Source organism: Hippoglossus stenolepis, chromosome 8 (assembly GCF_022539355.2).
Source record: "Hippoglossus stenolepis isolate QCI-W04-F060 chromosome 8, HSTE1.2, whole genome shotgun sequence".
Lineage (NCBI taxonomy): Eukaryota > Metazoa > Chordata > Actinopteri > Pleuronectiformes > Pleuronectidae > Hippoglossus > Hippoglossus stenolepis.
This window is the reverse complement of record NC_061490.1, coordinates 18,561,991-18,633,625: the sequence shown is the minus strand read 5'-3', so window position 1 is coordinate 18,633,625 and position 71,635 is coordinate 18,561,991. Positions and strand designations below refer to the sequence as shown.

At 42.9% G+C, this 71,635-nt stretch overlaps 3 protein-coding genes across 5 annotated transcripts; 1 reads left to right on the top strand and 2 right to left on the bottom strand.

Moving 5' to 3' along the window:
* Positions 1-21,090: 21,090 nt before the first annotated feature.
* On the bottom strand, positions 21,091-33,556 carry dedd1 (death effector domain-containing 1). Of its 2 annotated transcripts, XM_035162718.2 has the most exons (6): positions 33,384-33,556; positions 32,941-33,136; positions 31,730-32,253; positions 31,438-31,566; positions 30,924-31,064; positions 21,091-23,079 (listed from the first exon to the last, which is right to left on the bottom strand). In XM_035162718.2, exons 3-6 carry the CDS (start codon positions 32,202-32,204, stop codon positions 22,673-22,675), a joined length of 1,152 nt encoding a protein of 383 aa, XP_035018609.1. In that variant the 5' UTR covers positions 32,205-32,253; positions 32,941-33,136; positions 33,384-33,556; the 3' UTR covers positions 21,091-22,672. The 2 variants fall into 2 exon arrangements, with proteins under 2 accessions (XP_035018609.1, XP_035018607.1); XM_035162716.2 differs by having other exon boundaries at positions 32,941-33,556.
* A 963-nt stretch (positions 33,557-34,519) lies between these two features.
* rabac1 (Rab acceptor 1 (prenylated)) lies at positions 34,520-38,299 on the top strand. Its single transcript, XM_035162767.1, has 6 exons — positions 34,520-34,668; positions 35,730-35,880; positions 36,222-36,434; positions 36,705-36,802; positions 37,019-37,120; positions 37,361-38,299. Exons 2-6 carry the CDS (start codon positions 35,741-35,743, stop codon positions 37,447-37,449), a joined length of 642 nt encoding a protein of 213 aa, XP_035018658.1. The 5' UTR covers positions 34,520-34,668; positions 35,730-35,740; the 3' UTR covers positions 37,450-38,299.
* Positions 38,300-40,078: 1,779 nt separating this feature from the next.
* Positions 40,079-61,087, bottom strand: atp1a3b (ATPase Na+/K+ transporting subunit alpha 3b). Of its 2 annotated transcripts, none has more exons than XM_035162597.2 (23): positions 60,867-61,087; positions 60,589-60,683; positions 49,787-49,900; positions 49,164-49,223; positions 48,714-48,917; positions 48,334-48,447; positions 47,830-47,964; positions 47,620-47,737; positions 47,171-47,439; positions 46,690-46,888; positions 46,337-46,581; positions 45,999-46,191; positions 45,390-45,565; positions 45,135-45,271; positions 44,896-45,046; positions 44,094-44,262; positions 43,706-43,860; positions 43,468-43,591; positions 43,099-43,244; positions 42,456-42,586; positions 42,239-42,340; positions 42,035-42,126; positions 40,079-41,673 (listed from the first exon to the last, which is right to left on the bottom strand). In XM_035162597.2, exons 2-23 carry the CDS (start codon positions 60,592-60,594, stop codon positions 41,645-41,647), a joined length of 3,069 nt encoding a protein of 1,022 aa, XP_035018488.1. In that variant the 5' UTR covers positions 60,595-60,683; positions 60,867-61,087; the 3' UTR covers positions 40,079-41,644. The 2 variants fall into 2 exon arrangements, with proteins under 2 accessions (XP_035018488.1, XP_035018490.1); XM_035162599.2 differs by having other exon boundaries at positions 49,787-49,861.
* Between the last annotated feature and the right edge of the window lie 10,548 nt (positions 61,088-71,635).

Below are 71,635 nucleotides of genomic sequence, written 5' to 3'. Positions count from 1 at the left end.
GTGTTTGTGTGTGTGTGTGTGTGTGTGTGTGTGTGTGTGTGTGTGTGTGTGTGTGTGTGTGTGTATATAGATGTCAATGCCAATCCACAGCTGCACAAAAAAGTCCCACATGCACAGCAAGAGTGATAAAACTTAAATTCAGATACTCACTCACACACGGATACACACACTGAGACAGAAACTACAATAAGACAGACACACACATCGATGCACACACTGTGACTGTACAACACTATCTCCATCCTTTTTTCTCCCTGCATCCCTCCACCGTCCTTCCTCCCGTTCCTTTAGCGAACAAGCAGCTGATCCAGCTAAAGCCCGAGTTCTTTCTGTATTCCTTGTCTTTTTTATTAGTTTTTTATTAACTTTGCCTCCCTCCCTCCCTCTCTCTGTCAGCCCTCTCAATAATCAATGCTGATATATTGCCAATATCCATCTCAGTCCCTCGTGCCATCTTTCACTGAGGCTGTGTTATTGGGGGAGATTGGCCCAATAATAATGATATTTATTATAGATATTTATTATCTGGGTTTGTGGCAGTGAGGACGCACCCTGCTAAAGACCCACAAGCCGGCAAACGCTCTGCACAGACACATAAATGCTTACACACACACAGATACACACATACACAAGGACACACACATACACACAGTCTCTCTGGGGCTCTTTAATTTACACTGGTAATATCAGGCGATTATTCCCCATACAGATAGCGCAGGGTTATCAGCAGCGTTAGCACACAGTGGCCATAACCGTCTATGTATTCACTCAACATTATAGAGTCCACTGCACCTGTGTGTGTGTGTTTGTGTGTGTGTGTGTGTGGTGTCGAAGGTTCACCGATGGCGGCCTACCAGCGCTGAGCAGTGTTTAGAAGCCAAGGGAGGGGTCAAGATTCAAACCGTGCTTGGTCAGGGGAGGGGATGCAGGAGAGAGGGGACTGGACAATCTGGCCTCTCGCCCTCCACACCCCTCCCTCCCCTCTCTCCTCCACACACACACACACACACACACACACACACACACTCTCCAACCCCCCCAGGCCTCATCTACACCCCCTCCATCCCTCCAGTAGCCAGGGCCCCAGACGGTAATCCACCCCAGTGCTCCTCATCCTTTCATGTATTGATTTCCTCTCCTGCGCCACGGTTACATGTCGCACCCACGTCATTGGGTCCCGGCTGCTTCTGCTGCTACCACCCCCTCCCCTGTCCACCTCACCCGTCCACCTCCCCCCTTATAACCCCACCACCACCATCACCTCCACCACACACACACACACACACCCCATCTTCAACAACAACAACAACTAAAAGAGGAGCGCGGAGGGGGGGGGGCTTGTACACCCAAGCCATCCAGGGGAGAGAAGGACAGAGAGGGGAGAAAAAAGAGTGAGATGGGGAATGAAGGGAGGAAAAAGAGGGCAGATAAAACACTGCAGTATTTCAGCAAAGCAACCAGCATTTTACAGGGGCAGAAACAAACAGGAGAGGATGGAGAGAGAAATAACAGGAGAAAAAAATCTGCCCCTGGGGGTTGCAGAGGATATTGTGGAAATTATCAGAGTGCGACACACGCTGGAAGTCCATGGCGAGAGATTTATTTCGAATTTGTCTTTGACAGTGAAATTCATCACTGAGCGGGTCTGGATCTGCTCTAATTTCATAGACACCTTTGGATGGACACAAGGAGGCACGGCTCCATTTTTGTGGGACAAAAAATGTTTAATTAATTAAATTGCAAATTATTGGTAGATCAACCTTTTAGTCTTTGGTGAAGAAAATAATATGCTGTATTTTATTATGTTCTAAAAAATGTTTTTGTCATTTTCTGAGAAAATAAGCCAAAAATAATCCAGAACTGGAATCTTTCAAGTAAAATAAGTTGTTTGAAGATGTCACCTTGATGTCACCCAAATTTTGATTAATCAGGGAAATAATCAACATAATAATCTATGCACTTCGAATGCACTATTCATTCATTATTCACAACAAAGTATTCTTAAAATATTAAGGATGCAGTCTGCTCAAGTACAAATTACCCAATTAGAAATTGTATATGTAAAAACACCACTTATTTTAAATACATTTTTGGGGACAAAAGTTTTAAATAAGAAATCGAGATAGATTTGTGTGATCAATATGTGCTCAAAAGTGTATCTCAGTGTGTCTGTGGTCCCAGAGTGAACGGATGAACTATACATATAATGCAGGCTGGGAGTACGACAGGTCAAGGTTATGTTACGAGTGTGTGTCTGTCTCTGTGAGTGTGTGTGAGGCGTCAGTGTCCTCAAGGACACAAGTGTGTGTGTGTGTGTGTGTGTGTGTGTGTGTGTATCTTGATCATACGTGTGCATGTGCATCAAACTAGCATGTGTGAAGCGAGCGTGCATGTGAGAGGGTGCACATGCGCAAGAGTGTGTGCAGTAAGGTCATCCCTATCACCAGAGCAAACACAGGCCCCATCACTTCAAAGCAAACAGCAGCTCAGCCCAGCGTATGCATTTTCAACACTTTATCACTTATTGTCCAGCAAACACACACGTCGCCATGAAATAATATGTTATTTTACATTTTCTGCAAATACAAACTCCCGGCTAAAATATGTAAACATTAAAACCTGAACTGCAAAACAGTCTCCTCTGTCAGTGCCATCACCATCATCATCATCATCATCATCATCACCCTGCAATCATCCTAATAATGCTGCTTTAAAGAGCACTCACTTAAAAAAAAAACATACAATGAATGTCACTGCAGTGCAGCATTACATCATCTCAGTGGTGACATAAAGATATTGAAGTTTTTCTCTCTCTGTGTCTGACAATAGTTGCTTTCCCTTGCTTGCCATTTGAAAGCACTTATCTTAAGTGGATCTAAGTAGAGTAAATTGTAATTGCAACACAGTAATGCTACATACGGTCCATAATGTGTGTTGGGCAAGACACTCAGCTGCACTGTGAACAGCAAAGCAGCAAATGACGTTAGAAAAGGTTAGCACAATTTGGTCAAGTACGGAGGCTGTAATGAGAAAATGTTGTCGACTGAATGTCTGAATTTAAGCCTCAACACTTAAGCCAAGTAAAGGTCAAACACACGCAGATACATAAAAACATGTACGTGCCATGCGCACGGACTTGAAGAGGATGTAGCTTAGCGCTGATGTACTTTATCTCACATGGCACGGAGACACGCACGCGCATACTTGGATACAGCCAATTAGGTCCACCACCTTCAGAGAAACACCAGTGGGCATGTAAGAGTCGGAGTCCGGAGGGCCTCTAAAGCCTAACACAGTCATAAGCCAGAAATAACACACACACGTCTCCGGTAGGCTCTGCAGACCATGTTAAACACAGAGTCAAAGACAAAACACTCCATTCCATCTCTGACATTTCCAATATCTGTCTATCCCTCATAAACCTCTGTACATCCATGAAGTGACTCATTCTTCACAGATGAACGTGTTCCACCTGGGTGGTCAGCCGGCCGGCAACCCGCTGCCAGCACCTCCTCACACTTGTTCTAATTAATAAATCATTCATCCTCTTTACATTTTACAGCTTTTAGTCCCAGGATACAGTCGGACACGTTGAAGATTAAAAGGCTCAAATCATGACAATATATTATAGATTTGGTGTATAACTTTAAAAGAGCTTTAATTTGAATCTATCTGTGCTTTTTGTTGTTTTATCGTCTCTCTGCATTTATTTACCAGCACGTTGTTGAAGCTCTTTCAGTCAACCTCCCCTTGCAGCTCATAACTCCTGCTCCTTACCCCCCCGCCTCACCCCCTGCTCTTCCTCTTCTCTCCCTCTGTTAATTCACTACACTGTCACCAGTCAGTGTATTTACCTAACACCAATCTTTCTCCTCTCCCCTCTTCCGATCCTCCTCTCCTCTCGGTCCCTTTTCTCCACCGCTGCCCCAGCGAACGGTGAGACTGTGTGAGTGAGTGTGCAGGAGATTTAGAGCGGGGATCAATAAGAAATTTAAAAATCAATTCACTTAGCGCCAGGAAATCAATGGGCCTAATCGGGATGCCAATCGGCCCAGTCAAAACAATTAAGAGGGAAGAAAAATGTTTAACAACCTCCCCTCTCTTGCTTACATAGACACAGGGGAGAGAGGAGAGCGAGTGACGGAGGCCTAAAGTGGAATATCAGAGGCAGACGGAGAGGGACGAGATGGAGTGATATATCGGAAGGAAAGGCTCAGGAGAAAAAGCTCAAAGCTTAGACCCAAGGAGAGAGGGATTGGAGGGAGGGGCAGAGAAAGGCAGGGAGCCGGGGACAGGACTGGAGATAAAGAACAGTAAAAAGGAAGCGTATGATGCAGTGGGGGTGACAGTTGTGAAGGACAACAGAGGAGAACAGGAAAAGTTGAAGGATTTTGGAACGCACGAAACAGCCGCGGTTCTCATCCATTGTTGTGCGCATATTCTGGCATTTGTTCCAGGATGAAGACGTGACACATAACAGAGGGTTACAAATAAGGTTACGGTTTGTGATCAGAAACACAAAAAAGCAATACCCTCCCTCTGGAAGTGGTGCAATTTGGTTCATCAAAAACATCCAAACCAGCTGCTCCCTACGGCCAGAGACAGTACAGTGTAGCACTCATCCTCGCCAGACAGCCAATCAACTGACAGCCAGAATCACAAACAGCCAACACTTCCAAATCAGCGACATGAAAAAAAAGGAAAGAGGACTTTTGGCTCCGAGTCGTGGCGTCCAATCATACCAAATGTTTGTCAGCCCAGACGCCCAATGAGGAGGCTGCAGCTGACTGCAGGAATGGCAGAATGGGTTGGTGGGTGGCGGGGGGTCTAATTTGGGGTCAATCAATAGATCTCTCCTCTCTCTATCTTCTGCCTGCTCACCACGCTAAAATCAATGGGAAAGCCAATAGTTCCCTGCCCCAGTGTGGATTAGTGAACACACAACTAATCAGCCAGTCACTGAAACTGACATCTCAGCTATTAACCTATTGATACGGGAGACACGTGTTGAACACACACAGTCTCACACACACACACACCAATACAAACATCTGTGCTGCTGTAATGATGAGGAACATTCCTGAAGATCTGCGCACACAGACGTGGCGCAGAGCTTGAAATGAGGTGGTGTTTAAACAGCAGAATCATTCACTGTTAATCTTATAGTACATCTCATGATAATTATAAACATTTTAAATAAAAAAATTAATATTTATAGCATAAATATATTTGTGTTTTCTTTGTCTATGCATGTCTTGCCTGGCGGTGTAAGTAAGAAACACGTTCCAAGCTGCAGCAGCAGCAGCAGCAGCAGCAGCAGTAAGGTGTTTCACAATTAGACCGATGACTTCGACAATGTCCTCTGATTCGGTTGCAGCCGGCAGCCATTTAGATTTTTTTTTCATCCTCTCTTTCCTCCAGTCGGACATCGCATCACGTGCAAAATCTTTTCTGGTGGGATCTCTGGCTTTGAGGGTCAAAGGGTGGGACTCCAAATGACTCGGTGTGGACACCAGCTTCTCTCTAATTCAGGTTTCCGCCACCGGCCAGCCAGCACCAGCCTCCATTAAGAAAAGAGCGAGTGCGTGTTAGAGAGCACGGGGAAAGTGTGTTCGCTTGTAACATGGAGGCACACTGCTGCTTCAGACTGATGTAGAAATTGGACATATAAAAAAAGCTTTTTTGGGGGAAATAACTGGTTGCAAGAATGGTGCGATAATGAACAGCAGACGGATGCTAACATTTCAGGATTTCTCGAGTTACCTGTTCCTATAATGCACACATCTGATTAGAGAGGCATTTCACAGAGAGGCTGATAAGTGATTTAAAATACGCCTGTCAAAAATCACATTAAAGACAATAAATTGCAGAGTTTTTTGGTGCCAAAACACCTCACTCCTCAGGAAGATAAAATAATATGTACCTGGCTCTTAAGAGGAGCACTACACAAGGATCATTTTTCAAAAATAACAGCCTGACTAGCTTTCATCCCTTACTTTTGAAAGCACTCTTGTTTTCTGAGATTGCCTCTCCTTCCTCTGTTCTTCCTCCCCTCCCTCTCGCCTCCCCTCTCCTCTCTGTCATGTTTTAGTTTTCATATGTTGGTTTTGTTCTTCCTCATTTTCCCCTTGTGTAAAAAATGAAAGGCTGAAAATAGGATGAGTGAGGAGGGAAGAAAGGCAGGAGGCAAAAGCAGCGACTGTACATCGGTGAAATCACTGTCTGCGGCGCTGAGACTGTTCCCTTCTCTCTGCACTGACAGTTACGGACTACAACACAGCCCCAAACCCCATCCATATACATCATACTCTGCAAACCAAACATTACAATGCAAAATGCTCCCTTGGCCTGGTGCAGAATTATACTCTATGTGGTATTCTTGCAGCATGACCAGAGGGACAAGCATTGATCAGTCAGAGGCAGCTGCATAAAAAAACATCCTTTAAATCGCATTCAGATGTACAAGTTATTTGAAAAGCTAAACTCGGCCCATGCATGCTTTTTGAATTAGTTATCAGCCATGCACATTGTAGTGTGACAGGCGGTAAAGCAAGGATAACTGTCTTTCTGTCCCTATCTCTCTCTTCTTGCTTCTTGACGTCCTTTTAGGAATCCTTTTTCACACATTAAATGCACAAAGAGAATGGAAGTGAGAGGCGTGTGAGCCGGAGTAGATTTAGCTTCGTATAAAACCGTATTTTCTCTTCATAGACTGTATTTTCCATGGTGGACCCAGCATGAGAGGCAGGCAGTCATGGCTTGGTTGACATGATTCTACATTTAGGCCTAATCCACACATCGTCCTCCACACTGTTGTGGTTATGATGGAGTTGGAGCGAGGAACTTATTGAAAGAGAGAGCGAGACTGAGAGGAATAGGGAGCGCGAGAGAGAGAGTGTGCAGGGGTATTGTTGAGACGTCCACGCAAGTCCGGATGCATTGGTTCCGTATAACATTCCTATTCCACTTCAACAGGCGGATGCTGCCATTCTGAGAGAACGCAATCCCGATTTCTCGCTTGAGACCCAATATCTGCACCATACAAATAGGAGGATATGGAGGGAATGCGATACAGACTATGTGGAATATGGCTCTTTCTTCTTATCCTGCTCAGCCATATTGATGTTTTTGAGCCTTTCATTGCTCAGCCAAAATGAAGTCTTTCAGGGCCGGAGCCATTGACAGATTAAGAAAACATATCGTATTTTGTAGGACATGACAGAGGCTCTCTTGTTATCTGAATAACATGAGCAGTGCTGAGGTGGCACGGAAACACAATTTGTGAAACATCGTGTGGTTAAACTCAGGGGTGAAATTACAGCCTGCGCTTGCAACAAAAAAAGTCCAATCGTGGAAGTGGAAATAGTTTTTCATTGTGGTTGTTACATCAATTTAGCTTTTATTTTCTTTTTTCTTAAATGATCATCTTGCAAGGAGGGGAAAAAGTTCATTTTGCTATGTAATTGAAAATAATTCTGTGATTATGCTCCGATATCTACAACCAAAAGAGGAAAGGTGGAACATTTTGTAGCTGCACATGGCAACACCGCCGAACCCTCACACCACAGAGAACCTGACGGGCTGCAAATCACTCACACCAAATCACAGAAAATTGATCACATCCAACAAAATGGCGGCAGTGGCGAAAATTGGTGTGAGCTTGAGCTCGCTCGGGACAGGGGGAGAAAAAAAATCACTGGCAAGTGCATTGTGACAGCTGCTTGGTGATTGTTCCTACATAGAACAATTCCTATTGCCGAAAAAGTCCAGTTAATTTGTGGTGACTGATTAATTGCGATGGTGACCAGGGGGACATTTAAATCAGGCAGCAGAGTGGACAGGAGATGCTGGGCAGAGGTGTGGCGGCAAAACACAGGATGTGTGGCTGATAACAAAGAAAACAACAGGGGGAAAAACTGCAAAAGGTTGAAGAGAGGAAGGAGAGAAAATAAGGTGTGCTGCAGTCATGGAGTGTGTAAAGGGGTTATGCTGAGAGGTGGCATGTTCAGAAGCGATAGACAGAGAGGAGAAGAGGGAGGAGGTGGGTAACAGAGAGGTACAGGGAGAAGAATCGAAGAGGGCTGGTAGAGAGAGGGAAGAAGAGATTTAGGATTAAGGAATGAGTGTGGGGTAAAAGGAGGAGGATTAGGGGTTCTGGTGAGAGGAGGACAAAGTGAGAGGCAGGCGGGATGGAGGAGGAGAGAACAGCAGAGGAAGAGACACAGAAAGAGGAACTGCACTGGGCTTTTGACGGAGAGGGACGGGGATAAAAAGATGTATTTTCCCTGCTTCCTCTGTTGTCCTCCCTCTCCTCTGGGTAACTTCCCGCTGCTCTCCCCCTCTCTGCTGCCTTCCTCCTCTGTCTGACACAGTGGGTAGATAGGTAGGAAACCTAATGGAGCCAGACACACTGACTGCTCTCTGCTGACCCTCACAGGCAGAGGGTGGCCACTACAAAGTCTGCTTTTGACCAAACCCGGCCGAGATCCCCCTCAACTGAGCGACCATCAATCCGCCACAATAGCCCGGAGGAGGCTGGGGGAGATGGGATGAGAGGGAAGGGCATGTGCTCCTGCGATGCTCAATGGGTAACGCCGGATTCTAACACTGTCAAGAATATGGGCTGTGATTCGTACTGGGGCGTCAGAGGAAATGAATGGGGTCCTGTTGGTGCTTTGGCAATCGGTCCAGAAATTCCCTGAAAAACGTGGTGATATTTTTAAAAAATGGGGCTCAGAAGATGAATGATAATTGTCTGATTGTCTGATAACATTTATCAACACAATAATGCTGAAATGCTTGATGGTCTGATTAGTTGATCAGAAATAATTTGTCCTAATTATTTAGTAATAATGTGGAGCTGTAATTGTTTGCAATAATTTCAATAATTCAAAAGGGACAAAATATCAAACACTTGCTGGTTAGATCTTTACTAATGTAAAAAAGATAAATGCCCGCTCTAATTTATATTTAATAAAGACAATATTTGGATTTTTGGGAGACTTTGGGTTCAAATAAACCAGTTGTAACGTTGTCGGATTCTGACAACTTGTGATTGGTATTTGTAAATATTTTTGCCATTTTAAAGACCACACTGAAATGTAAAATAAAAAGACAGTGACCATAAACAGGATATTTGCAAAGATGAAAGGTAGATAATTAATTTTCATAATAAGTGCACAGTAGCAGATTTGAAACTTATTTCATATTAACTATATACATATAACTTCATGTTAACTGATAAAATATGAAAAAGAATTTAATATCACCAGATTCTGGTTAAACATCTGCTGATTGTCTTTGTAATGTAATAATGAATTCTTTTGAGTGTAGTTAAATATTAGTATTTTTTAAATGTTTGCAGTGTTGAATCAACTCAGATCATGTCTATAGCTTGCATGTATATGAAAGGTTTAAGCTTCCATTACTGCAGCCATAAACCAGTGGTTCAGGTTACTGTGGGTTTATTGTGAAACTCCAAATACTTTACAAACAGGCCTCGTCTGATGCTCCAAATGAAACCTAATAGAAGACGAGACATCCTTTAATTCCCCCCCCCCCGCTCTGCATGCTTGCTCTAAAAGGGTTGAGGGTGTGAACGGGCACCGACAAAAGCCATGTCCTGGGTGTGGCCCGGGTGCCAGGGTGGGAGCACGTCCAGGGGCCCAAAGCTGTGGCACTACAGGGGCCGACGCTGGGCTTATATGTCCTGCAGGTAAAATGGTTGAGGGTCAGCGTGTTGGGGGGGGAGAGCCTGCCTCCCTGGTCATTGTGTGGGGGGAGGTACTCATTACAAACTGACCGTTATGGTGACAAGCAGTGACACACTGAGGCTTCACTCTGGGGAATTGGATGGTGGCCAGAGGATGGGATGTGCAAAAGGTTGTGTGGACATTGTATACGAGGTTGCATTGTTCCTGTTTTTACTCTCTATACATTAAGTGGCTATAGTGTGTACATGTGTAATTGTGATTCTGTGTTGCCGTGTGTGTGTGTGTGGGAGAGAGTGTGTGTCCAGGCTAGATAGCCCATATTTGCCAATCTGTAGGGGGTAGCAGGAGGAAGGGGATAGGGTCATAAGCCGGGGTCAGGTGTTAATTCACTGCTTCAAACCAGAGCCAAGCACCAAAACCAGGGGAGACCGGAGCAGTGCAGAGAAACAAAAACCACACGGATGCATTCAAGGTCCACTGTGGTGTCTCTCGTCCGGCCGATTTCCTCTTTAGATTCCCCCTCACTCTTTCCTTCACCTCCTTCTGTCCTAAATTTCACCTCCTCTAATTCCACCCTTGCCCCCTTTCCCCATTCTGTCTCCTCTCCCTGGCCAGTCCAGTATGCTGCGTCCTCCCCCAGCTGTTAAACCCCCCCCCAGAGGTCAGTCCGTCTGCAGGGTCATCAGTCTGGGATGAAGCTGAACTTTGACACCGAGCCCTTGATGTATTCCAACCACAAACGTGCAGACACACTCACATAATGGGCATGTGTGGTCTCACAAGAGGCCCGTTTCATTGTGGTCATTTTTGATCAATTTATCACCTCTCCTTTGTCACTTATTGAAGTCCTGTCTGTGCTGGTGAAGCCGCGGTTTGACCGGCTGCTGCTGTGACCGCCGCCGATAGCCCGGGCCGAGGGAGACAACACCTCCGACGACAGGATCTTTGCGGATGATTAATCCAACCACCATTTATCAGCTAATCGATGCAGCGATGATCGTGAATTGCCCATTGATTATGGTCAATAACCACAATTGACATGGCTATGTGGTGGAAAAAACACTCCCTCGAAAGATGAGAGAGGTCGAGAGGAAAACCAAGAAAGATGGAAGGAGAAAAACCAACATCTCGATCCCTAATCTACGGCTGTTTGACTCAATAGTTTTCATCAATAACAAACTGGCATTCATGGAAATACAAACTGAATTTAGTCAGCAAGGCAAAAAAAGGATTATTATCTCTATGGCAATGTTCTTTTAAAATGTCTGTGAAATATATAAAAATTACTAAATTCAATTTCAACAACCTTGATTCACAATAATCACAACCGCAAACATCTATGTCTATATATTTTATATGTAATTTTAAATAATTGGCAGCAAACAGACAATTCTGATAGAAATTATTGAAACAATAAGCAGTGCACTTTATCTATCAAAGTTTTCTATTCAGTCAAAGCCTGTGTTAATATATTCCTCACACACCGGTCACTGCTGGCCCCCTTCTTATCACAAAAAAAAAAAAACGAAGCATCGTGCAACTGCAATCTTTGCGCCTTAATTGAGGAACTGGCCAGACGACCTTTGACCTGCTGGTCATTACCACATTGTGCACCGGGCCGCAGAGAGCAGCCATCATTTGGGAAGGGGAGTCGTGTGCAGAACAGAAAATGGATTAATTTTGGATGGCCTGTGGTGCTTGACACCGACTGGAAGTGGCCAGTTCCAAAATATATATATATATATATATATATATATATACAGAAAAAGAAATCACACACATCAAAGCTTGATTTAACAGCAGAACTGAGCCAGTAAACGGTTTACGGAATGAGCTTTCAGACTTTAACATAAACCATAAAATTGAATGTATCGGTGGCGCGGTCTGTTTCAAGTTGATAAGGTGCGGGACAGGGGGTCATGGTGCCACTTCTGCACAAACACACCAGCTCCTGATCATCTGCAGACCCGGATCAGTCGCCTCAATCCTATTTGGATCATCTGTCAAATATTGATACTGATAATAATTTGCCCGGAACACGCAGCTTTTAAAATAAGAAACTCGTGCAGAATTATGAAAATATGGTTTTATACAGATATCTTGCAGGTTAATGCAGGAGTTTCCTAAACGTGCAGGTATCATTACTTTCGGTATTTGAGTTGTACACCTGATTATTATTTAAACTTTATAAAACTGGCAGTATCGCAAAGGAAATTCTCGTCCTGAAGATTAATTTATAAGCGACTCTATTTTCACTTTTTACTCTGTGCTTCTCCCATTTTCACCGGAAAAAGAAAAAGAACCGTTTTCAGCACATCTAGGCTAAACAATTCTCAAATAGTCCGGGTCTTATTTTAAAGACTAATGACTAATATGTTCTGATATGCACACGTCTGACGGAGCTTCTGTTTTCTTTTAAAACGATAAACGCACCACTTTCCAGTTATGATTTATATTTGCATGATAATTCAATCATTTATTCCTCCAGAGAGACGCTTGAAATTTTCTTATACAAATATATTATCAGAGCACTAAAAAAGAAATACACATCAAGATGCAGATGAAACAATGGGGACAATTGTTTCGAAATATTCTTGAACTTTTCTGCAAAATGATTTTGACTGAGTTCGAAATTAAAACCGTTAATCCCCTGAACTGCAAGCAACAGGGTAATATTCCTAATTTAAATGTGTGACAATTGTACAAATAAATAGTAAGTGTAGGCCTATTGTTTTTTATCATTTAAATAATATGCATACACGACATCCAGAACTTAGAGCAACGAAATGTGCAGGAGAGGCAGCGACGATGAAAACCATCGTGAAATAAAGTCGGAATAATAAAATACATATATGCAAAAATATAAAATAGAATGTGTTAACATTTACATATTGTCTGAACATTAACACCAACAGGCTGTTAAACTGCGACATGAGGTAAAACATGTTCACACTGATCAATAACTTTGATTCTCCGGCGATGGATGTTTCCAATAACGACGATTTGGAGATTTAGACTTTAGATACAAAGCAACAGTGTGAACAGATCAAATCACATCACAGCAAGATTCAGATTCACTGCGCCTTGAATTTAAGATAATTTAAAGGAATAAACTTGAAGCCAATTCTTAAATAATACATTTAAAAAATTGTATTATCAAATTACGGACGTGGTTTGGAAGTATTAAAGCGTGTAAACACACACACACTCGCACACAAACACATTCACACACACACACACACACACTTTAGCATATTGATATTAAATTACACTGATTGTTAAAAGATGAAATATAAGTCGAGACATTCCCTTAAAACATCACTGTCAACTGCAAAGTCACGAGCCGCAGAGAATGAAGAATAGAAACATTTTCACATCAGGAAAACGTTTTGACGGGTAAAACAAAAATATGCACGTATTATTACTATCAACCCTTTTCTCATTGAGAAGGTAAATGTGGGGCTTACACGTCTGAATAGAGTGTAAAGTAACTTCATGTTTCTCGGTGCAGCACTTTTGAATATGCAACACGAGCACCAACTTTTAACGATACAGGGTTTTCTTTAATATGACTCCTGCAGTAAAAGCAACCTGCTAAACTAAATCTTCCAAATGCATGAGGGGAACATTAAGAAAAACTAAAATCGTCTCCTTCGGAGCTGCAGTCTGAACTGTCTGCTGACCAGAACGTGTCCGGGTCTCAGGGGGGTTGAGTCACATGTGCACTGTGCTTCACACTTCACGTGTTGGACTGATATTTAATATGATGACTTTCAGAGTGTCCACAGGTTGTGTGTGATTTTTATTCACCAGAGCAATCCTGAATTTACCAACATACCCAGAAGACCAGTGCACATCTGGTTTCTAATTATTCTACAAACTTAGACGAGCTCACTCGGTGCTGCAACAACCCTGTCACCAACAGCTTCAGTATAACGTTCTAGTATTTTAGACCCAAACTTAAAGATGTAACCCTGAGACATCAGACATGTGATATCAGAAACAGATAATTTAGCCAATATGTCCTTCATGAATATTTAGTGTTGATGAGCGAGACTCCACGTGTTAATGTCAGATGAGTCACTGATGAGTCTAAACGTGACCTTGTGCATCAGTTTAATGATTTTAACTGTGAGCAAAGGTCAAGCAGAGGTGGACGGAAGTGGAAGTCACGTTTGAACCAAACCATAGCAAAGATCATTTATGGTATCAAATACATCCACAGAGGTGTGTGTGGGTGTGTGTGTGTGGGTGGGTGTGTGTGTGTGTGTCAGTGCAGGATTGTACGCAAACTGAGAGCAAATGCAACCGCAGATATTAAGTCACAGAAGATGATAGTGGTTGCGATATGATGCGAGGACTTTACATCACGTTTAGTCCCAGTGTTTTAGGCGAACAGGAGCAGGTCGGTGATCGGGTAACGTGCAGCGCAGCGGCGGAGAGGCGAGCCTCGGCCGGGAGAGCTCCAGCTCCACCGGCCGCTCTCCTCCTCTCCTCTGCCGGTGCGAGCTCGCTGCTCGGCCTTATAAAGCCCATGGATCCCCCTCCTTTTAATTGATTTTCCTATAATTAACTCAGTCTGTCCATCGATTTCCCTTCTGCGGCCGATCAGCCCTCGCCGAGCTGAGGTGTTATTGTGCTATCTGCGGGCATCTGGATGCCGACGAGCGAACGACGACAACATTGATTAAAAACCTCTGATCGCTGGTGGACTTTGGCCGTAAACCACACACAGGAAACAAGCATTCACTAATTAAGACACGGGCTGCGTACGGGAACACACCGCCGTGCACGTGAACATGCACCCACCTGTGCGTAATAGCGCTTAAATCAGCCAGCGTGGCCTCTCACAATAAGGCATCAAGCAACAAAGAGGATAAAGCCTGAACGCGAGTCAACAGCACAATAGAGTCTAAACAGTGTAAATCGTTGTCTCTTGCTTCAGCATCACTCCTCCCTGCAGAAGTCAAAGCTCCACGCGGCCAGATGTGCATGAATTCAAATGTCAGCAGCGAACAAGAAAGAGCCCCCCGCATCCAAGCAACAACGACAACAAGCACAGGTTGATGTGATGCAGAGCAATGTGCACGACATGCAGGTGAGGAGAGGAAGCGTCACGGGGGCGAAGAGAGAAAATGCATGTTCACAGCGCAGCACATTGCAAATCAAATATTCCCGCGATAATACAACATGCAGAGCAGGCGAGGAGACACAACGCTATTCGTCCGCGGAGCAAAGGAGCAAGGGAGGATGAGGAAAGAGGGGTAAAGAGAGAGTGGCACGGGAGAGAGGGAGTGAGAGGGAGAACACGAGGGTTGCCCCAGTGAATTAATTTCTCTCTAATCAATAAAAAAAAAGCCCAGCCCCGCACACACACACACACACACACACACACACACGCACACACAAAATCATTAGGACCGATATTTCTCCAGCACTCTCCCCTCTCTGCAGCGCCTTTCCCCAGGACGCTGCCGGGAGGAAAGTCCTGCTCCCCCCCCTGCGAGTGGACTACACAACCCTTTTTTTTCTGAATTGACACAGAAACACACAGAGAGATTGTGATTTGAGGAAGGAAAAAACAGAGGGGAGAGATGGGGAGTGTGTGTTACAGCTGAGCGGAGAGGAAAGGTGAAAAGACACATGGAGGAAAAGGAGTTCAGTCTGCAGGATGCATATCAGAGATACACCCCCCACCCCACACACACACACATACACCCCAACCCGCCCCCTAAGATCGTCTTCCTGTGGTTTTTTTGTGTCTTTTTGTCTGTTTTGTGCATGTGAAAATTTACCAGTGCTTCCATCGGTGAACGTCTCCATCCCCGCCATGCGAGCAGCCTGTCTGGACAAGAGAGGGATGGAGAGCAAAAAGATGGGGGGAGAGGGTACGGGGGAGGCAGAGGTGCATGTAAGGGGGGGTTGTGGGGGCAGTGCTTGTGTGTGTCTGTATTTGAGGGTGGTGGGGGGGTGATGTGGGTCCGGGGCTCAGCATTAAACTGAGGAGTGGGGGTTTAGAGGTGGGATGGGGGGTGTTTGGGGGCATATGGTTACACCCTAACCTTTCATGTCCCCCATCTCTCTCTCTCTCTCTCTCTCTCTCTCTCTCTCTCTCTCTCTCTCTCTCTCTCTCTCTCTGTCCCTCCTTGTCCCTCTTCCTCTCTCCATCCCTCACCCTCGACGTGTGTCTCTCAGTGGTTTCCATGGTGACCCGGTGGCTGTGGTGGTGCTGCTGCTGCTGCTGAGGAGGAGAAAGAGGCGCGTGCATGAGAGAGGGAAGGAGGGAGGAACAGTCATTTGAAAAGCGTGCGAGGAGAGGCTTGTGACACACGGGAGGGTAATTAGCAACACAAGCATTTCCAGGGTTAAATATCACTGCACAAAAACTCCTTGTGTGTCCCTTACAGATACCAGGGATGTTTGTGGTGCTGATTTACTTTGCAGGTGCAGGGTGTTTAAAGGGCCCAGCGTGACACAGACACTGAGTCGTCTGCATAACAAAGCCGTTAAGTACAGGAGCAAACCCTGAAGTTCAGTTTACATTTCAACCCAGTCTGTGTTTCTGTGTGTGTGCTGTAACTTGTGACATAACAGCTGATGCTGACATGACTCAGTGAATATTCAGCAGCAGCTCTGTGTGCTGTTTTGAATATGAGGCCTCCTTTAAATTCATCGACGTGCTGCCACCTGCAGGCCACAGAAAACACAGTGCTCCCTGCTCGGCATGAGCCAAGAAACCTGCAGTTCATTGTAATCACAGAGGAGCTGACACAGGGACTCTCTCAACAAGCTCAATCATTAAGACCTTTTAAGCCCATGATAAATGAAATTTAAGACCTTTGTCAAGTACAACAGATATGAAGAAATATCAGAGTCCCAGAATTACTCAGACTTAGTCATAATAGAATATACGGTAAAGTAGCTTAGCAGAAAGGCGACGTTATCTCACAAACTACAGACGGAGAGGGGCTCCTTCCCACAGCCAAGCCGAGTGAATGAATTCTGACTGGGATCAGCTATCAGCTATCAGCATGCTGGTCTTGTAGTTTTATACAGCGTACAAATATTTGTATTATTGAGAAGAAACTACGACATATAGATATAAAAAAAAAAATGCAGGCCGCCAAAACTATTATCTTGAAAAAAGTGCATTAAATTAATGTCTGCGTAATTGAGGCATAATTTAACGTAAGACCTAGTACATAATACTTTTAACATATTTAAGACTTTTTAAGGACTAAAATTATGATTATTAAATTTTGGACTTGATCCCGGGTTGATCTGCATGTTGTAATTTAAGAGTGACTTCACTTAATCAAGCAAAGTTTCTAGAACAACAGAACAGGAAAGGTCAACATTTTTTTGTTGACGTTTCCTGTTCTAGAAAATTTGCTTAATTTTAAATAAAGCAACTGCACAGACAAAGTCCGTCTCCGATGTGTGCATTTAAAGAAATGTGCTCATATGTTGTCATTTTGAAAATCTTGGACTTGCTGTGGCTGGCGACTAGCTTTACGACCCCACACCGTGCACAGATAAACCAAGGAAGGCCAAGGAGCCAAGACGGCTTTGGAGAAGATCATCTAATCTAATTTTCTCTCCTCAATAAAAGCCGTAGAATTTCCCCCCCATCAGAGAGCTGTACCATATGCTGCAGGGTATACATACAATAACGGCAGCCCCAGTGGACCGGCAGAGGGCTATACTGTCTATCAGCTTTAGATGACACGTTTTGATAGGAGACTGATTTAAGCCTGAGCTACCGCAAGATGACTCGAGTCTCCATCCAATCAAGGAGGTGTGAAGAACACCTGCGGACAGTGGAATAGTCTTCGGGAGGATGATGACCAGCGTCCTTCCACACAGCCCGGCATTGCATTAGCTTTTCCACCACAATACGATTTGCACCATGGAGCACAGATCCACCTCTGATGTCTCTATGAAGTGTTTGAGGCAATAAACCGTACGTTTACCGTGCCACATGTTCACAGCGTACAATCGTGTTTAAAAATAAGGTTCGCGTGATATATTTTTACTCCAGGTTAATTCCCTGGTGAAGGTAATAGAAAGTGAAAACACATGTGGAAACTGATTGATTCATTAAAAAAAAAGAATTCAATATCAACTTCACCATTGTTTACCTTTTTCTTTGGCTTCCCCTTGGTCCTGGCCCATGCTCCATCACCATAGCAACGTGACCTCTGACCCCGTCTGTGGAATACTTGACTTGGATGTAGATCAGTGCGGCACCAACGGAGCCTATTGGCTGAAAGCTGTCGCTGTGTTGAGGCTGCGGACGAGTGCGGATTGTGGCTGTGGTGATGCGGTTCAGCCTGGGGAGACGGCAGCTTCCTGGGGTCTGCTACGACTGGCAGACTCAAATCCTGTCCTCGGACTCAAAACACCACTTCTGCTCAAGAAACCACATCAATCACAGAGAAAACTGACATATAGTAAGTTTAAAGTAATATCTTGTGTCTGCAAATCATGATGTTAGCACAAGCAGCCAGTTAACTTACAGTACCTTAGCTTAGCGAAGACCAGAAATATGTGTTATCAGCTAGCGTGTCTTTGTGTACCAGTAGCTCTGAAGCTGGGTCATGTTTTTTTCATTACCCAGAGATGCTAGTAGCCGAAGCTTATGGAATGCTGGGTAATATGACACAATCTGTCATATTTTAAGTCCTTCCCTAAAGCTCTTTTTTTTATGTTCCTGAAAATTACTTATTCAAAAGTGTATCACGAAAAAAATTCCCCTCGCCTTAAAATAGCTTAAAGTAACTCAAAACCTTCCTTCCTTATTTCGGTCCTTACTTTAGCTGAATGATGCTCTCTGTCTCCCCACCCCCACAGCTCAGGTTGAGGAGCCTTTTCCTGCTACTGAGCCCCACCCAAAGGTTGACAGGATTGGTTCCTTAGGTTTGTGACATCACAAACCCTGACTTGTCTGGTAGATGGCTGCCTGACGGAAAAGAAGGGCTGGACTCGCTATCTTCGCTCTGCCTGGGTCTTGTCCTTGGATATTTGTGAACAAAATTTTCCTGAGAGCTCCAGATCTGCGCCGAGATTTCTTTGACAAACAAATCTCTCGTGGTGATGCCATCCTAGAGGGAGCAATTGTACGGAGGAGGAACAAGGCGGCATCTTTTTGAGTTGGACCTCTATAGTTTAGCAGACTTCTCTGAAAGAATGGCCAGTTCTCCCAATGGGCATCACATCACTGGTCTTGCTTCAAGGCTGGGTGTGGTGAGAACTGGGCTTTCAAAAATCTCAGTTTTCCCCAAGGCAGACCTGGGGCAGTTTAACCAGCCATCAAACAAGACATACTCTGAATAGGGGAGAATTGGCCCTATCACGTTTTCCACTAGTCCCCAGCTCCCAAGTCAATGATAAAACTTTGTACAGACACTTGCCAGCATTTTTAAAAGGGCTGTTGTGGTCAGAACATTTCTAACTTGGTGAATAATGATGGTGTTTATAACCCAGCGTGTGAGAAAGAAACAACCGTGTGCTAAATATAAAAAATGTGATCGTTGTGATCAGGCAGCAGAACTTTACCAACAAGAATGGGCCATGAAATGCGAATAAAAATTACAATTAACTTAGTTTCGTTGCACAGCATTGGTGAATGTTTGTGTGAATTAAATAAAATAAATGCAATAAACCACAAACATTTAAAATTAACTTATGAATCAGAACTATGCAGTTCATTTCCATGTGGGGTTGAGTGTCTATCATATCTTAGTGACAATCAAAAATGTAATTTAGAACTCAGTCAGTGTTTCTGACCTCCTCAACACAGGAAACAAACAAGGCAGTGTTAAGGAAGGAAGTGAATCGGCTAAATACAAATTATAGGTGATCTAGCCATGTAAAGGACGAGAGTACTTATATAACATCTCCAAATTATGTATCAATACAACTGAATGACCTAACCTTGAACCATATTTGCCTAAAACCCATCACAGTGCCATTGCAGAGTAATTACTTAGAATCAAAAGTGAAATGAGGCGGCTTTTCAACCTGCCCTTTAGCCGACATTTACATTATTTATTCATGTGCTCCAGAACTGTGATGGTCTACATCAGAGGACTTAATTATGTCCAAGGAGGCAGCACTGATCAGTCAAAGACCTCACTGACTACCATAAGGACGCAGCACTAGTGCATAACGCATCAACATTTCTTAATGCAACAGTGAAATCAATTACATACAGGCTTCTTGAATCATCTAAGTATTGACTCATAATCCTCTAAACAAGTTGGCACAAGTAAGGAATTAAAAGCCTCTATTCACCAAATTAATGAGAATCCATGCAGAGAGGAAAAATATATATATTTTTTTTAAAAGCTGAGAGAAGCTCACATTCTAAAAGTATCATGTGTCATATATAGAAAAAGGATATGAAAGTATTTGAAAATAAGTGGAAGCATTTTAACATTTAGAGCTAGTAGGCTGCTATGAAAATGTCTTTAATGACTCACACCAATAATACATTTTTGGTGTGTAATGGATCTATCATCAGTTCGGAGGAACAGAAATATGGTGGTTATTTAGTTGATTGGCAGTTTGTGTCATGTACGTGTCATAAACATAACTAATTGTCTGTTCATGCAAGATTTAAAAACAAATAATTATAGGATTAATATACTGTGCTAATGTTTTTTACGTTTTCCAACTGAATAAATGGTGAATTTGCTGGTGATGGTTTTACATCACGCAACTCGACATGGAAACCAGCAGCGCCGTGTCATTACATTCCCTGCAATTAGACCTTCAAGCAAGTGAACGGCACAAGGAAGGAAAAAAAATAGCACAAGGGCAGGTAGTTTAATAAGATGTTTGAAGCACTCATTACCCCGTCATCTTGCCGACAGCTTAGAGCAAAGAGAAATAATTAAGGATCTGATCCAGGGTGACCTGCATTCGATGGAACTCTTCAAATGGTTCGGGGGCAGAGAGAGGGCACGTTCCTGCTAATACACTTACAGAGGCTGGAGGGCTGGCAGAAATATCAATTTAGAAAACTGTTCAAAATAACAAAGACACAGACAGTGAGGCTCAGGGATTTCAGAATATGACAAGTGCTGCTAGTTAGCCAAAAAGGGGGGGAATACAGTTATACACATTCAGTGCTACAATATAATGAAGCTTTAGATCCATCTAGCCATTATCTCTACTGGTTATTCTTCAAAGGGCTGCTGGGGGGCTGAAGCCAATCCCAGCTGATATTGGGTGAGAGGCGGGCTGCTCCCTGCTTATGGCAAGGCTGACAAATAAAGACGAACAACCAGTCACACTCACAGATGTGTTTCTACTATGTTCAACCTATATATGTTGTTGTAAAAAAAAAATCAAAATCAATACCAACAGTAGCTTTAGGCCATCAACTCTTTATTTTTTGACCAGAAATAATTTCTAACATACAAAGATTTCCACAAAAAAGAACTTTTATACCAAAAGCATATTTTTGTTTAACAAATATTTTCCAGTATTTAAATACCCCCCCCCGTATTAATAATACAAACAAACATTAACAAACTGATGTACCAAAAAGACCTTTGTACACAAAAGTAAACATGGAAATATGTCCATTGTCCTACTGTCCCTCCCTCTGGCTGGTCCAGAAGGACTCTCCACTTCAGACAGTAGCAAGTCTGTCTGCTTAAGTCGTGCCTGTATGAAGGGACTTAAGAGTGAGGGGCCTTATTGATCGTCTTCTATGAGTGAAGTCCAGGCATTAGTTCCAGCAGGCTGAATAGACAGCTGTCCGTGAGCCACTCTACTGGGCCAACATAGCAGGGCTGAGTGGAGCTGGGATGTGCACTTTTGATTTTGATCTCCCCAACATCACTTCTATTGACCGACGCACTGTCCTGTGCTTTACTTGCTGAGAGAAGCACTTGCTGGGGCCTCGCTGGAAGCCTGGACACAAGCCACCATTGCATTATCCGAGTTGCTGTTGACAAGCTTGTGATGATGAATCCTCCATGGTCTGCTGAGACCTAGCCCTAATCACTGCTGTCATCTACTGGCAACTGCCGTATCCACTGACCACGGCAATCACAAGTTGGGTTATCGTGGTACACAGCGCTGAGAATCCTCGTGTTTGTTATCAAGGTGTTTATGTGCGGACTAGGCTCACTGAAGTTAGACCACAGGTCAATTTATACTGAGAGCAGCCCACTTTTCCATTTGGGCTCAAAATCTCACACATTTTTTCAAAGATCAGAAACTTTTCCTGGCAGGTTACTTAGTTTTTTTGAATTAGTTTTGATTGGATTAGTATTAGTGTCGGTTACATTTTTTGTTTTTATTAATTTAGGTACCAAATTATTATTTTTCATTTTAGGGCATTCTTTTTTTTAGGTATACATTTTCAACATTTTCTCCAGCCATTTTGGAAGTTGGATCCCCTACTGGCCAAGCATTCATTAGGACAAAATTAGCAATAAGCACTCAATGGTTTGTATTATTGTGGTCCATTAAGACGGCTTGTGTATGCGTGTGGTCTCAACCTGGACCATTAGCATAAGAATGTATCAACACAATTTAATATTTTCTATATTTCGCGGCAGCCCTGGTGTCTCGACATTTATTATGTGAGGTGGGGCTTACCACTTCTGAGACAAAGAGGAAAACTGTTGATAAATCCTGCATCTTCCTGGTCCTACAAAGTAGCACCTGTGCGTGAATCCAAAGGAAAAGCACATTGATCCATTATGATTCACTTTCCTGTCACAAATAACAGAAATGATTTCAGTACAAACTGACCATTTTGAAAATGCAGGGCCTGAGATGAACACAAACTAATGGTACATGCCGCCATCTAGTGGTTACTAGATGGATCGCACGTACAAAAGGAGGCTATGTAAATGCTTCCAAATTTGCCTGTAAGTAAACTGTATATAGCATTACGTACAATTCAATTCTTTAAATCTAATGTGAGTCTTATCATCCTACACAGACCAAAGAGACTCTGCGCGCCCCCCAGTACATGGAGACTGCTCTCTCTTGGATCTCAGCAGCTTGCGGCCTTCCTCATAGTCATCCTGGTCCACACTGATCAGCAGGCGCACACCCTCTGTGCCTGCTGCCATCCTCAGTGAGTCTGTGATGAAGACTCCCTTCAGGGCCTCCAGCAGAGCTCCACTCAGGTAGTCCCCCCAGAAGGCCTCCAGATTGTCCAGCTCTGTGAACTTGATGTCGCAGACGATGGAACCCAGGTCTCTGGCGCGCAGCAGTGAACTGGCTTGGCTGAACAACTCGAACTGCCGCTCTAGCGGCTGCCGCTTGTCCGAGGAGACGTTGCCACGGAGTGCAGACTCATGCTCCAGATACTCGGCCCGGACACGCAGGCGGACATCTGATAATGGAGGAGGGAGGAGCAAGTAGTGGTGGAAAAAGGGGTGAGGGGTGAAATAATGGTAGGAAAAGTAGAGGGGAGATCGTGAATAATGAGGGCCAGGGAGACATACAGTGGGTAAAGGGGGAAGAGAGGAAGATGAGGAAAAGGGTCATTGAAAAAGTGAAAAGAAGTGGGTGGTGGAAGTCAAATTGGATAGGCCCACAGAAACCGAGGGGGAGGGGTCAGGAAGTCAAAACCAAAGGGTAGAGAAACAGGAACAAGACAAAATCATAAGAGGACAGTTAGTTCACTTTATCAACATGGGGCATTAAATTCAGAGGTTGAACTAGTTGTTTGAGAGCATGGAGTTCCAAAAAGGAAACTGTGACCCAATAGGCTCATTAAGACGGGACTGAAAATTGTGCAGCAGAACATTTGCGGTTTTCTTTTGATAAAGGCTCATCAAAAGAGCAAATCCCGTGTTACTCTGTGTCCACACTCTGCAACTGAACCAGTAGTTATTTTTCTTCTGAGGCAATTTAAGTAGTAATGTTAGCTGTAAACTAGAGAGCTGGCAGCGATCAGAAGAAACTGATGGGACTGAATTTTGACCTTCTGGGGTTTGCATAAATCATGGTGGTACAGTTCATATGATGAATCAATTCAAATCAACTTGAAACCTTCGGCAAATGTCAGGTGGAAGTTAAGGAAAAGCAAACTTCGCAGCGTCAAGCCCTGGCGTGGCTTCTTGTTCCAGCCCAGTGTTAAAACACTGCAGATTCATTCTGATCAACATGTTTAATGCTGACAACTGATAACTCCCGCAGTTCCGCATTAACAGGATTGGTGGTCATGCAACAGCACAGCGAGAAAGATCAGAGGATACATACTGTGCTGAGCAAGAGCACTGCTGAGACCGTCCCCCATGTCATTATTCCGGAACTTCGAGTGGAAACCAGCTGCTGACGACTTTTGCTGCAACAAAAATCCATCTCTCTCGCTCGAACCCCTTCAGTAGAGGTCAACAGTCTTTACTACCAATGACACCCATTTCTCTAGGAACATTCTCATCAAGGTTTCATTGCGGAGCTGTGCAGAAACCTTATTCCGAGCAGTTTTAAAGCCATAGTTGCATCTCCCCAGTGTGAAAAAACCCAGAGTCAAAACTCTTTACTGCTCTCCTTCAACCGTTTGAGAAGGGGCTTGGGTCAAATCTTAGTAAGGAAACATTAAATGTGTGTCGGTAAATTACTAAAAACGCCTTTAAATGTTAAAATAAACACAAACACAAACATAACAGAATATGTTTTCAATCAGACCCAGAGGCATGTGTGTAAAGCTCATTCATGGATCTGATGGGCAGACAATGACCAGAGATTTACTCATGGTACTGAAGGAGCTTAATACCAAGGACGAGATATAAACACTTCTCAACCTGACACAACACATTAGCTATACATCAACTCATGAGCCGAGTCTTCCTATTCTTCATTCATGTTTCGTCTGGGGCTTTGGGAAATGGCACGGGACACAAGAGGGTTTAAGTTTGGGAAATGCCAACATTAGAAATGCAAATGTTGAATTAAGGCATTGATTTTGCATCTCTTAACATTTGTAGGCGAGCGGTAACCAAACACCATTATTTGCATTTGTGCTTCACAAGGTTGTATTTAGATTACTATGAAAACAGAGGACTGGATCAAAAGGGACACTTAATCAATAAGGTTTGACAAATGTAAAATAATATGCAGGATTGGAAACAACATTCATTTGAAAACCCACTAGCAGGAGATCATTCAATTTACACATCAGTTTCTATTATAAGGCAAAATATTTTTCTTCAGCGTGAAAGAATGACATTTTACAGACCTTTATAAGACATTGTAGTGATTTAATAAAAATAAATTATATTCATATTTCTATTACAATGCTTAAAATATATGACCTTTGACTGAAATAATGTTTCTTAAGTTCAGTCCATTGACAATAACAGAGATTTGATACATTTGGTTGTCTCCTCATAACACAGATCATGATTGTCTTTAGGACTTTAAGAACCTACACCAATTATTCATCCCCCTTTTTTCAAGTTTCATTGTTTTACAACATTGATCTACAGTGCACTGCCGACACACAGAGAATCATGCATAAAAAAAGTATTAGTTATTGGTGATAAATGTTCTTTGAAATGAAGTAGAAAGAAGTTTTATGGCATAACAAAATTGAAATTGAGAACTTTGTCCTCAGTGGCCCTGTTCATAACTGGCGCTTACATCCTTCTTAGCTGATCCAATCACAAGCGGACAGCTCTAAGTACAGGTGTGAATGCACCAAGGACGCTTTGAGGCCATGACATCAGATTGGTCAGAAGTCGTCTGGGACGCATATGGCCACATTCTTTTAGACGAGACGTGAATGTGTCCTGGGGCCAAACTGAGACACAAGCTTCTCAACTGATGTCCTCTGCATGAGCGGAAGTAAGCGCTCAATTGGTTCACAAATCGTATGAGCTGGCCAGGACATCTGAAAATTTCAAATAGTCCAGAGATATTACGAAAAAAATCAGATATCTTGGCCAATTTTTTTGCTGGGAACACACCAAGGAATTTCCTCTTATTTTAATATCCAGCAGACTAGGCACAGGAAGTGCATTGCAGCCTGCTGCTGATTATAAATACCAATGTACTTGGTCCTTGCAAATAGAAATGTACGTATTCATTTCCAGCAGGGAGGAGCAGGAAAATGATATCTGATCACAAGTGGTCACTTACAATGCATGTGGCAACTAATGTCAGGTGTGAACTGATATACTTCTAAAAGGCATGTCAATGCCAGGTATGAACAGGACCTATGGTTGGAATAATCAAATCAGAGCTCACTCCTGGAAACACACTATTCCCATTATGAGGTGCAGCGGTGGCTGCATCATGCTGTGGATGCATCTCTACAGCAGGCACTTCCATTGCTTGAGAAGGTAGAGGCTAAATTGAATGCAGCAAAATACAGAGAAATCCTTGAGGAAAACCTGCTGCAGTCTGCAAAAGAACTGTGGCTCACACGTAAGTGCTCAACACAATGTCCTAAACTTTGAACAGGTTTGTTGTCACTTGGAACAAGTAATTAAAGGTTTGTCTGTGTCAAACAACCGTCGCACAGGGATTCAATGTTCTAAAAGAATAAAACTAAAATGTATAAGGAGAGGGGATTAAAAACATGTCTTTACTATATATGGTTCCTGCAGGCATATTGTTAAAATCAGGATGCATTTGTTCAGAATGTCAAATCGAGTATTTATCTAGATACAGAATATTGGCAATCACCTTACTTTTATACCCTTTACTAAATTCAGTATGGACGCAGAGAAATATGAAGGGAAGGGCAGTTAACATTTCGACCTTTTGAATCATTACACTGTGTGAGGGCTGTGGCTAAGATAAACACCTGCCCTTCATGCAATTAATGCATTTATGGATGGTCTCCGTGTCTGCCTTCCCATTTCATACTGAGCAGGATGGAGGTAGAGATAGTGGTAGTGAGAAGAAGACCATTCAAAACCACAGGAACACAGTGATAGTCATTTTGTTAGGGTTACAGAGCACTTCACGCTTCATCAGACACAGAGAGATCCACTTAGACAGGACATTAGGAAGCACAGCTTTCATTTTCTCACTTTAAACACCAAGCCCGTTTGGCTTCCTCCATCTCACCCCACCAAAATAAAAAAAAAAGTTTAAGTACCCATTTACGAGGAGTCACTTGGAACGGAGAGCTTCAACTCTTTATCGATCCGTTTTTCTGCTGAACGACTGACCGAGAGAGTGGAGTGTTAGGGGAGTATCGAGAGACAGGCGGACAGAACTCTCTTTTCCCCATAGACAAAATTCACCCTCTGTACCATTTTTGCGTAGCTTGAGCATTTAGTGTTCGTTCTCTCCCTCGCCTTGTGTGTAAGGATACTGTTTTCCTGACACACAGGTTGGTCTGTTTAGAACTGCGAACACAGAAAGGAGAGAAAGAGAGAAAGAGAAAGAGACAAGCACAAGTGGGTTGGATATCTGTCGACTGGGTTGTTTTTTCAACATCAAGCAGGCATGGAACAGCAGCACTCACTTCTCTTAGTTGTAATGAGGTTTGAGTCGGGGCAATAGTTGATACTGACAAGTTCATCAGCTCAGAAAATCCCTTTGCTATAGCTCTACAATATAACAGCAGTGTCTAAGTGGGATGCTTGGGACTACTCTTACCTTGACCAATCCTGTTACACTCACCAATCCATTATTTAAGGTCTGACAGTAGCATTAATCTTTGATGTGCATTAAACCAAGTAAGGGCCTCACAAGCATCCCATTTGGATCGCACAAAACTACGACTGAGCTGAAGTTAAAAAACACCTTATGAGCATTTGTACCGTTGTCAGAATCTGATTGAGACACTTCACTGAAAATGATCTGAGAGATGAATCCTGACAAGTATTTGAAGTCTGTTTAAATGTTGGAGGCCAGCATCGGACTGAACCGCCCCATCTATCTCTGCTCCCTCTTGACAAACACACACTCAGGACTCACACCGGGCACAGAGATAAGATACAGCAGGAGCTTCCTTCAGCAAAGCACTGTGGGGTTATTTTTCTCAGAACTGCCTGAGTAAAGGTTACATGGGCTTTTTTTTAAGCAGCTGTCTATTGGCAGCCCTTTTAGATTCTCTAAGATGAAATACTGGACTAGTTCTTCAGAAAGGACCAAATTATTATTGTTATTAAGTTGAGGCTCGAATGTAGTTTTAATTAGCCATTAGGATTTCAGTTGATTAAATCTCCACACAGATATTTACACCCACTTTTATGAAAATCCCATGATCCCATGGTTTTCTGCATGCAGTGATAACTGACACTTTCACAAACATGTCCAACATATCTTATATTTTGTCTTAAGATAACATAGTTTGCTCATTTCAGGTTCATCGTTTTAATTTGGGCTGCAGCTCCTCTTTTCCACCGCTGTCTTTAACACTTGGTTTTAGCTCCGGTCTCTTTAAGGCCCCCTATTGTTAAATCCCAGTCTGCTCTGATTGTGGCCCATTCTGTTGTGTTTGGTCAACTGCTTTCACCACATGTAAATGTTTGCCTCCACTCTCACTTTACCTGGCTTTGTTAGATGCACCAGACTAACCGGGAGGCGTGCAGTAAGCAAATATTGGGTATCAGCCAGACTACTGAAGAGGATGATGGTATTTTCTGTGGGGGAAAGGAGCTCCCTTTACCACAGACTTTTGTCTTACAAACCAAATAACATAATGGAGGAAAGAGAAAAACTGAAAATGTATAATACGTCTCAGATAACCCAAAACTAAACAAAAGCAATTGACTGCAGTCAAACCTGACTTGTTCTGTTGCAACGTTGGGCTCAGTCAAAGCTTAAATTGACTTCATCTGGTGTCGACTTATTAACTCCACCCTCTAATGTGAGCAGACCACGTCGCAGCTAGTAAACAAATTTGTACTCAGCTCTGTTCTACACAGCTTTTGACATCATGCAATATTCAAAAAGGAGAATAGTACACTGGAAATATTTGTGCATCATCCGACTCATGTAAGATAAAGTATTTTCTATTTAACTATCATATGAGAGACGAGGTTTACAGGATTACAAATATGCAACTGCTGGACTTTTGGTCATTGGCCATATTTGTGAACACGTGTCAGGTTTCTCAAGGTTTTTCTCCACAGAGAAAGTAAAGGAATTTGTAAAAGACTTTTGTGACGTATATCCCCAGTAGTTTAGTTTTGGTGGGGTTAAATTAACGATGAGAGATTTTAGTTTTCTTGCATTTTTTCTTTTTACATAAGCTAAAGACTTCTTGGAAATATTTGTGGCTTACTGCTGAGGACTCTGTCAGTTCTGTGAAACACTTTTCTCATCCACATCCGTGTGCAACACTATAACATTAGAGACAGGGGGCAGCTACATTATGATACACAAGCATCTAATACAGAGCAAAATGGCAGCATCAACCCCAGTTGTAACAAGGGGAGAGCCTCTTTTACCTTAGGCATGGGCCCAGACTTGTGAGAGAGCGCATGACTGAGTTGATCGCGCACACTGCGGTATGTATGGACAGAGGGGGGTGACAGACTGTTTTGTTCCTCTGTCTCCATGATCCATTGTGTCTTAGGTTACTGGATCTGAGTCACAATCCTGAGTCAACCTGGTGGAGTCAAGACAGCAACATGTTTATAGTCACAAGTACATCACTCATCCTGAATAACTAAGAGCGGCTGTCTGCATTGTTAGATGATTTTCTTCTTTTTTTAAAAAAAAATAATTTAGAATCACGAGGTCTTCGTTATGATAAGTATTTCTGACCAAAAGCCAACGAAGGACGTTAAAAAAAAAACAATTGATAACGTTGACATGAATGACTTGAGCAAACTTCACACAAAGAGCAACTGGTGTTAGTGGTATTTGAATTGAAGCTTATATTTGCTGCGAGAAACTACCATTGGCCGATTAGGGCAGGCAATAGTTGACACGTGAAACAGGACATTGATAATTGATCATAAAGTGCAGCTTTCCAGTTTGATCGTTTTGAACAAATGCATAAAGTAGTTTTTCAGGAAGATGTGCGAGGTTCAGTAGTTGGCTCTTGTGACAACTTTGTATCAAGCTTGACTTTAAAGCAGAGCAACTTCTTACAGACAACCTACCAGTCCATGCTCTGAACAGCAGCAGCAGAACATAGCTTGATGGGTTAGAGAGAAGGTGAAATGAGGGGCATGAGAATGCAAAGAGGGACCAGATGGAGAAACAGGCAAAATGTCCCCGCTGTTGATGTTACAGTTAAGGAGATATTGAAAATCTAAACACAAAGAGCATGACAGTGAAAAAGAAGATGCCTGTCAAATGAAAGGGAATTGCAAGGAAATTTATATTTCACATTTTATGTCTGCATCAAACGGTTGAATCAATTGTTGTGAAAATTTTCTTTGCTGAAGCAGTAAATCGAATAGAGTCCTTTAGATTTGTATGTGTTTGAGATGTAAAGTCAGGATCTGCAGTTAAAAAGGGTTGACTTCCTGGTTCCATGAGACAAGAAGAAGTTGAGTTGGCAGACCGAAAGTGCTGACATGAAAACTTCAACAAATGAATTCAACAAATAACTACTGCAGTTCTGGCTTATGTAGTACCGACAGATTTCATACTCAAGCAATATCACCACATCAAAGACATTTGGGTTCTAATGCTGTCAAGATTTTCAAGTGCGTCACTGACATTAACACTGTTAATAACAAGAAATCTCTCCAGCTGACACACCCGGTTAACTCCCTCCACTGTCTGTTTGTCAGGTAACAACAGTGTTGGTGTGGCTGGTCTATTGCCAGCTGCTATTTAGGGTCAATGCTCTTATGTTAAACAGTTTTACCTCTTCTGAAGTGTGTAAGACAAATGTCAAACTTTGTCCCTGTTCTTCACACTTCTCTTTCTTCACAACAGAATATTTGCTCCATTACGCAAAGGAGTTAAAAGACTCTGGACTCAGTGTGCAGGGTTTCTGTGTGTCAAGATTTTTTGGGATGATCGTTAAAAAAAAATAAAAAAATAGCGGAAACTCAGACTTATCATGGCAATGCCTTCCCTCAAGCTGAGAGTCCGCGAAGACAAACAACATCAGAATTGTAGGAGACATAACAGGAAATATGTTGATGCTGCAGGGGATGTTAATGGATTGAATATGATATTGAAACTTATGAAGTTAATAAAAAAGGGGAAATTATCTGTAACAGAAAATGGGGGCGGGTGATGGTGCTGAAGGCAAGACATGAAAAGCTTAACAAGACCGGTTAAGAATGCAGGAAGTGCTCTTACCACAGGACGCTTTAAATGGCGGTGGTGGTGGAGGCAGCGGCAGCCCCTGTCTGCTTGTTCTCTTTGGCTTACGGCTCCAGCCATTTCCCCTTTTCTTCCTCCTCCTGCGATTGGGTAACCCAGGCATAGGAGGGTAATTATCTGACAGAGCAGGAATGGAATTAGTTGAATTAGGACAATGAGCGTGGAAAGGAGATCTTTGTGTTTGTGCTGACATTTTACTTTGTTTACTTCGTTCATTTCCACCCACTTTCTGTTGATATCTAAACAAAACATCCTTTGTTGAAAAGTTCACATCAGCTATAGACACCAAAACTACATATGATCACTAACTCAGCCCATTGTATTTTGTAACCGCCAGTGGCACTAGCATTAAGTGTAGGGTAAAAATGTTCCAATGTAAAGAATGATAATCAGTAGTTTTGAACAGTCCGCCTCCATTACAAAAATGTTTGCACTCACACTGCAGCCTATACTTCTGGACAGAAAGACACAACACAATAAGTGCGCTTACCAGTTCTCAATTGCTGTGTGAAATAAGGAAGAGGTATTTCTGTCTGTCTACAGCTGTGACGCATTCCAGAGACGCACATCAACTCTCTGCTCTCTGTTCCATATCGCCGTCTAGTTCTCTCTGGAGACACTGTAAAACAAAAACTATAGATAAGTATCATGAGCATAGAAGTAGGAAAGAATTATGCAATGATTGAAAAACTCTAACATGTCATTATAGTGGAAGGCAGCAGATGTTGCAGTCAACATAATCTCAAATTCTGCTAAGAAGCACTTCAGAGATTCATCCTCACCTGTCCTCCTTTTCTTGTGGGACACTAAGGGCAGCAGATCATGACGGGTGAGGACTCTTAGTAGTTGCAGTAGTGGCTCCAAGTTGCCATCGCTAAGGTATCCTCGCCTCTCTAGCTCTAGCAACAGCTCAAGGCCACTCTTGGGTTTATGTGAGACCTCCAATGGATGATGGGGGGCCTGAAGCTTTACACGCCCCCAGGCCTTTAGCAGCTCAGGACTCGGGGACACTCCCGGGTCATCTGGCTCGCCCTCATGGGGCTCAACTGTCCAGCCTGCTGGATTGAGAGGGTGCGGTGTAGAATAGGCTTCATTCAGAAGGAATGACAGCACTTCTATGTCCGTCTCTGTCAGCTGAGAACTGACTATTTCAATAACCTCATGTAGAGACAGCATCCCATAGTAGTTTAGACACTCTGTTTCATCCCAGTACATTGAGTCCCTGAAAGGGTACTGGTGGTGGTGGACTGCAGCCATGATGGAGGTCTGTCTGTGGCCTCTCTCTACCCTCCCACCTGTGCCAAGACTGGTCAGGATAGAAAATAAATAGATACAACACACAAATATGTCATTGGTAAACATGTAAAGGTCCAACTGTCTAACTTGTCAGTTTGGAGGTAACAGCACATGGATCAAGTATTCAGTAGATTTGCCTTATGAGAATTACGACAAGTATTTTTACTTTTAATACTTCAAGTCTGTTTAAAAACAAGCACTTGCTTACTTTTACTCAATTAAGAAAGTTAATGAGGTGCTTTTACTTGAGTATACTTCAGTCAGTTTCTTTCTTCAGAGTACTTCCTCCACCACTGGTGTCAATATATATATTGAACTTTTGTCATATTGCTATTAATATAAATTATACTGAGAAAATGATTGTTGTATTTCGCTGCACTCCACAGCAGTGTGGGCAGGTTTGCTGTTTCATATAAACACTGCATTCATATACAAGTAAAATAGGTCGGACTTCCACTTCCTGCCAAGTTGTCTGTTTGTTTCCCCTGTTTTCCATGCATGCACTAAATTGTGTGAACTATATATATTTTTTGCAAAGACTTAAAAGCAGATGTTTGGACGAGAGGCGAACAAAAGCTACGTTCATAGTAAAGTACCCGTCCAAACAGCTTAAACAGCTGTCTGCGCTGTAGCATGGAGCTAACGTGTTTCTCCCCAGTGTTTGGTGGCCTGTTTGTGCAAAGCTCAGCACTCCTACCTCGAGTCACCGTCAGTTCGAGGCTGTGTCCAAACCCCCCGAGCAGATCGGAGGCAGCTGTGTTCTTCTCGTCCTTTGTGGAACTGGATCCACCAAAAGCGAACTGGAGGGGAAACACCGGGACTGGAGCTCGTTCCTCAGCAGCAGCCGGTGGAGCAAATTACCCCTTTGACACGTTACGTAATCAGTCACGTTTCTGTGAGGAAAAAAAAACAACAACACGCCTCAGGACCCCAAAAAAAACACACACAAGAAAAAAAACATCGCTTCATAAAGATTTCGAGCTAAATACACAAACTGAAAATAACAACTAGTACCACGATAAGTTTTGAAATGTTGTTAAAATATGTATAAAAAACTAATGTTCAGAATTGGCAGAATTCTGTCTTTACGGACATTAACGGGACATTTCCTGCTAGCTACTAATAACGTTGTTTGCGTACGCTAGCTCCTGACGAGGCTTGGTAAACAAACACAGCCGGAGTTGTGTCGATGCTAATGCCAAAACAAAGTGTGATAAAACTGTAATATCTATAAAAGTGTCACATTGTAAAATGTAAACGCGTTTCACGGCTCATCTTCCGTGTTTGTTGATGTTGGGCTGGAAACTCCCACAGCTGCCAAACACCAGCACGAGGAGGGAAACGGGCCAATCACAGCCCTCCGCCCGCACGATGACGTCAGGTCACGTTTGGACGTCACTGATCCAGAGTCAGATTTTCCCATCGAGCCCCTGAGTGAGGCTGGAACACCGAGAGCTAAACAGCTGATCCCAGGTCAGATGATTCTCCTCTATTGTCTTAGTGTGTGGCTGAAAACATTTTGTTCTCATCATTAAACACTTCACACTGACGACTTTACTAACAACTGAAAGTGGGAAAAGAAACAGTCAAATAAAATAATATAAAAAGTATTAGGACGCACAACTTGTTGCTGAATTATTAAAGTACTGTTAGACAAGAGCTTGTGTGGAATAACCATAGATAAAGTGTATGGGAATAACTGTAGAGTGGTGTGATCTTCAATTTGCTTTGAATTGTTTCCTATTGTTTGCTTTCAATATAATTTTGAACTTGCAAGGCACCTTGTAACTGTTTATTTGAAAGTGCTTTACAAATAAAGCTCTTTATCATTACATTATCATTATCATTATTACAATTAATAACAACAACAACAACAACAACAATAATAACAATAATATAAATAGAACATTTTGAGTGGCATGGAGCTTGTTTTGCCCTTCAGGTTCCAAACATAAACAATTTTGAAATGAAAAGCAGCAATTTGTTACAGTTGTAAAAACAAAAGTGACCTGTTATTGAAGTGAAAACAAAAAAACATTTTATTTTATAAATTATTCATATGTTTTCTTGTGCAATGTTTACTTTGCAATGTAACTAAAGTAGTTAAATAGATGTACTGCAGTAACAAGTATATATCTGTAAATGGTCTTGGACTTACAGTAAAGTGAAGTACATCCACGTTTATCAGAATTTTAAATGTAGTAATGGTAATATTCCATAACTGAGTATATGACACAATATGTTGTTAACCTCAAAGATGCTTTGGGAGCAGATAGAGCAGCCCAGCAGAGGTCGGTAGTTCTCTGAGCAGTCGGTAGGTGGCGGTGTTTTGCGTCCAGACAGCAGGAAGTAAAACAACATCCACATCACATCCGTGAAGCAGAAGAGAAACAGGAGCTTCACACGATCCCATCAAACTTCTGCTGTGAGTACATGTGTTTAAATAAACAGTTTTACCCTCGCAGACACGTGTCATCTCCTCCCTGTTCGTCCCAGTCACAGGTTTAAAATCATCTAAACCTGCCGCAGCCTGAAGGAGTCACAGCGTTAGCAGTGAAGCTAACGACAATGTTTTGAACAAGCAGCAAAGTTGCTATTGTATCAACCCAGCTACACGGGTTTCTGATATATAACCGGACGTATTGAGGTTATTCTGAAACGTTGTCAGAGTTGATTAACACGTGAATTTCAAATGGTCGTTTGTTGGCAACAGTTTCCTAAATATCCGGCTGGTTCAGTGATGTGGCAGCGACCCAGCCCTGGGTTTTCCACGACTCAAAATAGTGCCCTGCAGCTAAAAGCTAAGCTAACTGTGTGTCCTAGTGTTGTGTGAGTAACACTGACGTCAAGTGTGAAGAACAAGGTGGTGAACACTTGTTTATCAAGTTAGCTTCTTTTCCCTGACACTTTATACAGCAGCTCCATAAACATTCACAATGAAGTGTTCATACTGTTTTCAAGTAACTGATAGATGAGTTAGTCTATCATGAACTATCCCAACTATTAAACATCACAGCATACAAGCAGCTAAAGGGAGGTTTTCAGATTGCTTTTTAAAAAATCTTACCAGACGATGATTATAAAATACATTTTTAAAGGAAATGTAATTTACAAAGCTAGCATCCCATCACTGTTTTAAAGCTTTACCTTATCTGGTGTTTAATAGAGGCTGTGATTGATTTATCTCAATGTGTGTGTGTGTGTGTGTGTGTGTGTGTGTGTGTGTGTGTGTGTGTGATACCTGAATTTTGATACTATACCAGAATTATGCTTCATAATTTCTTACTTTGCTTCGTCTGAAGTTTAGACTCTAACCATTTGTTCAAAACCCCTTGTTTATTCCCCAAACTATCCAGGGTTATATTAATTTGGCATCAGCAGCATACTAACCTTGTCCTGTGGAGAAATGCTAACCTCCCAATGTGCTCATAAATAATTGTGTACATTTGTGTGATGTATTATTCACTTATTATTGCTTTGTGGCAGTGAGTCTGTAGATGCCATCTGGAGCGCCAAAGGGGGAGAACTGTCAAGTCGACATGGGCAGCAAAGCCGGAGATCTGTTCGGTGACGGAGATTTGTTCGGTGCCGAAGACGCTCATCCAACTGGCAAGGGTGGAACTGGAATAATGTCAAAGTAAGGGCTCATATTTTTTATTTCCAGTGTTATTTGATCATATAGTAGTAATAATAATGCTGTTATCAAGAGGGTTTTGATTCTAAGTTGCTCAAATGTTCCCCCTTCTTCCTGATGGGAATGTACTGAAGGAGCTGCCACTGGTATTTATTTATCTACAACGCAGACAAGCTGTAATAGTCCATCTTCGACAGATACACAGTTACTACATGCAAAGGCATTTACAGATACTTCTAGTTGCCAGTTAATAACATAATTAATAATAAGCAACATGACTCTGTATGTTTCTGAAATTCCAAATGCTTTCCTATGACCTCACTCATTTGTGGCTCACTTCACAGGCTCTGGCTCCCTAAAGGCCTCTCAGTCAGTTCGGCTAAAGAGTGGATCGACAGGCGTCGGGTGTCCATTCGACCATGGGCCGGCTTCGTGGACCAACGCAAGTTTTCGAAACCCCGCAACTTTGGAGAGTTGTGTCAGAGAGTGGTGAAAAATGTGGAAACGTACAACAGCAACTACACCTTCATCTTCATGGGTCTCATCCTCTACTGCATGTGAGGCCAAAACAAGTTTGTGCTGTTTTGTCAGTGGGAACATTTTCACCTGCTGCTGCCAAGCTCTTACTCACACAGCCTCTGCTTCACATACACACAGGAGCTTTCTTGAAAACGTTTGCAGGGTTTTCATAGGTCTATATTAGCAGTGGGTGTATTAAAGTAAAGGAAACAGGACTGAAACATCAGCAAATAATTTCATTTAAGATCTAAAACTACTGCTGAAATGAACACAAGACTGATCACACTGTCTATGTTTCCTCTCCCCAGTATCAGCTCTCCCATGCTACTGATTGCCTTGGCTGTGTTTGTTGGTGCCTTCTACATAATCCACCTCAAGTCCCAGGAGTCAAAACTGGTTGTCCTTGGTGAGTTAAACTGCCTCAAAATATCAGCCACTGTGTAAGTGTGTGTCTGCTGATAAAAATCGGTCCAGTCTTTAAAAAAATATATACACTGTATATCCATCAGATTTAAATATAGTTTTTATTTTTTCAGTCAATTTACCAAATCTGCATGAGACATCAGATAACCACTTCTAATCTTTGACATGTGTTAAATCTGGAAATGATCTCATCAACCAGGCAAAGAGCTGACTGTCCCTCACCAGATGGGTCTGGCTGGATGTGTGTCTCTACCTGTGTTCTGGTTGGCTGGAGCTGGAGCCGCAGTCTTTTGGATTCTGGGTGAGTCAAACAGCTTCGTTTGTCGTTTGTTATTCATTCCAAACATTAAGGAATATAATGTTTGCAAAGCTTGTCTGGGATCAAATGTGTTTGTGTGATATTAATTATCAAATACATAAATTCTGCAGTTGCATTCAGTGAAAATCTGTGTAACACTCTCTGTCTGAAGGAAAAAACCTCCCTTCTCGTTGTTCTTCGCCTTCACATTCCCCTTTTTCCATTTGTCACGTCTCCTCTCAGGAGCGACGCTGTTTGTGATTGGCTCTCACGCTGCGTTCCGTGAGCTGGAGTCATCTGACATGGAAGAGCTCTTGATGGAACCGGTGTGAGGAGCAGGCTGAACTCTCAGGAGGAGCAGGTCAACGATCAGTCTATACTTTGACCCTGTAATTGTTGAAGCCGAGAAGGAAAACTACTCGTAGGTCTGTGTATCCTGTATTCCCTATATTTTACATATTCCATAGTATCCAGAATGCACCCTGTCTTGCCTCTGAAATAGTTGTTACAGACTATAGCTTTTTTTTCAAACTCATTCATACACATCTGTCAATCTGCACTAATAATTAAATTGTGGCCAGGTATTTAAGAAAAGTATCATGCAGACTCTATGCCTTTCTCTGCATATGTTTAAACCTTGGAGGCCTCTGGTTTTTGTCGCACAGCCTTTTGCTCCTTGTAACGTTGCTTATGCACAGAGACATATCTTTATTTATCTCTTTGCTGTACTCTCTGCTGTAGATGTCATGGGAAATAGTTTCGGTCTTTTTCTTATGTAAAGATAATTCACATGCAATGGTCACAGTTCTGCTAAAAATATCATTTTCCAAAGACAATGTGCCATTTGAAGCTTTAAAATCTGTCTCTTGTGATGAGCATGTACAAAAAAGCAAAATGTTTTATTCAAGTGATTTAAAAAAATATATAATGTGGTGTCGGCTGCTTAACAAAGGTTAATGAGACAAAATCTTAAAGGTCAGTGATGGTGTTTAATTTGGTACTAACTCCGCTCACAACATTCAGATCTGAAGGTCATTCCTCAAACGTACAAATCAACAATTCCTGGAACATGAAATATTTCTCTTTTTTTAAATCAATTATTCACTTGTTTACATTTCAATGTAAGTGTTTTTGTATTTAAATGACATTTTGGAAGTGCAATAAACCCCTGATGTAAAGGTACCTCATTGTGTCCAGGTCTTTTGTTATTTCTGCATCTTATTAATCCTGGTAGCTTCAGTCCAAACTACAGTGGACTCGTGTTTGGCAGGAGTTGCATTGAACTCAGTGGCCCTCTGCACTTACTTTGTACATTTCTTCATTATTCTGCTCGGGTCTGAATACACAGTGGAGTAGGACAGTTCAAATACTCCTGGCTCCTCTTCTCTCTGTCTGTAGTACACAACACTGCAGCGCTCACCAACCCCCTCTCGTCCCCCCCCTACGGTCCCCCTCTTGTCCCCCGTTTCATGTGACCCCCGTGACCTGTGGTCTGTGACAGCGCAGCGAGAGCACCCCCATGCTCAGGTTGCCATGGCGATGACCTTGGAGGGCCGTAGTCAGACACACACTCGCTTACACACTGCGGCAAAGGCGAGCGATCGATATTCTATTATACGGAGGGTGTCGAGAGGGGAGAGAGGAGAGTCGCACTGCAGTGAGCTCACTGCAGAGACACAGGGGAAATTAGAGAGAGGGTGAGAGTGTGAGCGTGTTTGTCAGCGAGAGTGACAGAAAGTGGGTGTGCACGTGTGTGTGTATGTATGAGCAGGAGACGCTGCATTTGTCATTGGACGGTGGTTTAGTGGTGCCAGAAAGTTTTTGTGTCACTTACTCAAAGGGACATGTGCTACATTTTCTCTGGATGCAGCAAAGTGACCTCTAACAGTACTTATCTCTCACGTTACAGAGCAGTATATTGTGTATAATTTATTAGACTCGGGCGCTCGCCGGGCAATAAGAGGTTCATTTAAAATAGATTACGCCTGTGGCACAGGGAGGAAGCACGATTGCAGTCTGTTCCCTGAAGATAAACATATACTACCGTGCCTGTTTGAAGGAAAGTCACCTTTTGGAAATAACAACTTTTATTAATAACAAATTGTGTCATTCTTTCCCAAATACATTACTTATGTATTATTATTTATGTTGGGAAATAAAATATTGTTCATTTTTCTGCTGCTACAGTGATTCTCATCCTCTTGAAGTCACAGACGAGGCGAGCACATGTACAGAGTGGTTTGGTGCATTACCCTGGGCTGCTGCCAACTCGTGCTCCTATGGCAAATGAATGTTACGCAGATTGCAGGTTGAAGTGCATATTAACTCATAACACTAGGTGGCATCCTTCACGTTTAAGACTAAAACTGTTTATTCTTTTAATTGTTGCTTCAATTATACAAATAAATTCATATCATATGAACTTCATAATGTGATGAAATTAATTTAGATGGTTTATTTGCATATTATTCATATATTCTGATAACCATGGGGCTGATAAGCAGAAGTAGCTATAAACATATTTACTGAGGCTAAAATCTTTCAGGAAAACGTTTCCCAGTGGAGAGTTGTCTTGCAGGGCTATAGATATAGATTAGCAGACTAGAGTGGTGCACAGTCTTTTTAGAAACCACATTTAATTTCACTAGATGCTGATTTTTATTTGGATCTACAGCAAATTGCACATACTCATAACTTCGCTGAACATGCTTGATTTTTAAAATCAAGATAGAAAAATGATTCTCTGAGAAATTAGCCCCTTATTGATCCACACCAACATTTAATTGGTTCTTCCCTGGGTTACGAAATCGGGGGAGTAGCCTTTTCTTAATCACGCTTTATCAAACTAAACCAGAGGAAAAGGAGGAAGTAATAACAAGAGGAAAGAGTAGAATGAGAGTCAAGCTTATTCTGCTTCAAAAGTCAAAGAGAGAGACAGAAAGAAACACAGACACGTCTGAGTTGTAATAAATGTTCTAGATGTTTTATTGGTGTTGGTTTCATTTATTTGACACACATGTTCTACTAGTTGTGTTTTTATTTCATTTATTTTTTTTCTTGAATTTCAACCCTTTCAGCCATCTGAGATAGACCCAGCCTGAGACCGCTGGCCCTTCACTGGTCTCCAACACAAACATGCACGCAGACCCGGGTCAGAACAGACGAGCACCAGGACCTGGAGGGAACCAGGCCTGGATCCAGTCCGGTTAACAGACCCCGGGCACATGGACGCATCTTCACCACTCACCACAGCACAACACACTGCACCACATCATACCGACACACACCTGCAGTGATAGGAACCTGACAGCCTTAGAAACACGAATCTAAAACCCTGCTCTGCTGTTACATTTTTACAGTAGCCTCCTGGAAAACCAGCAAAAAAATAATTGAAACCAAACAAAGAAAATAAAACGAGAGACGCACGTCTCTCACTTTTTCCTATCTCAACAGTTTTGTTAATGTTCTTCCTCATGAGTGTCTCTCTTGAGCTGTTTTTCAACATGTTTTTTTTTTTATTGTTTCATTTAAATTCAGTATAGAATTATATAGATTTCCTAGAGCACACAGAAAGATTGAGTTGCATTTACCAACTTGGGGGTGGGTGTACTGTAATAGTTATTAACAAGGACGATGGTTCACACAGTGCACACAAACAGAGACAAACGGGGGGGGAGGAGGGAGGGAGGGAGGGCAGGGGTGTGAGAGACAGAGGGGGAGAGAGGAGGGACAGGACGCCATGGGGTGTGCTTTGTTAGGCCTAAAGGAGGAAAAGCAGCTCTCACATACCCACCCTCCCGTTTTGGAAATAAAAAAAATAAAGACAGGTAAAACCATTGACACCCCCCCTCCCCCTACCCCACATATATCAAAAAAACAACAACACAGTGGCCGTTGAGAAACAGAGGAGAAGGAAAATGGACGCCAGCGAGAACAACAGGGAGATGGTCACTCCACTGGTCCTCCACAGACAGGAGACGGAGGCAAGAGGTGGCAGTCGAAGTGGTGTCGGCGGTGGGATCTCACCGTGTGATCTTTATATGTGTGTGTGTGTGTGTGATTGGAGGACAAGCAAAGGGATGGCGAGGAGGGAGAGGAGAGAGGTGATAGGAGCGGAGGTACAGGGAGACGAGGGGAGCGGGAGAGCGGGAGGGAGGAAGGAGCTGGATGGCCCTTTTTGCAGAGCATAGACACTCCCTTTGTATCCTTAGCTCATTCAAATCTACATACACAATATGCAGCTGCCGTTTGGTAGATATATTGGTTTATGTACACAGCAGTGAGAGAACACATGCAAAGAGTATCATAGGAGATGGGAGTAAGGGGGCGGGTCAGTGTAGAAAGTTGTAAAGGTGCTTTTGCTGTTTTTAATCTTTGGGGCAGTTTTGATGAAAATTGCTTCAAAGCGGTTTCTGTCTTTAAGGGGGCGGGGGGGGGCGTCTGAAGGTGTGTCTTGCCGGGGATGGAGTGACGGGAGGGAGAAATAAGTGGAAGATGAAGGGGGTTTGAGCGTAGACGCTCCGTCGATCAATAGTATGTCTCCCTCTCCACCCAACCTGGAGTGCAAATGAGACAAAGAAGAGAAAAGTTTGTTTGTTAGACAATATATTTAGAATGTTTTCACCCCTGTCTGTCTGTTGGTTGGTTTGATTGTAACCAAGACAAAACAAAATCTATCTAATCAGTTAGCTTAGCTTAGCACAAAAAACTTCTCATTATTATACATATTGGTGTTTTCCGGGGGGGCATGTGCTGGACAGCTTCTCAGTTAAGTGCAGAGACTTCATGGAATCTTGTCGTCACCATGAGTTTTTGATAAGTTTAACGCCGACCCAAAGAAATGTCTAGAACATGGTCCTTCATCAAACTACTCATTCATAAGAACTTTGGTTTAAGCTATAAAGAAAGGACACTCACCTCCAGGATTCCTGCGGATGAGCAGTTTTCGGACTTCATCATAAACAAAGATGAGAAAACTATATGGGAATGCACAAAACCACCAGCTGGGTCTGTGGACAAGAGGAGAAGCAGAATGATTAGAGATGAATAAGCTGACACCAAACATCTTAACAGCAGAGAAGTGACTCAAGGTTCATCGACGTGTGTGAATATGGCGCTCACTTTAGAGGATACATCCTGAGTGCCACATCCATGCCTGGGCAGTAGGACAGGAAGGCAGCCAGGGCTGTCTCTTCAAACAGGCCGAAGATCAAGATTTTGTTCCTGGGCAGAGAAACAACAAATATTAACGATGAGAAATGATGATACAGAGAATGAGAACTGCAAGCATCAGTGCAGATCACATTGTGCTGCGTCACAGTGGAGTTGTGGGACTCACTTCATGCCCTGCTGGAACACAGAGTTACGCCTGGTCTTGCAGACGATGACATCAGCCCACTGCACAACTACAATACTGACAAAGAAGGCTGTGTGGCACGTGAACTCCACAATCTTCCTCTGCTCGTATGTCTGAGGGAAGGAAAGCACAGAAAGACCATGAGATAAAACATCAAAACCTAAACATCAACACACACAGTTTCACTTCAATTTATTTATTTATTGAATATGCAACATATCCAAAATTAATTAAAATTTTAACATATTTTGAACTGATAAAATATTATATTAAACTAAAATATATAGAATATACTCAATGAATATGAAATAGTATGTAAAAACTTGTATAAATACAAAAATAATATTCTAAATACAAAATAATTTTCACCTGAACATTTTTATTGTATATATTCTCACTGATTTAATGAATATGCTATACAAAGCAACATATCAGCAATAGTTTGTTGATATGTTGGAGATATAAAAAATTGCTTTTTTTATTTGATATATTTGAATTCTTAATTTTTGTTATTTTTGAAATTATAAATTACATATCAATCTTAAATTAAACAATCGAAAAATAAACAAAATAAAGTAAAATAATCCAACTCCTTAAATGTTAAAACCGCTCACGATACACTTACCCACTGTTGTCCATAACTGTCTTCCAGGTCGTTGGTAGAGCGGTCGTCCCAATCCAGCCTGATGCCGACTAGTCGAGTGGGCAGGAAGCCATTTTCAGCTAAGATGACAAAGTAGGCGAAGAAGCCTCCAAGAGCCTGGATCATACCTGAAGAAAAGACACAAACAGAGATTTAATAACATATTTTTAAGTTTTCCATCTTCCTTATCCAGCTTTACCAAAAACACAGGTCCAAAGATAACCGTGCAGTTCGAGGAGGATAAAGTTCATTTTAACACAAAACTACTTTCAGGCCACTAGGATCAAACTTCAATCCAGATCAAAAACAATTCACAGCGTGGATCAGAGGTGCAGTCTTCAGTCCACCTACCAATTTGTCCGTAGGCGATGCTGATAAGCCTTTCGTTCACCAGCTTGTCCCTGAATGGGTTCCTGGGCTGACGCTTCATGATGTCGCTCTCTGCTGCTTCATAAGCCAGGGAGATGGCTGGAACCTGAGAGACGAGGAACACACTTGAACTTTTAGTTACGTGTGAGGTGTTGCATCAACAACAGCTGGATTCACTGTGTCTGAAAGATGAATCTGTCTGTGTTTGATCCGCTCTCACCATGTCAGTTCCCAGGTCGATACAGAGGATGGTGATGGTTCCCAGTGGCAGGGGGATGTTGACGATGATGAATAGCAGGAAGGGTGTGATTTCTGGGATGTTGCTGGTGAGTGTGTAGGCGATGGATTTTTTGAGGTTATCAAAGATCAAGCGGCCTAAAGAGAGAGATGCCGACGGGTTACATCACATACTGAGTACATCCACTGATCTAGAATTATCTAGAACTTCAACTCTTTAGGTCAGAGCTCCAGTTTTGTGTCAGAACAATTTTTGGTTTAGTTCATTCACACGAGCATTTCACAAATCCCATCCTCCTCTTTCCACTCGTATTTTTCAGATCCTTTCATTAAAACCTCTATAATGATTAAACTTTTTTCTGTCATCTCACCTTCCTCCACTCCTGTGACGATAGATGCAAAGTTGTCATCCAACAGGATCATGTCTGCAGCCTGTTTGGACACATCAGAGCCGGAGATTCCCATGGCAACACCGATGTCGGCCTTTTTCAGAGCAGGAGAGTCGTTCACGCCGTCACCTGTCACGGCTACAATGGCGCCCTGGGAGAGACGAAAAAGGGGAGTCAATTAATGAATATTTGTTAAATGCATTTATCCCTTTTTGAAGCAATCTATAGAAGAGGCCGATAATACAACTCCTTTTATTTATATCAACACAATATGACTAAATAAATAAGTCAAAGATAAATAAATGGTATTTGTTGATACTTCACATCTAACAAAAGGGGCATCAATTCAAATTCAAAACTAAATTTAGTAAACCAAATGTAGTTTTCATTTATAAGAAAAAAATTGATTTGAATAAACAATTCAAAGGTTATCTTTTTATGAAACTATCAAATTAAACAGACAAATAAAACAAATTAAAATTTTTAATATGAATAATTTATAACTATGTTTACTGATAACAATTCAATATGTGTCCGTTAAAGTAAAAATGTGGTCCTCAAAAGCAATCTAAAAATCCCAGTGAAAAAAACAACATTCTTTGTCAGACAGGGAATCTTCATTTAACAGGTAACTAGCGCCATCTGCTGTTGCAAAAGTATAGCAATACTTCAAAATCTGGTCCCTGCACTTGCACAATGTAAAAAACAAAGCCAATAAGATACATTGGTATTTTCTATTTTATTGCCCATAAGACAGTTTATAATAATCTTAACGTCTTCCCACCTGTCTCTGGCAGCCCTCTACGATGATGAGTTTCTGTTGTGGGGACGTTCTGGCGAACACAATCTCTGTGTGATTCCTCAGGATGTCGTCCATCTGGTCCTGAGATAGCTCTTTGAGGTCGGTACCGTGGATCACACAGGCCTTGGCATCCCTAAACAAAGACATTCAAACTGTCATGTAGCCTCGTAATTTACCATCATTTATACGACCGTGTGTGTTTTTCTGTAAACATCCTTTACCTGGGGTTGACCTGGCTGACAGGTATATTGAGACGAGCTGCGATGTCCTCCACTGTTTCATTGCCCTCGGAGATGATGCCCACCCCCTTGGCGATGGCCTTGGCTGTGATTGGATGATCTCCAGTGACCATAATGACCTACAACGTCAAGAGCAACAAAGATTATGTTTCTTCACGTGATTTCAAAGTCATTTTGAAACCGAACCTGTTTTATAAATCACTGCGAGGAATAAAGAGATCATATATAAAGGTTCACCTTGATACCAGCAGATCGGCATTTGCCAACAGCATCAGGCACAGCAGCACGGGGAGGGTCGATCATGGACATGAGGCCCATGAAGCAAAGGTTGTCGGTCTGGAAGTTGACATCGTCTGTGTCAAAGGCAAAGCCCTTGGGGTACTGGTCCTCTGGAAGCATCACATGGCAGAAACCTGGGAGGAACAGAAACATGTGAAGTGTTAAATTTGTGACGTTTATAAATATATGTATAAGAACCAACACAGATTTTCAAATTTAACTGATCCAACTGATGGAAGGGACGCAGCAGCTAGCCACCAGGGGGCGATCAAGATGATTTGGTTTCCTTTTTACATACTGTCTTTGAGTCCAACTAAAAGCATTTAACTCAAACAGACATACAAAGTATGACATGGTGGGTGAAACAGCAGAAATGTATAGGTTTAGCTAATAAGGCTAAATGAATTGATTTTTAAAGATGTTATGGTATCAAGAACTTCCATACAAGGCAGAATATACATATCACAAATAAATATAATGGAATAAAATCCCAATTTGACTTCTACTCTCTCCCTCTCTGTCTCTGACCATCCCTCTTTACTTCTCTCCAGTTCTTTCAATCCTTACCGAGCACTCTCTCTCCCAGTCCTCCCAGTTCCATGTAAGCATTCTGGAAAGCCTCCTTCAACTCTTCGTCCATAGGCTGCTCCTTGCCCTGCAGCATGATGGTATTGCAGCGGTCCAGGATCCTCTCGGGGGCGCCCTTCATTACCAGCAGGTAGCGGTTGTCATTGAGATCCTCGGTCTCGTGCACTGAGAGCTAAAGACGGAGAAGGGAAATGAAAGTTAAGATAAAACTCTCGGAGGAAAATATCACATTGAGTGGTCTCAGACCTTTGACCTCCGTGTATTTGTACAGTGTGTTGTTACTTGTGCGTACACAGCGATATCCAGCCATGACTTGCCTGGTATTTGTTGGTAGAGTTGAAGGGGATCTCAGCCACCTTCTTGTTCCTATCCCTCATTGCCCTCACTGAGCCACAGCACAGCTCAATACACTTCAGCAGGGCCGACTCTGAGGCATCGCCAGCAACGTCACGCTTCAGGATGGTCACTGAGTCTTGTCCCGCTTTGAACTGAGCGCGGTTACACAGAGCGGCGACACGAGACAGATTCTGCCATGTCACTGAACTCTTATCGAATGAGGCACCTGGACGGGGAACAGAAACGTGGACATTAATCATTGTGGTCGTACTTGTTTCCAGTAGACACATTTTTCAGATGGGAGGGGTGTGTGTGTGTTCTCTTCTTAACTTACCGGACTGGTCCTCGGTGGTGTCAGCCTCATGGATCTGGTTGTCGAACCACATGTGGGCCACAGTCATCCTGTTCTGGGTCAGGGTGCCGGTCTTGTCAGAGCAGATGGTGGAGGTGGAGCCCAGGGTCTCCACAGCTTCTAAGTTCTTCACCAGGCAGTTCTTCTTGGCCATACGTTTGGCGGTCAGGGTCAGACACACCTGCGGACAAAGACATTTATAATGTTAAAACACTTCAGCTATTACAGATCAATTCTCTAATTAAATAGTACAATTAGATAAGTAGCAACCAAGTTAATATTTATTTTTCTAGAATTTAAAAGAGAAAGAAAGCAATATATATTAAAAACCTTAAGTGAAATGGACAAAATAAAACAAAGTGAAGACAAGGTGGGTGCTAAAATCAAGAAATAAAATCAAAAAAAAGAAAGGAAAAGAGGAAATACTATGCTATGGTAAGTGTCTAATAAAGAGTCCACTTACAGTGACTGTGGCCAGCAGCCCTTCGGGCACGTTTGCCACAATGATGCCGATGAGGAAGATGACGGCCTCCAGCCAGGAGTAACCCAGGACGATGGCCAGGATGAAGAACGTGACGCCCAAGAAGACGGCCACGCCCGTGATGATTTGGATGAAGTGCTCGATCTCCTTAGCGATGGGGGTTTTGCCGGTCTCTAGGCCAGAGGTCAGCGTGGCAATGCGACCCATGACTGTGCGGTCTCCAGTGCAGATCACGAGGCCACGTGCTGTTCCTGGTTTGGGAAAAAGAGCAGATACATAGTGTTATAAAAATATAATTTATAGAGTCAGTATCTGTGTTTTGTAACCACATGGAGGAACTTTTATCACATGGCTCAGTTCCGTGGGTTGAATCCAACCACTGGCACAAGAATTAATTACAGAATGTGATTCTATCGCCATGGTGACAATACCTTCCACACAGTTGGTGGAGAAGAAAGCAACGTTTCGGGTCTCCAAGGGGTTGTCATGGGTACAGTCAGGTGACCTGCTCTGAGGCTCTGACTCGCCTGTCAGGGAGGAATTATCCACCTATCAAGAAGCAGAAAAATAACATTGTACAACAAGAAGCAAGGGTTTAAATGTTTGTTCGTGTGTATGTGTGTGTGTGTGTGTGTATGAACCTTGCAGCCATGAGCGGAAACCACCCTGATGTCGGCAGGGATCCTGTCTCCTCCCTTCACTTCAATCAGATCTCCAGCCACCACCTCTTCAGCGTTGATCTGTACCTTCTCTCCCTCACGGATCACCAACGCTTGCTGCATGGGAGAGATCAGAGACACACGCATGTGTACACAGTAGCCAGTGAGTATTACTTTTTTTATTTTAAATAATAGCGTAACACATATTTTCATGCCTGATTTTTAATATTTTGATTTTCAATACTTTTATGTAATCTTTCTTATTTTTGTTTGGTCTTATTTTGTTGTGACCTTGTTAAATAACAAACACTTGACTGAGCAACAAAGTCTCTGCACTGTCACAACATAATTAGAAAGGTAGTGGTAAAAGATTGTTCATGTACATAAAGACACATTAGCTATTCATTTCTGACGTCTGCCAAAATATTTTAAAAGAATAATAAATAGTCACTTTCAAGAATGTAAAGTCAGAGTCAATGTGTTTACCTGAGGCACCATGTTCTTAAAAGACTCCATGATTTTGGAGCTCTTGGCCTCTTGAAAGTATGAGAAGCAGCCAGTGATGACAACGACGGCTGTGAGCACGATACCTAGGTACAACTGGAGAGAGAGAGAGAGAGAGAGAGAAGAGAGAGAGAGAGAGAGAGAGAGAGAGAGAGAGAGAGAGAGAGAGAGAGAGAGAGATAAGTATACATGGGCAGTGGAGGGGCACAGTGAGTGACAAATCCCCAGTTGTTATTTATGTCTGTGTTTCAGAGTGAGACGGATGTGTTAATGAGCCGTACATGGCCCACATGTGAATATGGTGGTTGGAAAAGTATGGGATGGTTTCTGTGTCTGTGTGTGTGTGCGTGTGAGGCGCTCACATTGTCTCCTGCGGGGTCGTCCTCTGTGGCTGCCTGGATGGCGTAGGCCAGGAAGCAGAGGATGGCGCCTGTCCACAGCAGGATGGAGAATCCACCAAACAGCTGGCGACAGAACTTGACCCACTCCGGGGTGGTGGGAGGAGGGGTGAGGGCGTTGGGGCCGTCCCTAACCAGGAACTCTGCAGCCCTGGCATTGGTCAGTCCCTGGAGGGAACAGGGAGGAGGGGAGAGTTAGCGGAGAAAGACAAGTCTGCACTGAAAACACACGTCTTTGAGTTCTCATATTTCTTCAGTAGGACTATGGCGCCTAGTGGACGGTTGTGCTGAGGAGTCTAAACATGAAATAAACCAATGAAGGTGCCCTCATGCCATCTAGTGGCCAACTGGAAAAACTGCCTCACACCATGGATGTACAGTACACGCTGGGAGAACCAGATATCACAGACTCACCTGGACGATGTCAGTCTGGAACTTTCGGCAAACTTCCTCAATGGACATCTTGTGTTCCGTCTGAAAAACGTCACACAGGGATAATCACCACTCTGCATGTTACAGTGTGGAGCTATTGTTTTGCATGCAGGAATAATGTGTAGAAAGTAGTCCAGATTAGAAGAGGAGGTATGCCGGAATGTAAAGAGCTTCGTAGCACTGAATGGCATACACAAGGTAATCAGAAATTTAGTCCATGCATGCAGTTCACCTGAGAGATAAGAGAATCAGGGCAGCCAGGTATGGCGACCCTGGTGATTGTTTCTTGCGCTGAGTTGTGGGATCAAGGTGATGATTTCCTGACAAGTCAACCCTCTTACCAGCAAAATATACATGAATTTGGCTTGTAAGAGAAATATAATCCCTTCTCTCCAACAAGAATTGATATAAGTGCATTTTTATTTTATTCTTTTCTGCAAAAAAATGTTCTTGGAATGTTTGAAAATCATTTTCTCACACTAATATATATGGATGGTGTGAATATCTTTTAAAAAATAATGATGGAATTAATCTGCTCTTGATTGACATGACACCTCAAACATCTTTAACATCAACATTTAGGGATAAAAGTAGGTTTTACTCACAATGGGAACTTCCTTCTTCAGGTCGTCCATGTCCTTGGCCCCCGGCTTCTTCTTGGGGGATCGCTTAACTTTGTCCTGTGTGGTGGCAACGCGGTAACTGTCTGACCGCCCATACTACAGACACACACATATGTTTTATACATGCCTTGGGACTAGGATGAGGAGATAGTGGTGGATGCACCTCCGTGTGTAATCTTAGCTGTTCCCTGTGCTTGTTCAAATGCATAGTATGAACCAGGACTATGAAATGCATTAAATCTTGCTTGGCTTTCTAAAAGTAATTCAATTCGGTCACGGACTGAAACAGAAACAGCCAGTGGGCTTCACCTAAATGTCCTTGAGATGTCTTTACGTCAGTGTACAGTTAATAGCGTTGTTCTCCTTGTGAAGTGGCCTTGAGAAGTGGCCTGCGTTGCTCAGGAGGTAATCATGTCAACTCTTCTGAGTTTATGAGGGGGATATTAGATGAAAAGCATTAACATAAAAACCCATTATCCGAAGAATCATTGTGACGTGACGGGAAAATTCATCACCCCGGCAGGTCTGCTTTGCCCGAGTGCTCTATCATCACCAAACGTTAACACCGGCGCCTGCGGACCACTCTGCCATGTCCGTTTGATCAAAGGACTCTTGCCCTGATGTCCAAAAGTGCCTGACGGACACATCACAACATAATCAAGTGTTAATGGTTTAACCTGAAGGTTTTAATTAATGGCTTCCTGCGTCCCAACATTTTTCACTTGGCAGCAAACATCAAAGACATGACAAGAGAGAGGCTGCAGACCAACTGAGTTACAGACGTTTCTGATTTGATTCTAGTAGTTCTGCACTATTAGAAACATCAAAGGCACTTTGAAGACAAGATTACTAAAGGAATCCACACACAGACACATCATGGTGTGCTCCTTACTAAAACTGTCCCCTAAGAAATTGGCTTATGTTGTTAAACCAGACGAGAGTGGACTATTAATAACCACACTTTCCTCCACTGCTGCACATTGGAGTCCCTCTATAAGTGCAACTGTAGCTTAATGACGTCCTGAAGGAGAGCAACATGACCACTAGAGCGCGTCGATATAAATGTCCCTCATCAGAGGTCAGAGGTGACATGAGCAGGTCCCAGTGGACGGGCCCTTCATCGACACAGCTGAGACATTAAGGAAACTGCCCTTGGTGTTGGATCAATAAAGTCAGATATATAGTGATAACCTCGACGCAGGGGTTTGCAGGCATGACTGAGTAGAGCTTTAAAACCCACCTTAGATTGAACATACACATCAATAACTAACTGATAATCAATGATGGTCAATTATCTTAATATAAGATTAATGCCTGTGCATCAGAGCATCAGTGGATGAGGTTATAAGGTTAAAATCTCCTTGGTAACTTGTGTTAGATCAGAGCTACTGACTCATCATTAGAAATCAGAAACCTTTGCACATCCACCTTCTTCCCTTGACAGACAATAGGAATTTATGTGAGACTGACAACTGCTGCAATAGTCCAACCTGGACAAACTTAACACGTTTAGATTTTTTATGACTGAAGGCGACCACAGATTCTCCTTGTCTGGAAGTGGAGGGTGAGGTGTGGGATATTCAGCTGTGACATGCAACTTCACCACTAGATGTCACCAAATTCTACACACTGAGCCTTTAACTTGCACTGTATGCTGAAATTTACTGCTGAAAACACCCTCTAGTGGTACAACAGGGTAGCAACATTTTCAGAAGTGCACAATGTCCATGTAACTGCTGCTTGACAGTTTTGTTCACATCTGATATGAACTACAAAGACAAACTGGTGTGGAGGAAGTCTGATTATTTTAAAATTAATGGATTCTTTGTTCAAATTTACTTATCTAACAAGTATATTTGCAAAAGCACCAGTGAGAGAGTGTGAGTCAGGATTCTAAGACCTCCACTTATACTGTTTGACAAACATACACCCAAACCAAACACACCTGGAGTCACACAATTATGTTACAAAGATAAACTTGCCACTGCATTTCCCACTGTGCTGCCCTTGGGAAAATCTGTTGTGAAATCACACCTCTACATATTAAATGTGTACATGGTTACAAAGACCTGTATTACTAGTCTATCATAAAAAGGCTTCAAGAGGCAACATGTGGATGAGATACCATCAAGACAAGCAAGGCAAACACTGGTGAAGGTCTTCATTGTCCCTGGTTGACTACCAGACAGTGTTTATAAAGACTTGGGCTTGTCAAGCAGAGGGGGAGCAGCATTCTTTGGGATGTTTGTTCTCGAGTATTCAAAGTCACCGCACGCCACCGAGGCCAACTCTCACTCATCGTACTGAGCTGTTGGGCAACGGCTGTTCAACGACCACTTCTGCATTCAAAGTAAACAACAAAACCATCCGTTCACGCATGTCAGGCAGGGAATAGTGTGTCAGTGGGAGGAAGCAGTTTGCCCGCATTGCCAAAGCACCTGCAAGTACACACACGCAAACACACACACAGACACACACACACACACACACACACACACACACACACACACACACACACACACACACACACACACACACACACACACACACACACACACACACACACACACACACACACACACACACACACACACACACACACACACACAGAGTTCTGCAACAACGGAGCAGGTGAACAAATCTCTTGCTGCAGCAAGACCAGGCAGGCCTGGTGAGACAGAGATGCATCGAGCAGAGACTGATGCAGTGGAAAAGTACTGCTGCCCCCTTTGAGACAAACCCTGGATATGTATGTGTTCTAGTGTGTGCGTGTGTGGGAGTGTGCTCATATCATATGTTTATATTACAGTATGTGTACATATTTTCCACTGTAGATTCAGGTAATGAAAGGCGGCTCTATATATCGATTTAAAAATCAAAGCCGTTGAATAACATGTGGATTTGCCTCATTTTCAACTTGGCAGCTTCATTTAGAAGATGATAGACTGGCAGGTGTGTGAGTGCAGATTCATATAGATGTAATACTGTGGCTAGATTTTCCATAAACAACGCATGAGCACTGTAAAAACACATTTAAGGTGCATTGTGAGCTCCGCAGCACACCTGGACTTCTGAGTCCATGCACGTTTAAATTGATAATAGAAATAGGAGCACACACAGTTCTTTCTCTCTCTGTCACACTCAGACAAACACACACATGCCCGGACAATAGATGTGGTTGGTAGGGAGGTGGCGAGTCGTGCCAAACAAAAACGACATGGGGGAGAAAAGTAAAGACAGAGGGAGATGGATGTGAAGGGGGGCGGATGACAGACATGACCGGGCACATGGAACGGGAGATATCCGTGGGAGGTGAGAAGCAGGGACAGATAATGAGAGGGAGAGGAGGGTGGAGGAAGGGACAGAGAGTGAGTGATGGAGAGTGAAAGACAGAAAGGAACAGCTGTCACTCTCATCTCATGCTTCTAATTAGATATTGACCACCAGTCTTTGTCTGCTGACTCTGTGTCAGTGTTTGACCCGCAGTGACCCCACTCTAATAGATTGCACAACCCCACTTATGGAGTGTGTGTCACTTTGAGAGTGTGTGCTCCTATATGTTAATAGATTATACACACACCCCAGGTTCCTCTGTGTGCAGACGTTTGCAGATATGAATGAGTGGTTCTCAGCAGAGAAAAGAGAGGTTGCTTATTTATCTTTAGTGTGTCTTTACATTGTGATTATGTTATGTACATACCCGTGTTGCTTTGTGGGTGTGTCTGGGTGTGTGTGTGTGTGCTTGCCCCTCAATCATTAATGACACAAGGGGCAGCCTACCAAGCCAGTCCATCCCCCCACATCCTGCTTCTTTAAGTCATCTAATTCAGCATTCATCAGTAGTATATAAACAACTAATAATAAATTTATAACACGTTATAAAGTAGTGGTAATCAGATATGAATGTCATTGCGGACAATGTGGTCTATAAACAGGTGATAAATGACAATATGGTGAAGTAGATGTAATGAAATAAATATGTCTTCTGTCATAGTTGACCAATATCGTACCTTAAAAAACATTTTAAAATGTTCATTAAACATTTATAATTTGATTTTATAAATGCTAAATAGTAAGTCCCTTACCATGTTGTCTCTTCTCATTGTATCTCAGTTTCTAACACTGCCTCAGTCACGACGCCCACAAGGTAAAAGAAGAAAGAAGACTCACATGTCTATTATCCTCTGATCTCTTTAGTTTTGTCTTTCATCTGTATCTGCTGCCTCTCCTTTATTACTCTATTACTCCTTTACTCCTCTATTCACCAGAGACAGATTGTGTCTATATTTAGTGCATATACAATCAAAAGAGTCTTTTCATATGCAGACAACATCAAAGTCGGCTGCTGCCTGCCTGTTTGAGTGTCGGTGTCCAGCTGTCTCACACAGCTCTGGGTAATGTAATGAGCCCCCTCTGTACTGAGGAAGGAAACAGAGACCCGTGGCTGGAATTACAGACGGCCGCTCTCCCAGAGGCGCAGCGACGAGCAGACTGATGTGCAGACACATCTCTGACATCATCAGGAAATGAAAAAATTCCACGATCCTCTATGGATTACATATTGAAATCGTTCTCACCCAGTTACATATCGGCTTGTTAAAACATGCTTAAAATGTCAATAATTCAATTGAGCCAGAGCTCCACATTGTCCGGTTGTGTGTGTTTGATTGGATCATAAAGTATTCTGTAGGGCCTGCTCCGGGTAACCAAACTAAACCTCGCATTTTGTGTCCTTGTGTGAACAACTCTGATGAGTGTGTTTGGAGGGCAACCACTGTAACCATGGTGACAGGCGCGGCCATTGGCATGGTGACGCAGCTCGTCCATGGCCTGGTACTCCAAGGATCCCCTGATGTGATCTGTGACAAGAAATACTTGATGCCTCTGTAATTGGACACTGTATTTACTGCTGTATAATGCAGACAGGCAAAGAGACGGAGAGAAATGAAGTGGGTTTTTGTGTGTGCAGGTGTGTGTGCGAGCAGAGGTGAGTCATTGTATTGGCTACAGTCCGTATGTGCAGCGACTACACGCATTGCGGCAGAGAGACTGAGGGAGATGTGGAGTAGAGAGGCAGAGACATTGTGATCTTGGAATAAAACGGTAAAATAAGACAAATATAAGACATGGCTCAAAAAGAGCTTGTCAAAAAAGCCTTCCTGAGACCTATTGTGGACGTAAACAGTCTTACACACGTTCAAGACAAAACTAAACCTCTTACTAACGGTAAAACTACAAAGATAAAATATATTTTGGCATCAAGAAATAAAGTGAGACTAATCTCTTATATCTACACATTATGTACCCACTTAGTTTAATCTGGGAGTGGCACCTGTGAGAACTAGCGTGTTGAGCGTGTCAGGACAGGCCCCCGGATAGTGGGTTTGACTGGGATGTAACCCTTTGTTCTTCCCCTTCTATAGCACGCATAGGGAAGAGGAAATATCTGGCATTGCAGTGCTGTTCTCTTTCTCTTTACATGAGTCATAGGAAGTGGTTGGAAGGAGCGTCACCGTGCTCCAGATTTAGTTCTTACTTCATCAACCACTGCAGCGTTAGTAATACCTATAGGTGTCTCCACTTGCTCTTTTGTACAGAGCAGCCATATTAAAGAATCACATCAGTCTCCCTCCACTGAACATATGGAATCCACATCATGGCCTTGCTCTGTGTTTAATTTTTTTTTTTTAAATATGACAGCGGGTTTTAGATTGTACAGCAGAGAAAATACATAAATATGTTTGAGTTGTATATATAAACAAATATTTTGGTGTCATATATGTTCTATATATGTACAAATACTTTAATTCTTTATGCTCTATATATGAATTACGCATGGAAAAAAAGCTAAATCCTTTATGGAAAATGTTTAATTTATTTAAACCTATTTAAACTGCAAGAGGATGTAATCATGATGCATTAATTTCAATAAATATTTGTAAAACTATATTTTTTAAAATGTCTATTCTTAAAATTTTATTTTAGCATGTGCAACAATGTGTGGTGTGTGTGTATACGCGTTGTTGCATGCATGCATCTGCCTCTGTGTGTGTGTGTGTGTGTGACCTTGCAAGGTCATTGAACCATCTGCTGTTTCTTGCAGTAGGGTGGCAGGGCTCTGGGCCCCAGTAGGGGGGCTCAGGCTGGGGACCAAGGGACACGGCTGTTGGGATTAGCTAGTCTGATTACTACGCTGGATTAGCCCACTCTGCTCATCTCTCTCTCTATATCTCTCTGCCGTTCTCTCTCAGTAAATATATGAATTCAATCTCCACATTTCAAGTCCTGCTGCCAAATAATCTGGTGTGCGGCTTCTCATCATTGCTGGATAAGGGATGCTGATAAAAGAGTTATTTTTAACAGACGATAATGAGTTGGATGCCTTTTGAAAGAGACAAATCCAGATATCTGTCTCACTTATCCATATCAGCCTTGAGATTGATGTGAAGGCTTCTTATCCTTGTATTTAACAAAGTGAGCACACATCAAAAGGGGGAGAATCAAGATATCAGATCTGAAGAAGAAAATGAGCGGTGTGCATAAAATATTTTTGGAAGAAAGAGACATTGACTACAACTGTCCCAAAAAAGATTCTCCTACTACTATGTGCTATCGTTTTAATTAAACACTAAAATAATTGGTATATGTTATACAATAACATAAATCCGCTAAGAAACCACTTAATCCCTAAACCACATGAACACAAAGGGACAAGGAGAGATTAACTCTCAGTCATCTGTGTTGTGATCTGTTCAAAACCCTCAAAATAAACAAAAGTAAGAAATAAAACTGATAATCCCAATTTAGATTGAAAACCCTCCTGTCCATCTGTCTGTCCTTCAGCTTCATCTGTTCATCCCACAGAGACAATTGTGTAACTTCAGTTCGACACAATGCACTGCCCACCCCCTTCAGGTCTGAAGGCTCTACATTTACTGTAGTTTGTGTGAGTGAATCTAGTTGAACATTGTAAATCTTGGTTCGTTGGCGCTCGTAGTGAACATGGCCTCTCGCCACGGTGTGAGGAAGGACACCGTAGGATTCATCATCAGGCAGATGGTCACACAGAGACATGCAGATGTGCGTGCATGCTCAGTCATACACAGCTGCTGACTGCACAGCTGCCCGAAAAATCCATTAGCATATCAGATTCTCAACCTGTGCATGTGTCGCTGTAATTTCAAGGCAGGATCTATTGTATCCAATGGATACAAATGAATTGGAAATAATTCACCATTCACTCCTCAAAAATATAATTACTGTTGTTGAAAAACTACTTTTACTTTTTACTGAATGGCCGAAATAAATAAAAAATAAAGATTTTAACAATCTTTTATCCATTGATGCTCTGCAGTGTTATACTCAGGTTTTGGTGTAGTCATGCAGGAACATGCACACATACTCACACACTTCACAAACGTACACGTGTTTCCAGGACAACACCCTGAATTAGTCATGTTGTTGTAGTTAGGCAACCTAACTGTTCTGAGTCACCCTCATTATGGGAGCCCATCCACATGTTACAGTTAGAAAACTGTTAGGCTTATAAATCACAGTACTACTACTGTAGTCTTGTTTTAAAGTAATGTATGATAGAGACAGAACTGACCTTTACATTCTATTAGCATTACACAAGCTCAGGCCTCATCCTGTCAGCTTCACATTACTGAGGAGAGAAGCTGCATGTTTCTTTTTTTTTGCTGAGGCACGAGAAGTCTGGACTCTGTCCTTCACTAGAACTCTCACTAAGGACAATGTCCTCATTACAGGGGATATCTATTGATCAGAAACCATCAATAGGATTCATGAAGACAATGGAGGGTCATTTCAAAGAGTCGCCATATTGACCTTAATTGACCCCTAGCCCTCAGAGGCACAACATCCCAGGTGGCTATGCAGGAGGGGAGGCCACTCGGCAGATCAGACCCCGCGTGGACACGCTTTCTTACTGGTTCCTGCAACGTGTGGGACAGATCAGTCACGGTACAGTTCAGCCTATCAGCATCAGGCAGCAGGTGCAGTGGGGAGGGATGCGCAGCACTCTGCACCAAACTGAGGGCTGGGCCTCTGCAGAGGCCACACACATCCATCTTCCACAAACAGCCTCTAACTTCTTCTTTTTCCTTGCACAAGAGCCAACGTGAAAGCACATGCTGTTCTAAACCTTTACTCCAGGACATTAGGTAATTTGTAAGTCTAATCAAAGTCTTAGAGTGAACTCAGTGTTCACAGGAGCTTCGCCACAGCCATGCTGCATTCAGAGCAGCTCCGCCATTCCCCCAGTCTGCATGACCTTCTGACAAGGCCTCACTGCTACTACGACATCTGTCTTTTATCTCTCCTCCCATAGTGACCCACCTACACCACACACCTCTCCATCCTTTCCTCCACCACAACATTCACCCTTCAGTCAATGTCCTATAAAGGATCATCCACCCAACCCCATCCGTCTTCTCCCTATCCCGTCTGTCTCTTCACCCCCCCTCTGTTAACCAATCCCACAAAGCGCAGCACGAGGAAACAGGAGCCATGGTAATGTGAGCCTCAGGTCATTATCCTGTAACAGGATATGCAGCCAGGCCACCCTCCCCCCTCTTACACCTCCTCCCCCACTTTAAATCCCTCTCTCCACACCTGCAAACCGTTCCCTATTGTATCTGCCCCTCCCCTCGCTCTCTCTGTCCCTGTGGCTCTCTCCGCGGTGGCACCATCCCCCCCATCAGTGTCACGTGTCTGAAGGTGAAAACCAGAGGCCCATGCATGTGTGCAGCCCTTCATCACCATCTCTCTTGACATCCATTCCACAGTTTCATCTACACCAGCTATACTGCAACGTGGAGCTGCATCACTGCAGAGCAATGAGCTGAGAGGAAATGTGAAATCTTTAGGTTTAGAATAACATCTGACTCTGTGCCATTGACTGAATGTTCTCTCTCTCTCTGGTATTCCTGATGCAGGCTTTGCTCTACAGCATCTCTGCAACTCGCTCCCTTCTTCGTGGCTTCTCTTGCCAGCCTATCACAGTTCTTTACAGGGAATTTCCACAGCACAGGCCCCGCCCCCGGTTTGACGCAGCAGGCGCGTCGCAAGCGGTGCCCACTGCGGCCTTGGGAAAGGACAGCTGGCGGTGCCATCGCACAGTGCGCCAGTGCGAAACTCGGACAGAGATATACTGGGAGATTGTGAAGGGACCGGCGACGCGTTTGTAATAAGATGCCCCGGTGCGCACGCATCCATTCATGGCTCCATCCTCGCATCCATCCCCCCACATCCCTCTCAGGGTCACCTCAGCGCGCATTTATCATTGCGGCCTAATGCAGATCTCTGGAGAGCCGTGGATATCTAACGAAATGACAGCCTCCTCACACTGTTTAAATCAATCTTCCACACGGCAGCAGTACGTGCGCAAGCACTTTATTTGCGATCCCATCCCCTTTGACGCAGTGCCCAACGATGATGGCGGGATGGCCTTCACATGCAGCATCAATGGATACCCTGTGAGCCACCGCAGCACACCCCTCCCCCACCTCCTGAAACCCACTACATCCCGCAGAGATGCTGCAGGGGGGTGGGGGTGGGGGCAAATTCTTCATCAGCTGGTGTCACTGCGATGTCACCGGTTTGCGCTGCCCAGAGGGCGGCAGATGTCTCCCAGCAGCGCTCGGTCCTCTCTCCGCAGTCACGCCACCGCATCATTCAGCGCGGAGAGAGGGATTAAAAATTACAACTCCTTCCGCAGGATGGCGATGGAGCAAAAAAAAAAAAGATGGAGTGAAAATTGCGCAATGGCTGCAAACCGGCTTCTGCACCATGGCGTTCACCAGTGGCGCTGTGCTCTGCAGCAGCAGCAGCAGCAGCCACTGCATCATGTACATGCATCTGATAAGTGTATCGGACTCGATCAGCCGGGGTTTCATGGTTTCACGGTGCGCATCACATGCAGCAGAAGCCCCCTCTCCAAAGTCATCCAGACAAATTTGACTCTGCTGCATGGACGCATCGTGTGATTAATCTATAGTGTGAGTGCGTAAATGTGCTCACTGCTGGCGATTAACCAGTCCCCTGTTATGTCACAAATTAAAGGGGGGAATAAGCTGGTGAGGCGCTTATTCCCGGTAACCGCATTATGACGCATGGGTCGTCGAGGGTGCCGAGGATGAGACTCGACGGCATCTTCCTCTCCTCCTCACCGGCACCGGGGGAGGGCAGGAGGAGAGGAGGATGGAGGTCTCTGATTAGCGGGCCGCAAGGAGGAGGTCACACAGGACAGTGGGGGTGAAAGTCTTCGAACATGCACTTTTGCAGAAAAACCTTCAAATATAATACATCATTTTTTAAATCACACGTGATGGATGAAGCGCACTGGGACATCCACACCCTCTCTCCCTCCGAGAATAAACCGATTACGGTCTACTGTGCCTGGCAAGGTTACAGTCACAGTAAAGGCCTGACATCCATAGGACAACCACACAAACACGTACATACTCATTATTTCATCTCTCGTAAATGTTAATAATACAGCTTTTCTACGCAGGACACAACCAGGATGCTAAAGTCAAAATACCGGCCACATCCGTTTGTCGCAGGCTACAGCACAGTTCCGCATTAGAGTCAATGTCACTCAGACAAACCGGGATTTCCATAACGGAGGTGGGGGGAGGAAAAAAAAAAATAGCAGAGAAAGGGCCGTCGGTGTGGATCTCTCCCCGCGTGCAAGGCTCTTCTCAGGCCGCTTCACAAGGGACTAACAACGCATGAGAGAAAGTTGGAACGGTCGCTCTTACCCCCATGTTGGCGCAGTCAGTCTTCTCCTCTCAGGTGATGCACGGCTTGAGAGGTGTCAGCCTCTCGCGGTGTGTTTGTGTCTAAATGCCTCTGCCTTGGAAAACACAAGAGTGAGAAGGGTTTGTTTTTTCAGCCTGATTGAATACGAGCAGAAAAAAAAAAAAAGACGTCAGGGATTTTTTTTTTTTTTTTTTTTTTGTTAAGATTTGTTTTCTCTCTATAGCTCTGAGGTTATGATTTTTTTTCTCCCTTGGTTAAAATGAATGGTCTCTCAAACCTTGTGAGGCTACAGCTACAGCGTCTCTCCTCCTCTGTCAGATGAAATGTTGCGGTCTCAAGCGGAGCATCACGCATGGGCACGCGTTCCTCCTCTCCGTCGCTCTCCTGCGGTGAAAGACCAGACGCACTAACCGGACCGCACAACTACCTCTCGCTCCCTCCGCAGCCTCTGCCTTGCTCCTGCCGCAGTACTCCGTTGCTGTGTCCACACCACTCCGCCGCTGGAACAAGCGCCGCCTTGAGCGAATGGCAGCAGAGGGGGGGGCTCCCGCACCCGCCCACTTCCCTGCCACGCAGCCAATCGTAATTCGGAGCGTCTCATTGGTGATGTGATCGCCGGCCAATCGGTGTGAGCCCATGCTCGTCGCGGGCCAATAGAAAGGCAGCTCTGCCCCTCCTGCGTTACTGCAGATTTCCGAGGCGTACAGCCAACAGCGTCGCGAGTCTCTAGGCTGAGATGTTGTAGAAATGGACGCGCAAGGTTAGACTCTGGCTGTCGTGATTGTGTCTGTTCATCATGTAATGTATTCATATAACATAAAATGGTGGATATGTGTGCGTTATTGCATGGGATAAGCACCCCTGGGTGTCTCCATCAGTCGTGTTGGTCCTTTCTGCAGCATGTTGTGCACTTCACTAGTCAAGGGCCTGGGTGCAGCAGCCAGAGGAGGCAGCAGTACAGTCAAAGAGTGTTTGTGTGTGTGTGTGTGTGTGTGTGTGTGTGTGTGTGTGTGTGTGTGTGTGTGTGTGTGTGTGTGTGTGTGTGTGTGTGTGTGTGTGTGTGTGAGAGAGAGAGAGAGAAGTATTGATTGAAAGAATAAGAATGAATCCCGAATCATACATGATCCTGTTCTATCACATTTCAGTCATCGGACCGTCTCTGCACATACCACAGCCTGCAACATGACTGTCTTCATCAGCAGGTGCACAGTTGTGCCCATGCAGACGCAGCTTTTTTAAGCAACTCAGCAACAAAAGGTAGAATTGGGTGTATATACCTCTCTGGAAGTAAAACTCAGGAATCAAACCAGGCTTGTTTCAGCACTGTAATTATTTTCTCCGTGGCGTGGATGCGCAAGACTCGTTGGGGCTGTAACTTTGCCTGGTATTTACGAGGGTGGTCGTAAAGAATGTGTTGACATTTGCGAGGGACAATTGAGAGTATTCACACAGAGAGAGGAATGAAGCAGTGGAAGAAACTATGCTGCATTCTTCAAACACTGGCTGGAGAAAGAGAGTGGGGGCAGACATGGCCAGAGAAAGACAGAAAGGGAGGTTTGTCAAGGGCAAGAGCTGTGTAGTTTGAAAGAAGAAGATATCAGGACAGGAAAGAAAAGGGGTGGATGGACAGATTGTGTATATTTCGGTTGGAGTTTCACACAGACAGAGGACATGAGCACACAAGAGGAAGCTGGCCCATATGCAGCAGTGAGTTGCCTTTGCAGGCCTTTGGTCACGTTTCTGCTCCGTGCTCTTCGCTGAGGGGACGATGCAGCAGCGAGAGCACACACATGCAGAGTCGCCGACTTGCACACACACGCACAGGCATGTATGTAAGGCCCCTTGCCTGCTCTGCAAGGGACAAGATGAGAGTCGTGCGTGCCGTCCCTGCAGCAGATTGTGGCCATGCCTCACTGGCTTCCTTGCTGGGGGCCCAGACGATGACCATGCAGCACCATAAGACCCCAGATTCATCAGAGCAGGGTTAGATCAGGGTTAGAGGAGAGTCAGTTAAAACAGCTCCTTCAAACATGCTGCGATGCTGCAGTTGTTTTTTATAATTTATCTGAAATAAGGCAGATGACTTACCAATAGGTAAGAATACAACGTTTCAATGAATAATCATTTTGTTTGTGGAGTCATTTCTGTGTTGGAGTCAGGTCTGGTTTAAAAAATGGTTAAATGTCAAGCTACTGCACGTAAACTCTAATTAATATGGATTGTTAACCTTTGTGGGATGTGGGATGCTAGTACAACAGAAATTGAATCGTAAAGTAACATGAAAATACGCGGACACACAATACAGTATATGAACTGATTGGACTATTTTGTTGAATTCCTTCCAGCTATTTTCAAAAAGAATAAAGAAAGTGCTGTTATAGTAAACACACAGACGGTACCAATGCATCTAAGAGATATGGGTTGTTGGAACAGAACTGTGTTATTACAGGTAGTATCACAGGAAATCAGTTACTCCTTCTGAATATGCTGCAAATGCCATTTTCTCTGTTGATTATTATTGTAATGATTATTTCATTATATATTTCTTTTGCTGATAATTATTTTTTTAACTTATTTATCATTTATGTATCATTTTTTAAATTCAAATTCGTATTACATTTTCTAGGATGGAGGTCCAATTTCAAGGAATGTTCTGCTTTGTAAATATGTAAAACTAAATTAAAAGTTCCCAAAAATCTGTTTTGCTCAAGCATCAATCAGCACTTTGGCAGTACAAAAATGCAATGAAACTTTAATTGGATACCATTTCCAAATTCTTTGCAAGGTTATAAGAACTCAAAATACTACCATTTGTGTTGTTTTATGCAAATAACCCCAAAAATATGGATATGGATGTGAAGATTAAAGATATACAGGGGAGGTGAAAATAAAAACATAAATCATGAAAGCCTGTCTCCTGCTTGGTGAAGCTCCTGACAGGTTATCTGTGATCATAACAGTTCCTATGTCTATAATATAATAGAAAATCCCACAGATTTCTTATAAAGATTCCTTCACTGGAGAGACATGTATACCATGTGGACAGTCAGGACTAAATATAGATATAATTTGATCCACACTGCTGCACATGAGGGTGACTTTGTCACTGTGGTGCTGTTAATAAAGTTCTTTTCAATCTCATTTCAACCAAAATGGCCGCCGCTAATATCCTTTCTTAACCTCTGTCATTCTTTCATGTTTCTCGCTCCTTCCTGCCCCCACCACCACCCCTCCACACCTCCCTGCCTTGCAGCACAAGAAAGAAAGGATGGAGGGGGGGTGAGTGAGTGAGTGAGGGAAAAATCCCCCAATTCTCAGTCTCCACAGCAACAGCAGTCAGATGACCTTGTCTCTGACTCGTTCTGCTGAGTCAGAAATTGAGGGATGGGTGAGGTGGGGGAGGGGGGGACGCAGGGAAGAGAGAATATGGAGAAAGAAGGAGAGGGAGAGAGAGATGACACAGAGATGAAGCTTATTCTATCAGATTCTGCTCATGTGGACTGTGCTGTGTCATAGTAATCTACATGAAGCCGATTTGTGTGTCTTCAAGAGGGGCGGCTGACCCAGAGACAGTCTTGTGCAATTGTGTGCGTGCTCTGTGATTTTGGAAAGTATGAGCTGTTCTGCGTGAGTCAGAGCAGCAGATGAATAACATATGTCATGAGGTTTTACTGTCAAAGGCCATGGGAGGAGGATTTAGGGAAGTATGTGTAAATCTGACTAAAATAGCACGTGTATGTGTTTGTGAATCTATGTTTACCACAGACTGTATATAAAAGACAGACGACACATCTCCACTTCCTCTCACTATCCAGAAATGAAGCTGAAATATCTCAGATATGAACGCTGCCATCTTGCGCAATCGGAACCAGAGTCTGCGCAGTAGGGATCGGGGGATAGAGAGACCCGGTCGATGCATGAGCTTGACCAATCACATGTCAGTCTCAGCTGTCAATCACATTTTAGCATCAAATAACTCACTAAAACCAAACTGACATAATCACACTTAAAGGTTCAGTGTGTAGAATTTAGTGACATCTAGTGGTGATTTTGCTTGTTGCAGCTGAATACCCCTCGCCTCACCCTCCCCTTCCAAACATAAAAGAGAACCTGTGGTCGCCTTCAGTTGTCATAAAAGCTCAGAAGGTGTTTAGTTTGTCCAGTTTGGGCGACTGTAAAAACATGGCTTTTAATCATTGTACTACCTAAAATAACAGAAACCATCTTTGAATTTTTTTTTATGATTTATGACCTATACTGCTGCCAGCCACCAGGTAGCAATTGACACGCTCTGGCTTCACTTTTGGGGAGGTGTCATGTCGTCCATCTTTATATACATTATAAGATGTATACATACGCTTTGTGACAAATATAATGTGGAGACCCACACATTACATGATTGTGACTTCTGCACTTAAGAGGTTGTACACTGATGGTGGGCAATTGTTTTAGGGTGTCCCACAGTTACCGCAAAAGGTGAAACACAGGACTCTGTGCAGGCGAGTCAAGCTATTCCATAAATAACTCAAGATAAACTATTTTTGGACCTGGCTTTTTGCACAGGGACAGTGGATTAAGATTTTGTTATTGCAGGAATTTAGGTGCCTATCTTAAACCATGATAGTCCCAAAATAGCATGGTGCTTGGAGAACGAATAACTCCACCGAGGCTACAGCTCTATCTCGCCATGTTACAGAAAGTATAATGGCTTCTTCTTTTGGTCATGTCCCACCCTTCCAAATATTTTATTGAAATCGGTTGTGTATAGTTTAGTAATCGTGCAAGCTAACAAACAGCAATGCAAACAAATTAACTCCCAGGCAGACAAGTGTCCACATACCTTTGGATATGTAGTTCATCTTTGGACAATTAAAATAATGCTTTGTGTGGTAAGTAATTTGTATTTGTGTGTTTCTGTGCGCATTTGTGTGTGTGCGTGAAGGTGATCCTGGCTAATCCGGTTTTATAAATGACATAATCTGTGTTCCACTCACAGTGTCCAGAACAGGGACAGAGGAGTAAAAAGAGGTGGTGATAGAAGGAGAGAGTGAGACAGGAACAAAAAGAGGAGAGGCCTCAGATAACAGGGGATGGATGATGGAAAGGCACATGGGGGTTACAGAGGATGACAGAAATGATGTGTGGGAAGAAGGGAGGCGATAAGGAGGAGATGAAATGAGTAAGACAGAGATGACGGAGGAATGTGAGGGGTGGTGGTGGAAAATTCCTCTGGGATTTAGAGTGGAAAGAGTGACACGGGAGCATCAATGGAGGTTTGGTTGTTATGAAATAGCAGATGTGTGGTAAGGGGCAAGGGAGAGGAAAGGAGGTTCGGGGGCAGGGTGGAGACTTCAGTCAGACGTGTGATGAAGAATCCAGAATAAACAACAGAGGAAACAGGACTCTGTCAGTATGTGTGAAATGAAAATCAATTCATTTCTACAGAATAATGAAAATGACAGACACACGTGATTGTCAGCTAGAAACGGAAAAAGGGAAAGAAATATTCATTCCAGCAATATTTGCTTGGATAAAATGTAAAACAATAAATATGTCAGGAACATGTGACAGTCTACAATATACATTACATGTTATCATCCTCCCACTATTGTAAAATGTGAGGCAGTATAGTAAATTGTTAACAATACAGTATAATGCAGTGTGTATACATTTTATTTAATCTTTTTTCTCCGGAGAATCTGATCTAGTCATGCCCTTATACCCTTATACAGTGATGGGGACATTGATGTTATATCTGAAATGTATTATTTCTGTAATTTGTAAACCTGGAACAGTTACAAAATTAGAAATATATGAATCCTGAGTATGATTTGATTGTTTTACGCCAACAAAAAAAGGGAGTGAGGGAGATTGAGGCTGATACACTCACACAGAGCTGAGATAGGACATCAAATCAACAATGGAAATAATCTGTGTGGGTATATCATGGGTACACGGAGCCTCTGAGGTGTTTATCCCTGAGAGTTTTATTGCTGCCAGTGTAGAGACAGCTTGGAAACAGCAATTAGACTTTCGTTTTGGGGAAATAATACAAATGCACAATTTATTTTTGGTGTCTTTGTTGGGTCCATTAAGAGACTTGAACTCGAGACCGCAGAATGTTAAAACCCCGACAACAGCCTTGAATTCAAATAGAGCTTTTCCGCAGCTGGCTGGTGCAAGTAATCACATTAACAGTGGCTCTATGCCATTTGAGTGTCTCAGTGTTTAATGCCAGCGCCACAGCAGGGCCCTGGACGTGGGACACCGACATGCAACCGTTTATCATGTTATCAATTACACTTGACTGCTTTTGGTACCATATGACATGCCAAGATGTCGGCCATGGAGAGAGCTGATTTGTATTTGAATTCGAAGAAAGAGAGAAGAGAAGACGGATATGTTTTCAGTCTAAATAAATGCTTTCCCCACACACAGATTTAGATACTGTACACAAATTATATTGTTCAATGTATAACTGCACGAATGACTTCAACTTATCACTATTGTACATTATTTTCAGCCACATCCTCTCTTATTCCACTCCGGGGATATCTGGTTCATTTCCTCTCTTTTCTCTGAGCTCCCTCCCCCTCCTCCTCCTCCTCTGGTAGCTGTTCTTTCAGCACCAAAACCACTGCAGCAAAACTCTGCCCCTCTGCACCTTTAACACCATGTTTTCTTTTAATAAACTAAACCTTCACCTTCGCTACAGAAAACCACAAACACATGTCACTGTGATAAACAGCAGAGAAATGGAAACACGGTGCTTCTAATGCATTTCAACGAAAGATCACCAGCTGCTAATTTCTCCAACTGCACTCAGTGATTTCAATCTGACATCTTTTTATAACCACTGATTGAAAGACTTGTGAGTGAAACTAAAGTCTGCAAGGCCATTAGAAAGCAAACATCCATTCACTATTTTTCCTTTTATGTAACTGCCTTTTAGTGGGTACATATTCTCAGCGAGCACTTAAAGAACTTTTAAATGTCCATTTAGACCCCATAAATGCCAATATGCTAATGCCCTGCATTTAAAACAGAAATGGAGCCTTTCTGACTCATACTAATATTTAAGAATTTGGCTTGATACCAAACTGTCATTCAAGATTCATATTCAGCGTTTGACTGATGAAGTCAAACTAGTTGTTTTTTTTAAGCAGTAAAACTATTGTTCAGTAAACTTTAATGTCACACTTGATTACAGAGAGAGCTGCCACATCATTACTCAGAAGCTAATTAACTATATCGCAAACTTGGATGCACTTACTTACTGACAAGAAGAAATAATCATCTCATTACGTTTATCTTGTAACCTCAGAAAAATCCTCAAAGTTATCTAGCAAAATAGTTTTTTTCTTTATTTAGCAAAACAGCACTTATTGTTTTCTATGTAGCTGAAAATGCTCTAACACACTTTGCAAGTTTTTCTTTTGACATTTGTTCTCTGCCTGTTCAACACCTCGGCTGTCAGAGTGAAATGTTGTGCTCTTTATCAAAGGCAGGTGTTTTCTGTCATCAGGGTTGATTCGGCCTCTGTCACCAAACCTAATATGCATCACAGTGATAAAGGTGTATAAAAGCCACATGGGTGCAGCATAACTAACAGTAGAGCAAGGAATCAAGTAGTTAGGTTTAGGTCTGTGTAACAAAGCAACATGCAGGAAGTGAAAACATTAGTGAAAAAGCAGCTTTAAAGAAATAGTTTGACAAACCATTTCTATATTTACTATATTTAGCAAAAGTTAAATGAGAGCATATCTATAGGCTACCACTAGAATCTGTATGCAGCCAGCAGCTGGTTCACTTAACTAAGAACAAGAACTCATCAAAGTCTTGAGTCCTTATTCTATCTTGATCTTTAATCAAACAAACAAGATCTAAAGTGACATGGTAGTGAGTGATGTTTAAAAGATGCTGGTTTCATTGTCTTGTTTGGACAGAGTGAGACAGAAATAGCTGTTGCCTCCTTTTTGCTAGTATTTGTGCTAAGCTAAGCTAACTGCTGGCTGAGTATTCATATTCAATGCACAGACATGAGAGCTGCATCAGTCTAACTGTAAGACAGCAATTGAGCTTCTTTCCCAAAATGGTAAATGGTCTGTATTTATATTGTGTTATGTAATATATAATTAATATAATATAATAATAATATTATTATTATGCAGTTATTTTCATTCACTTATTCACACACATTCAAACATTTAGACTTTGAGGTTCAGTATCTTGCCCAAGGACACTTCGACATACAGAATGGGGAAGACTGGGATCAAACTGCCGACCTTCTGGTTAGAGGATGACCGCTTTACCCCCTAAGCCACAGCCGCCCAAATGTGAAAATTATTTTCTTTAATCTAAATTCTGAAGCTCTAGTTTCTATGGTTGTGTGCAAGAAAAAATCTTGCAGTAAGTAACAAAGCAAACCATTCATTTGTGTCTAACTCTCAAATGTCAAATTGCTTTATAAAGGAGCTAACTATTAATAATAGCTTTTGATAACTATGATTATTCAGCAGATTAGCAGCTGAGCTTTTTGTCTAAGACGGGGACTGATGGACGCTGTAAAACCCATTAAGTGGTGCACTCAAGTTTTTAGGGATTTTTCAGAATAGCACTCTTGTTGTGTTTTGACAGCCACCCCTAAATCCCCTTTTAGTTGCAGGGCAGCACATTTGGCTAAATTTGTTCACAGCGGAGGCCATTTTGCTGATGGTCTTTCTGCTCTCGCTGCTTTGAAGCTGTTTGCTTTGTGTTTTCAGGTCTGCTGAGCTTGTAGTATGTCACGCTCAATTATCGTAAAGGAAAAGGTTTGCTGGCCATCCAAGCATGGTTCAAGTGTTTATTTTATTTTTTTCATTCCGTGTGTACGTTTGCGTATTTGCACACAACCATCTTTTGTCACTCTGATAAGTGACCTGTCATGTGAAGTGCAGCAGGCAGCCTGATTTAAGAGACGGGGTAGTCTATGAATGCTGGTGTGTCAGATATGTTGTCAGCATCTTACATTAGCTGAGTGTCTTTGGATTCAGTGCTGCATGTACATGTGAGCTGGGGAGTGTGTGTAGCAAGTACAGTGAGCAGCCTCAGGAGTGATGGGCACGATGACAGTGTCGTAGCGTAGCTGGAGTCGAGCCATGTGCTTGGTGGGAGAACCGGCCCTTTAATACATATCAGCCAATCAGGCGGGGGATGCTGGGAGCAGGCCGTCCTTGGGAACGACCTTGCAGGGGGGCCGAGGGATGGAGAGGGAAGAGCACGCGCAGAAGGGGCAGATAAAAGAGAGGACGAGAGCGGTGGTGGGAGGATGGTGGAAATCTGCGGGATGAGAGAAAATGTATGTAAAAATGTTATAACCTGCACCACAAAGGCAATTTACTGCTCCACGACTCAGACAGATGGATAGAATAAATAGATAGACATCTAGATACAGACAGATGAATGAGAGATAGATAGTTAAGGACACTAAGAGGATTAAAAGTTCAGCTGCGCGGTTCTGCCTCACTCCTCCTCTCTGTCTCTTTCTCTCTCCGTCTGTGACAGACACGCAGACGTCATCGCGTACAGATTAAATTGACATCATGCCACGCTCTTACGTTGCATAAGAATTTCTCTGAAAGGGACGAAAAAGGAGGAATAAGAATAGGGCTCGGATTTAGAGCTGGAAATAATGTGGGCATAAAGAAATGTGGTTGAAGGCGGGAGAAGATAAACCGGCATCAGATTTCTTCAGTTAAGAAAATGAGAATCTCCTCAAAGAAGCTGTTAATATTAAATATCCCTTGTGTCTGTCTTGAAGAGAGTTGAGATGAAAAGATTGATAGAACTGTACTGTCTGTACTGGAAGTAACAGCCAGGAGAGGGTTAACTTAGCTTTACATAAATAACCGGTTGTGGTAAAACCCCCATAGGCTGTCAGATGTTTTTAATCAGCTTTGGACAGAGCCATGCTCGCTGTTAACTCCTCTTTACAGTCACTACAATTTGCATTTCCTCGCTGTAGGTTCATAAACTGTATATAAAGATGGACGACATGACAGCTCCCCAAAAGGGAAGCAAAAGTGTCTCCATCGCCCCCTGGTGGCAGACATGTCAAATACATTTTTCTCAAAGATGTTTTTTTCCCCTCACTTTAGTTAGTTCTTATCAGACTGATTTGTCTTTTGAGTCCTAATTTTTCTCGTAAGGTTTTAGTTTGATGGGTTTTCGGGTGAAACATCAGGATTAACAGCTAAAACTGGACTCTCATGGTTGAGAGAGTGAATCGATGGGACGTCACTGTCGCAGCTCCATCCCTGGATCGCTACTGTGCAGACTGATGCCAAATGTCGTCCTCGGTGCAACATGGCAGTGTTCGTATACGGGATATTTTGGCTTTAGGAAGTGGAGACACTCGGTCCATCTTTACAAACAGCCTATGGTTCATATTTACTGGACAGACTGGAGAGTGGTAGTACAACTCTATGTAACGTTTAGGATTCAACTGTATAAGTGTATCTCAAAAATATAATGTAGGTAAAACCATTCAAATTAAAGATGAGATATAGGGTTGGTTTTGCTTCTGACCACACTCTCTCATTCAGCGTTGATAACAACCTGAATAATCTCAACATTAGCCTGATGATGCGTTCACTAGCAGAGTTCCAAGGTTTCCAGTTCTCCTCCATGTGTGGTGTCAGCAGCAGGCGCAGCAGTGCTGAAGCTCCAGATGCTGTGTCCTGCACGGCCCCATTCTGTTACAGATGATGGAGTGAGAGTATGTCTGTGTGAGATTGTGTGTGTGGGTGTGTCTTTGTGCATGCAAGAGCAAGATGGTGCTAAAAATAGTAAGACTGTAGTGTGTCTTAATATGTTGCAGGCTTGTTTGCGTCAGCATGTCTGTATATGCACCATATGCGTCATTACAAAGGGTGAGTTGTGTGTGTGTGTGTGTGTGTGTGTGTGTGTGTGTGTGTGTGTGTGTGTGTGTGTGTGTGCGTGCGTGCGAGTGTACATATGTGACTGGGGGCCTGCTGCTGCTGTGCCCAATGAGTCAATTTAATGGAG

Excerpts from the sequence above, each read along its gene's own strand:
- atp1a3b (XM_035162597.2), bottom strand. Across the intron at positions 47,738-47,829 it reads TTTCCGCTCATGGCTGCAAG|GTGGATAATTCCTCCCTGAC; the intron begins GTTCATACACAC and ends GCTTCTTGATAG. Across the intron at positions 47,440-47,619 it reads CTCCACCAACTGTGTGGAAG|GAACAGCACGTGGCCTCGTG; the intron begins GTATTGTCACCA and ends TTCCCAAACCAG.
- dedd1 (XM_035162716.2), bottom strand. The coding sequence starts at position 32,204 with ATGGCTGCAGTCCACCACCACCAGTACCCTTTCAGGGACTCAATGTAC. Across the intron at positions 31,567-31,729 it reads CCACAAGAAAAGGAGGACAG|TGTCTCCAGAGAGAACTAGA; the intron begins GTGAGGATGAAT and ends TTTGTTTTACAG. Across the intron at positions 23,080-30,923 it reads GCCATTTAAAGCGTCCTGTG|ATGTCCGCCTGCGTGTCCGG; the intron begins GTAAGAGCACTT and ends CTCCATTATCAG.
- rabac1 (XM_035162767.1), top strand. The coding sequence starts at position 35,741 with ATGCCATCTGGAGCGCCAAAGGGGGAGAACTGTCAAGTCGACATGGGC. Across the intron at positions 36,435-36,704 it reads GGTCTCATCCTCTACTGCAT|TATCAGCTCTCCCATGCTAC; the intron begins GTGAGGCCAAAA and ends TCCTCTCCCCAG. Across the intron at positions 36,803-37,018 it reads GTCAAAACTGGTTGTCCTTG|GCAAAGAGCTGACTGTCCCT; the intron begins GTGAGTTAAACT and ends CTCATCAACCAG.